The sequence below is a fragment of the Ranitomeya variabilis genome, chromosome 5 (assembly GCF_051348905.1).
Source record: "Ranitomeya variabilis isolate aRanVar5 chromosome 5, aRanVar5.hap1, whole genome shotgun sequence".
NCBI classification, from domain to species: Eukaryota; Metazoa; Chordata; class Amphibia; order Anura; family Dendrobatidae; genus Ranitomeya; species Ranitomeya variabilis.
The window spans coordinates 661,366,686-661,438,774 of NC_135236.1; the positions used below are offsets into that span (position 1 = coordinate 661,366,686).

Here is a 72,089-nt window from a genome sequence, read left to right on the forward strand (position 1 = left end):
CCACAATAGATTTTTTTTTTAATTAAACCCTTTACTGCCCTAGACAACAAGGATAAACTAAATCAACTCCCTCACTGCTCTAGACTAAATCAACTCCCTTACTCCTAGACCATCAGGAAAACCTACATCAACTCTCTCTCTGCCCTAGACAGGAAACTTAAATCTCTGCCCTAAACTACCAGTAATTCCTTAATCAACTCCCTCACTTCTAGACCACCAGGAGAACCTAAATCAACTCCCTCACTGCCCTAGACCATCAGAAAACTTAAATCTCTGCCCTAAACTACCAGTAATTCCTTAATCAACTCCCTCACTTCTAGACCACCAGGAGAACCTAAATCAACTCCCTCACTGCCCTAGACCATCAGGAAACTTAAATCTCTGCCGTAAACTACCAGTAATTCCTTAATCAACTGCCTCATTTCTAGACCACCAGGAGAACCTAAATCAACTCCCTCACTGCCCTAGACTACAGGCCCCGTCTCACTAAGCGATTTACCAACGATCACGACCAGCGATATGACCTGGCCGTGATCGTTGGTAAGTCGCTGTGTGGTCGCTGGGGAGCTGTCACACAGACCGCTCTCTCCAGCGACCAACGATCAGGGGAACGACTTCGGCATCGTTGAAACTGTCTTCAACGATGCCGAAGTCCCCCTGCAGCACCCGGGTAACCAGGGTAAACATCGGGTTACTAAGCGCAGGGCCGCGCTTAGTAACCCGATGTTTACCCTGGTTACCAAAAAAAACAAACAGTACATACTCGCCTTTCGGTGTCCAGGTCCCTTGCCGTCTGCTTCCTGCTCTGACTGAGATCCGGCCGTACAGTGAGAGCAGAGCGCAGCAGTGACGTCACCGCTGCGCTCTCGCTGTACGGCTGCTCAGTCAGAGCAGGAAGCAGACGGCAAGGGACCTGGACACCGAAAGGCGAGTATGTACTGTTTGTTTTTTTTGGTAACCAGGGTAAACATCGGGTTACTAAGCGCAGCCCTGCGCTTAGTAACCCGATGTTTACCCTGGTTACCAGTGAAGACATCGCTGGATCGGTGTCACACACACCGATTCAGCGATGTCAGCGGGGCCTCAACGACCAAAAAAAGGTCCAGGCCATTCCGACACGACCAGCGATCTCGCAGCAGGGGCCTGATCGCTGGTACGTGTCACACATAGCGAGATCGCTATGGAGGTCGCTGTTGCGTCACAAAACTAGTGACTCAGCAGCGATCTCGCTAGCGATCTCGCTATGTGAGACGGGGCCTTACCAGTAACTCCTGAATCAACTTCATCACTCTTAAACCACCAGGAAAACCTAAATCAATTCCCTCAATGACAAAGACCACTAGGAATAACTAAATCAACCTTGTAACTGCCCTAGACCACCAAGAGTACCTCACAGTCCTGGAACACTAGGAGTACCTAAACCAATTCCTTAACTGTCCTATACCACCAGGAAAACTTAAATCAGCTCCCTCACTGCTCTAAACCATCAGGGATGTAGACCTTTAGTATTGGAGACCTAAATATTATTTAATATTTATGCCTGGATGCTATGTGGTCCTGTATTTTTGGCTGTTCTACAGGTAATTTGAGTGCTGTACATTAATGTTATATATTTATTTGGTGGGTTTGAGTACTGCCATGTTGGCAGGAACCTAACTTCCAATAAAAGATAATGTAATTTCCAAAACTTTTACAACTTTTAGAGAGAAAATGGATCCTTGTAAAATAAAGAAATAAGTGTGCCACCATTGTCACCCTGCTTAGGCCACTGACCTGCAGTGGTCAGGTGACCGATGAACCGGAAGGAACATTCTGTCCATCAGTCACCTGACCACACTCACGGAAGGAACAACATTCTGTCCATCAGTCACCTGACCACACTCACAGAAGGAACAACATTCTGTCCATCAGTCACCTGACCACACTCACGGAAGGAACAACATTCCATCCATCAGTCACCTGACCACACTCACAGAAGGAACAACATTCTGTCCATCAGTCACCTGACAATACAGCCAATTGGTGGCCTCATATGGCCAGGTGACCGAATGACATTATCAGTTCCGGTCTCAGCAAAGAACACTGTACTGCAAAAAGGAATTCTGGTGGAAAATAAAATGTCTTTATTTTGGAATAAATATCTATTCAAGTTCTCAAGTTTTGAAAAACTCCTTTAAAATAGTACATCAGTAAGCACCTTCTTACCCTTCCTGCTAATCAGACACATTTCTATGCCTCTTATGCATCATAATCTGGTGAACCTACAAAAGTGAGCTCTTGGGAAGGCAATCACTCTGGATGGGAGTAAAGTAACGTGTGGAGTCTCAGGAATCTTCCCACTCTTTACCAGAGACCTCTGCAAGGAAGGTCCAGCAAACAAGAATGATGGCTTAAAGTCCTCAGACCAACCACAATTTGATACTCACCTGCTCTGATCCCTTGCAGGTCCTATTCTGGTGCTTACCCGCTCAGCACTGGTCTGAGCACCCTCGTCTGGTCCATTACACACTGGCAATAGCTGTAAGAGTGTCAGAAATGGACTAACATGTTCTAGGGCCGGACCCCACTAACATTACATGTTTTTCAATGTTCCACCATGTTGGTGCTAGTCGCTGTTGGTAATTTTGGCCGATATTGTTCTTGAATATATATAACTTACTAGTTTTATTGCACTAACGTGTGTTTTAGGGAATACACACGAAAAAGTGGGTTGAGCTGTGGATGCACTTCGTAGGTGCCTGGTCTGTTGGCAATATTTCTGGTGAACGACGGTCTTGAGACAAATGTGGGAAAACATAGAATGTTAGAGTTGGAAGGGACCTCCAGAGTAATCGTGTCCAACCCCCTGCTCAATCCAGGAGTCACTAAACCATCTTAGACAGATGTCTATCCAGCCTCTGCTTGAAGACTTCCATTGAAGGAGAACTCGCCACCTCTTGTGGCCGCCTGTTCCACTCATTGATCACCCTCACCGTCAAAATTTTTTTTCTAATATCTACCGTAATCTGTATCTTCTTCCTTTCAGTTTCATTCCATTGCTTCTCGTGTTTCCATGTGCAAATGGGATTAAGGATGAGGAAAACATGGTAGGTTTTGTGTAGAGATGCCAGAGTATCGTGAAACCACGTTGAATGTGTTGGAGAATAAGAGCATGTGACGAGTATGAGGAAATGTGAAAACGCTCCCAGTACGACCAAGTCCTTACAGTGCCATTTTTCGCCACCCGTCAGTCACAGAAAGTGTAACACAGAGGGGAACTTTGGTTTACGAGACAGCCTGTAAACAGTAACTGGAGGATGATGATGGGCGTTTATGAACATTTAGTGTGATGTCAGCTAGGATCCTTGAGATGATGATGCCTCCATGGCCATACCACACATTGGAAAATGGGTGCCGAGAGAGAGTGTGAAGTGTGGTGAAGTAAAGGCGGCAGAAGACGAATAGAACCTGTATGAGAACCAGAGAAAGAGAGAGGTCACCATGAAAGAGAACATGACGCTTGCGTACCGGAGAAGAGAGGGACCGTGAGGTTAAGTTAGGGAACCTTTGAGTCCAAAAAAAGGTGCAAGAACCATAAAGTTCCACATCATCCACCCAGAAGCAGGCCCAACGAGGTGTTTCCAGCATTTGCTGGTTTGCCAGAAAGCACAGAGGAACAATGGTGGGTCCAGTTGAGCTGTTGGCTGAGTAGTAGGCCTAAATGGAAGTTTCTGAGAAATGTGCTGGAGAGTTATGGTCATCGTGAGTGCAGGCATGCCCTGAGAGATTAGAAAGTGATGAATAATCCTTCAAACTAAAGGCTGTACATAGTTATTCTACAACGTTTCGAAGATATTGACTTATGGTGGTTGTGGTTCTGTTTCTTGTCACGTGACTTCTTCTCGAGGTTCCCGCTGTAGTCTTGAACACTGAGGCTATTACATCTGGCGCAACCTCTTACATGGCTGGTAATGACCACTTACCAGATCACTAGCTGAGGCAGGTCAATGATGCTGGCACAGTGGAGGACAGTACAGTGCACCCAGCACTTGGGCACGTGACGTGACCTATGTTGTTGAAGGATGCCTCTCCAAGGGAGCCGCATTGGCTGAGAGCCTGTTTACAGATGTAGGTGGTAAACCGTAGACAGGTTGGGGACGAGGGAGAAGAATGGAATATCCCTGTGATAGTCCATGGCAGGTGTGGAGCTGACTCTCCCTTTACCACAATGGGAGGCCACGCGGTTGGAAAACAGTCTCCCCTTGCCTTAGAAAATGAGGCCTGCACAGGTTATGTATTGGTATTCCTGGACTGAGCAGATAAGGATTGTTCGACTAAATCTGATCATATAAGTATTATTGCCAAGTTTAAAGGAGGGAGTCACCACCACTGGACTTATTGTACCTTTCTGTGAGTACCGATAAGCATATGTACAGCACAACTAACAATATACATTGTACTAATTCAGTGCTGCCATACTGTTTTTCTGTTTAATACATTTGCAAACTTCTGCCCTACTGTGCACATAATAAATGGCACCATACAGTATAAATACTGCAGGTCTAATATCACCATACCATAGAAATGAATAAAGATGACATATTTTAATGCTACTTACTATATAGTGTACATAGCTAATGCAGCTATAATGTACACATAACTAATACCAGCATACAGTAAATATAAATATTGTCGCTATACTGTACACATAACTAATACCACCATACAGTAAATATAAATATTGCTGCTATACTGTACACAACTAATACCACCGTATAGTAAATATAAATAATGCCGCTATACTGTACCCATAACTAATACCACCGTACAGTAAATATAAATAATGCCGCTATACTGTACCCATAACTAATATCACCATACAGTATATATAAATAATGCCGTTATACTGTACACATAACTAATATCACTATACAGTAAATATAAATAATGCCGCTATACTGTACACAACTAATATCACCATACAGTAAATATAAATAATGCCGTTATACTGTACCCATAACTAATACCACCATACAGTAATTATAAATAATGCCGTTATACTGTACCCATAACTAATACCACCATACAGTAATTATAAATAATGCCGTTATACTGTACCCATAACTAATATCACCATACAGTAAATATAAATAATGCCGCTATAATGTACCCATAACTAATACCACAGTACAGTAAATATAAATAATGCCGTTATACTGTACCCATAACTAATACCACCATACAGTAATTATAAATAATGCCGTTATACTGTACCCATAACTAATATCACCATACAGTATATATAAATAATGCCGTTATACTGTACACATAACTAATATCACTATACAGTAAATATAAATAATGCCGCTATACTGTACACAACTAATATCACCATACAGTAAATATAAATAATGCCGTTATACTGTACCCATAACTAATACCACCATACAGTAATTATAAATAATGCCGTTATACTGTACCCATAACTAATACCACCATACAGTAATTATAAATAATGCCGTTATACTGTACCCATAACTAATATCACCATACAGTAAATATAAATAATGCCGCTATAATGTACCCATAACTAATACCACAGTACAGTAAATATAAATAATGCCGTTATACTGTACCCATAACTAATACCACCATACAGTAATTATAAATAATGCCGTTATACTGTACCCATAACTAATATCACCATACAGTAAATATAAATAATGCCGCTATACTGTACACAACTAATATCACTATACAGTAAATATAAATAATGCCGCTATACTGTACACAACTAATATCACCATACAGTAAATATAAATAATGCCGTTATACTGTACCCATAACTAATATCACCATATAGTAAATATAAATAATGCTGCTAGACTGTACCCATAACTAATACCACCGTACAGTAAATATAAATAATGCTGATATACTGTACACATAACTAATATCACTATACAGTAAATATAAATAATGCTGCTATACTGTACCCATAACAAATACCACCATACAGTAAATATAAATAATGCCGCTATAATGTACACATAACTAACACCACCGTACAGTAAATATAAATAATGCCATTATACTGTACCCATAACTAATACCACCGTACAGTAAATATAACTAATGCCGCTATACTGTACACATAACTAATATCACTATACAGTAAATATAAATAATGCCGCTATACTGTACACAACTAATATCACCATACAGTAAATATAAATAATGCCGTTATACTGTACCCATAACTAATATCACCATATAGTAAATATAAATAATGCTGCTAGACTGTACCCATAACTAATACCACCGTACAGTAAATATAAATAATGCCGCTATAATGTACACATAACTAACACCACTGTACAGTAAATATAAATAATGCCATTATACTGTACCCATAACTAATACCACCGTACAGTAAATATAACTAATGCCGCTATACTGTACACATAACTAATATCACTATACAGTAAATATAAATAATGCTGCTATACTGTACCCATAACTAATACTACCATACAGTAAATATAAATAATGCCGCTATAATGTACACATAACTAATACCACCATACAGTAAATATAAATAATGCCGTTATACTGTACACATAACTAATACCACCGTACAGTAAATATAAATAATGCCATTATACTGTACCCATAACTAATACCACCATACAGTAAATATAAATAATGCCGCTATACTGTACACAACTAATATCACTATACAGTAAATATAAATAATGCTGCAAATACTGTACCCATAACTAATACCACCATACAGTAAATATAAATATTGCTGCTATACTGTACACAACTAATACCACCGTACAGTAAATATAAATAATGCCGCTATACTGTACCCATAACTAATACCACCGTACAGTAAATATAAATAATGCCGCTATACTGTACCCATAACTAATATCACCATACAGTATATATAAATAATGCCGTTATACTGTACACATAACTAATATCACTATACAGTAAATATAAATAATGCTGCTATACTGTACACAACTAATATCACCATACAGTAAATATAAATAATGCCGTTATACTGTACCCATAACTAATACCACCATACAGTAATTATAAATAATGCCGTTATACTGTACCCATAACTAATATCACCATACAGTAAATATAAATAATGCCGCTATACTGTACACAACTAATATCACCATACAGTAAATATAAATAATGCCGTTATACTGTACCCATAACTAATATCACCATATAGTAAATATAAATAATGCTGCTATACTGTACACATAACTAATATCACTATACAGTAAATATAAATAATGCTGCTATACTGTACCCATAACTAATACCACCATACAGTAAATATAAATAATGCCGCTATAATGTACACATAACTAACACCACCGTACAGTAAATATAAATAATGCCATTATACTGTACCCATAACTAATACCACCGTACAGTAAATATAACTAATGCCGCTATACTGTACACATAACTAATATCACTATACAGTAAATATAAATAATGCTGCTATACTGTACCCATAACTAATACTACCATACAGTAAATATAAATAATGGCGCTATAATGTACACATAACTAACACCACCGTACAGTAAATATAAATAATGCCGCTATAATGTACACATAACTAACACCACCGTACAGTAAATATAAATAATGCCGCTATAATGTACACATAACTAATACCACCATACAGTAAATATAAATAATGCCACTATAATGTACACATAACTAACACCACCGTACAGTAAATATAAATAATGCCATTATACTGTACCCATAACTAATATCACCGTACAGTAAATATAACTAATGCCGCTATACTGTACACATAACTAATATCACTATACAGTAAATATAAATAATGCTGCTATACTGTACCCATAACTAATACTACCATACAGTAAATATAAATAATGCCGCTATAATGTACACATAACTAATACCACCATACAGTAAATATAAATAATGCCGTTATACTGTACACATAACTAATACCACCGTACAGTAAATATAAATAATGCCATTATACTGTACCCATAACTAATACCACCGTACAGTAAATATAAATAATGCCGCTATACTGTACACAACTAATATCACTATACAGTAAATATAAATAATGCTGCAAATACTGTACCCATAACTAATACCACCATACAGTAAATATAAATAATGCCGCTATAATGTACCCATAACTAATACCACAGTACAGTAAATATAAATAATGCCGCTATACTGTACCCATAACTAATACCACCGTACAGTAAATATAAATAATGCCGTTATACTGTACACATAACTAATATCACCATACAGTAAATATAAATAATGCCGCTATACTGTACACATAACTAATATCACCATACAATTAATATAAATAATGCCGCTATTCTGTACACATAACTAATATCACCATACAGTAAATATAAATAATGCCGCTATACTGTACACATAACTTATACCACCATACAGTAAATATAAATAATGCCGCTATACTGTACCCATAACTAATATCACCATACAGTAAATATAAATAATGCCGCTATACTGTACACATAACTAATATCACTATACAGTAAATATAAATAATGCTGCTATACTGTACCCATAACTAATACTACCATACAGTAAATATAAATAATGCCGCTATAATGTACACATAACTAATACCACCATACAGTAAATATAAATAATGCCGTTATACTGTACACATAACTAATACCACCGTACAGTAAATATAAATAATGCCATTATACTGTACCCATAACTAATACCACCGTACAGTAAATATAAATAATGCCGCTATACTGTACCCATAACTAATATTACCATACAGTAAATATAAATAATGCCGCTATACTGTACACAACTAATATCACTATACAGTAAATATAAATAATGCCGCTATACTGTACACAACTAATATCACCATACAGTAAATATAAATAATGCCGCTATACTGTACACAACTAATATCACCATACAGTAAATATAAATAATGCCGTTATACTGTACCCATAACTAATATCACCATATAGTAAATATAAATAATGCTGCTAGACTGTACCCATAACTAATACCACCGTACAGTAAATATAAATAATGCTGATATACTGTACACATAACTAATATCACTATACAGTAAATATAAATAATGCTGCTATACTGTACCCATAACAAATACCACCATACAGTAAATATAAATAATGCCGCTATAATGTACACATAACTAACACCACCGTACAGTAAATATAAATAATGCCATTATACTGTACCCATAACTAATACCACCGTACAGTAAATATAACTAATGCCGCTATACTGTACACATAACTAATATCACTATACAGTAAATATAAATAATGCCGCTATACTGTACACAACTAATATCACCATACAGTAAATATAAATAATGCCGTTATACTGTACCCATAACTAATATCACCATATAGTAAATATAAATAATGCTGCTAGACTGTACCCATAACTAATACCACCGTACAGTAAATATAAATAATGCCGCTATAATGTACACATAACTAACACCACTGTACAGTAAATATAAATAATGCCATTATACTGTACCCATAACTAATACCACCGTACAGTAAATATAACTAATGCCGCTATACTGTACACATAACTAATATCACTATACAGTAAATATAAATAATGCTGCTATACTGTACCCATAACTAATACTACCATACAGTAAATATAAATAATGCCGCTATAATGTACACATAACTAATACCACCATACAGTAAATATAAATAATGCCGTTATACTGTACACATAAATAATACCACCGTACAGTAAATATAAATGCCATTATACTGTACCCATAACTAATACCACCATACAGTAAATATAAATAATGCCGCTATACTGTACACAACTAATATCACTATACAGTAAATATAAATAATGCTGCAAATACTGTACCCATAACTAATACCACCATACAGTAAATATAAATATTGCTGCTATACTGTACACAACTAATACCACCGTACAGTAAATATAAATAATGCCGCTATACTGTACCCATAACTAATACCACCGTACAGTAAATATAAATAATGCCGCTATACTGTACCCATAACTAATATCACCATACAGTATATATAAATAATGCCGTTATACTGTACACATAACTAATATCACTATACAGTAAATATAAATAATGCCGCTATACTGTACACAACTAATATCACCATACAGTAAATATAAATAATGCCGTTATACTGTACCCATAACTAATACCACCATACAGTAATTATAAATAATGCCGTTATACTGTACCCATAACTAATATCACGATACAGTAAATATAAATAATGCCGCTATACTGTACACAACTAATATCACCATACAGTAAATATAAATAATGCCGTTATACTGTACCCATAACTAATATCACCATATAGTAAATATAAATAATGCTGCTAGACTGTACCCATAACTAATACCACCGTATAGTAAATATAAATAATGCCGCTATACTGTACCCATAACTAATACCACCGTACAGTAAATATAAATAATGCCGCTATACTGTACCCATAACTAATATCACCATACAGTATATATAAATAATGCCGTTATACTGTACACATAACTAATATCACTATACAGTAAATATAAATAATGCCGCTATACTGTACACAACTAATATCACCATACAGTAAATATAAATAATGCCGTTATACTGTACACATAACTAACACCACCGTACAGTAAATATAAATAATGCCGCTATAATGTACACATAACTAATACCACCATACAGTAAATATAAATAATGCCGCTATAATGTACACATAACTAACACCACCGTACAGTAAATATAAATAATGCCATTATACTGTACCCATAACTAATATCACCGTACAGTAAATATAACTAATGCCGCTATACTGTACACATAACTAATATCACTATACAGTAAATATAAATAATGCTGCTATACTGTACCCATAACTAATACTACCATACAGTAAATATAAATAATGCCGCTATAATGTACACATAACTAATACCACCATACAGTAAATATAAATAATGCCGTTATACTGTACACATAACTAATACCACCGTACAGTAAATATAAATAATGCCATTATACTGTACCCATAACTAATACCACCGTACAGTAAATATAAATAATGCCGCTATACTGTACACAACTAATATCACTATACAGTAAATATAAATAATGCTGCAATTACTGTACCCATAACTAATACCACCATACAGTAAATATAAATAATGCCGCTATAATGTACCCATAACTAATACCACAGTACAGTAAATATAAATAATGCCGCTATACTGTACCCATAACTAATACCACCGTACAGTAAATATAAATAATGCCGTTATACTGTACACATAACTAATATCACCATACAGTAAATATAAATAATGCCGCTATACTGTACACATAACTAATATCACCATACAATTAATATAAATAATGCCGCTATTCTGTACACATAACTAATATCACCATACAGTAAATATAAATAATGCCGCTATACTGTACACATAACTTATACCACCATACAGTAAATATAAATAATGCCGCTATACTGTACCCATAACTAATATCACCATACAGTAAATATAAATAATGCCGCTATACTGTACACATAACTTATACCACCATACAGTAAATATAAATAATGCTGCTATACTGTACCCATAACTAATACTACCATACAGTAAATATAAATAATGCCGCTATAATGTACACATAACTAATACCACCATACAGTAAATATAAATAATGCCGTTATACTGTACACATAACTAATACCACCGTACAGTAAATATAAATAATGCCATTATACTGTACCCATAACTAATACCACCGTACAGTAAATATAAATAATGCCGCTATATTGTACCCATAACTAATATTACCATACAGTAAATATAAATAATGCCGCTATACTGTACACAACTAATATCACTATACAGTAAATATAAATAATGCTGCAAATACTGTACCCATAACTAATACCACCATACAGTAAATATAAATAATGCCGCTATAATGTACCCATAACTAATACCACAGTACAGTAAATATAAATAATGCCGCTATACTGTACCCATAACTAATACCACCGTACAGTAAATATAAATAATGCCGTTATACTGTACACATAACTAATATCACCATACAGTAAATATAAATAATGCCGCTCTACTGTACACATAACTAATATCACCATACAATAAATATAAATAATGCCACTATACTGTACACATAACTAATATCACCATACAGAATATATAAATAATGCCGCTATACTGTACCCATAACCAATATCACCATACAATTAATATAAATAATGCCGCTATTCTGTACACATAACTAATACCACCATACAGTAAATATAAATAATGCCGCTATACTGTACCCATAACTAATATCACCATACAGTAAATATAAATAATGCCGCTATACTGTACACATAACTAATACCACCATACAGTAAATATAAATAATGCCGCTATACTGTACCCATAACTAATATCACCATACAGTAAATATAAATAATGCTGCCATACTGAACACTTAAATATTAGCACCAAAAGAACAACAAACACCAACATATATATGGGAACACAATGGACCCATGAATAATGCAGAGATGTGAGTCATTACACGTTGGTGCAATATTGGGGAACAAGACAATACCCCATTGGTTTACACACTGCACATCTGATCACTATCACTTCGGGGTCTTCACTTTACGCGGCCTTTACCCATCACCTTGCATACACGTAGCGAAACAACTCAGAATAGTCGTCAATGAAGGAGAAGAGTCAGAAGTCCAAACTGGTGATGAAACCGATGTAGCAAACAGAGTGAAAAATGTAGGTGCAAGGCTAAAGGCAGAGTCCAAAGACGAGAAACTGATGAACATAGCGCAGGCCGCGGAAGAAGAATTGGGGATAAGGCAGGATTCAGAAACAGAAAACTGAGGTTAGGAGGACGTCACCTGGTCTAGATACTATGCCAGGATTGATTTGAATCTTATTGTCTTAGCAATGGGGAGCACTAGTCAGCAAGACGGGGTATCTGATAAAACCGCGGAGTGTTCGATAAACAAAGAGGAATACAAAATAAAATAATAGAAGGGATCCTTTTTTCTTCATGATTCTCGTCATAAGATCTTCTATGGGGTCCCTGTATAATCAACCATGAAGCCTTCCCCCTAAAAGAAAGCAACCAAAGTTGTCAGGAGCCGAAGGGTCATTGTGCTTTTCTAGTGCTATTAATAAGGTTTATTTACGGTATATATTACTGGACAACCCCTTTAATTTAGTTTTTCATCATTATTTATAAATATATTACCATACTGTGGATATAAATAATGCTGCCATATTGTACACATATCTAATACCAACATATCATTCATATAAGTAATGTTGCCATACTATACACATATCTAATACCAACATAGTATTTAAATAATGCTGCCATACTTCACATATCTAATACCAACATATCATTTATATAAATAATGCTGCCATACTGTACACATATCTATTACCAACATATCATTTATACAAATAATGCTGCCATACTGTACACATATCTAATACCAACATATCATTTATATAAATAATGCTGCCATACTGTACACATATCTAATACCAACATATCATTTATACAAATAATGCTGCCATACTGTACACATATCTAATACCAACATATCATTTATACAAATAATGCTGCCATACTGTACACATATCTAATACCAACATATAATTCATATAAATAATGCTGCCATACTGTACACATATCTAATACCAACATATCATTTATACAAATAATGCTGCAATACTGTACACATATCTAATACCAACATATCTTTCATATAAATAATGCTGCCATACTGTACACATATCTAATACCAACATAGTATTTAAATAATGCTGCCATAGTGTACACATATCTAATACCAACATGTAATTTATATAAATAATGCTGCCATAATGTACACATATTACCATATCATTTATATAAATAATGCTGCCATAGTGTACACATATCTATTACCAACATATCATTCATATAAATAATAGTGCCATACTGAACAGATATCTAATACCAACAAAGGATTTATATGAATAATTCGGACATACTGCACAGGACGAGATCATTGAGTCACCTGCAGTATTAGTTATGTGTTGTACAATGTGGCAGTATTTTTGCACTTCACTAAATCGTTTTTTCCCTAGGACAATTACAAAAAAAACATAACAAAATAATGTCACTTTTCTACAAAACCTTCGGCTCTGATGTAAACCGAGCCATATGTTGGCACTATATAGTGGCATTTGTGTCTTGCACCATGTGGCTGTATTACCTATTATGCTTTATTAGCTGCATATGGTGGTTATTATTTTGGAAGTGTATGGCGGTATTATTTGTGCACCAATTCCACTGCAAACAATGTAACCAATGCCAACACTGACTTCAGCATTTTCTCTGGGGGTCTATTCTGGAGTCTGTATTTATTTGTAGGGTCTCATCTGTATTTATTAAGGGGGTCTGGTTTATTTTCCTTTGAGGGAGGTTGTATTTATTTATGGGGTTAGGAATCATCTGGGAAGTTTAGAGGGTCTGCAATAGTTTACGGGGTCTCGTCTAAAGTCTGATTTACCTTATAGGAGGTCTGGGTTTATTAAAGGGGTCTAATTGTTGGTCAGTATCAGTTTAGGATTTATTAAGGGGGTTTACTCTTTTCTGGGGTCATACTTAGTCTGTGTGGGGTCTTCGTTAAAGGGATCTGCATTTGGTTGGTGGGTGCATGGGGTCTACTCAGGGATCTGTAGTAATTTCAGAGGCGTAGATTAGTTTATGGGGGGACTCTGTATTCTTAAAGGGGTCTGTATTAGGCCGGCGTCACACTCAGCGTAAGACAATACGGTCCGTTTTTTACGGCCGTAATACGGAGAAATGTTCCCAAAATAGTGATCCGTAGTCAGGGTGTGTCAGCGTATTTTGCGCATGGCATCCTCCGTATGTAATCCGTATGGCATCCGTACTGCGAGATTTTCTCGCAGGCTTGCAAAACCGACATCTAATGGATTTATGTGCTCAAATGTTCGGGAAAACATATATACAGTATATATATATATATATCATTGAGACACACACACATATATATATAGTCTGTATTTATATTTAATTCAGCGCGATATCTGTGAAAAGCCGGTAATTCAATTGCCGGCTTTTCATTTCTCCTGCACAAACCCGACAGGATATGAGACATGGTTTACATACAGTAAACCATCTCATATCCCCTTTTTTTTTGCATATTCCACACTACTAATGTTAGTAGTGTGTATGTGCAAAATTTGGACGCTGTAGCTGCTAAAATAAAGGGTTAAATCGTGGAAAAAATTGGCGTGGGCTCCCGCGCAATTTTCTCCACCAGAGTGGTAAAGCCAGTGACTGAGGGCAGATATTAATAGCCAGGAGAGGGTCCATGGTTATTGGCCCCCCCCCGGCTACAAACATCTGCCCCCAGCCACCCCAGAAAAGGCACATCTGGAAGATGCGCCTATTCTGGCACTTGGCCACTCTCTTCCCACTCCCGTGTAGTGGTGGGATATGGGGTAATGAAGGGTTAATGCCACCTTGCTATTGTAAGGTGACATTAAGCCAGATTAATAATGGAGAGGCGTCAATTATGTCACCTATCCATTATTAATCCAATTGTATGAAAGGGTTAAAAAAACACACACACATTATTTAAAAGTATTTTAATGAAATAAACACACAGGTTGTTTTAATATTTTATTGCTCTCTCAATCCAGCTGAACACCCTCGCTTGGCAAAATAATAAACCCACAATATACATACCTTCTGATGACCTGTCACGTCCCACGAGGTAATCCATCTGAAGGGGTTAACTCAATTTACAGGCAGGAGCTGCGCTAAAGCACTCGTTCGTGTCTGTAATCCCCGGCGAATGAAGGAAAGCTGAGTGATCTGTACTTACATTGAGTCGCGGTGATGCGCCCTCTGGTGGATGAACTCATATGAACTCGAGCGTGGGAACTTTTCCAAGGCTCCAATTCATGAGTTCATCCACCAGAGGGCGCATCACCGCAACTCAATGTGAGTACATATCACTCAGCTTTCCTTCATTCCCTGGGGGATTACAGACACGAGCGAGTGCTTTAGCGCAGCTCCTGCCTGTAAATTGAGTTAACCCCTTCAGATGGATTACCTCGTGGGACGTGACAGGTCATCAGAAGGTATGTATATTGTGGGTTTATTATTTTGCCAAGCGAGGGTGTTCAGCTGGATTGAGAGAGCAATAAAATATTAAAACAACCTGTGTGTTTATTTCATTAAAATACTTTTAAATAATGTGTGTGTTTTTTTAACCCTTTCAGACAATTGGAATAATAATGGATAGGTGACATAATTGACGCCTCTCCATTATTAATCTGGCTTAATGTCACCTTACAATAGCAAGGTGGCATTAACCCTTCATTACCCCATATCCCACCGCTACACGGGAGTGGGAAGAGAGTGGCCAAGTGCCAGAATAGGCGCATCTTCCAGATGCGCCTTTTCTGGGGTGGCTGGGGGCAGATGTTTGTAGCCAGGGGGGGCCAATAACCATGGACCCTCTCTAGGCTATTAATATCTGCCCTCAGTCACTGGCTTTACCGCTCTGGCGGAGAAAATTGCGCGGGAGCCCACACCAATTTTTTCCGTGATTTAACCCTTTATCTTACAAGCTACAGCGCCCACATTTTGCACATACACACTACTAACATTAGTAGTGTGGAATATGCAAAAAAAAAGGGGATATGAGATGGTTTACTGTATGTAAACCATGTCTCATATCCTGTCGGGTTTGGGAACGAGAAATGAAAAGCCGGCAATTGAATTACCGACTTTTCAATAACACCGCTGCGTATTTCTCGCAAGTCACACTGCTGGTCCGTGTGTAATCCGTATTTTTCTCGCCCCCATAGACTTTCATTGGCGTATTATTTGCGCAATACGCTGACAAACGCAGCATGCTGCGATTTTGTACGGCCGTAGAAAGCCGTATAAGGGCAGTCTCACACGTCCAGATAATTCCGGTACTGGAGTTATCCGTGTCCATGTGCCCGTGAGCTCACGTAGGCCATACGTGCGGCACACTTGTGCCGCCCGTGTGCCGAGTGGGTACCACACGGAGCGTGTGGTACCCACGCGTGTGGTACACTGCATCGTGCTGAAGCCGCGATTCATATCTTCTGTGCAGCAGCGTTTGCTGCATAGAAGATATGAATAATAGTGTTTAAAAGAAAGATCTATCTGTCCGCCGCCCTCCCACCCCGTGCGCCCCCCCCGCTGTTCTGAAAATACTCACCCGCGTCCCTCGTTGGCTGTCGATGCTTCCTGTGCTGGCCGCCCCTTCTACTGTATGCGGTCACGTGGGGCCGCTCATTTACAGTCATGAATAGGCGGCTCCACCCCTATGGGAGGTGGAGCCACATATTCATGACTCTAATCGGCGGCCCCACGTGACCACATACAGTAGAAGGGGCGGCCAGCACAGAACACTGCGAGGGAGCGGGTGAGTATTTTCAGAACAGCGGGGGGGCGCACAGGGGGTGGGAGGGCGGCGGACACATAGATCTTTCTTTTAAACACTATTATTCATATCTTCTATGCAGCAAACGCTGCTGCAGAGAAGAAATGAATGGCAGCTTCAGCACCATGTGGGGGGGACAGCGCTTACTGTAGCGCTGTCTCCTGCACGCCACACGGAGACTGTCCGTGTGAGGTACGTGTTGTACACGGACCCATTGACTTTAATGGGTCCGTGTAATACGTGCGCTCCCACGAACACTGACATGTCTCTGTGTTTGGTCCGCAAAAAATCAATGACATCTGCACAGATGCATTGATTTTTATGGGTCTACGTGTGTCAGTGTCTCCGGTACGTGAGGAAACTGTCACCTCACGTACCGGAGCCACTGACGTGTGAAACCGGCCTAATACTGAACCGTAATATACGGCTGATAGGAGCAGACCCATTGAGAATAATTGTGCCGTTTGTTTGGCGAGTTTTACGGACGTATTTTCTGCGCTCTTACGTCCGTAAAACTCGCTAGTGTGACGCCGGCCTTAGTGGTCTGTATTTTGGGCTTTGGTCTGGGTTTAAGTCGTCTGGTTCTCAGTCTGTATCAACTTAGGGATGCGTTTGTGACCTGCAATATTTTAGGGGGTCTATGTTTGCTTAGAGGTTCTGGTCTGTGGACTTTATTAGTTCAGGGGTCTATACGTATTTAGTGTGTCTGCTGTTTTACTTTAAGGGTTCTGGTCTGGGGTTTATATTAATTTAATGGTTCTGGTCTGGGGTCTGTATCCATTTAGGGGTTCTGGTCTGGGGTCTGTATCCATTTAGGGGTTCTGGTCTGGGGTCTGTATCCATTTACGGGTTCTGGTCTGGGATTTGTATCCATTTAGGGGTTCTGGTCTGGGGTCTGTATCCATTTAGGGGTTCTGGTCTGGGGTCTGTATCCATTTAGGGGTTCTGGTCTGGGGTCTGTATCCATTTACGGGTTCTGGTCTGGGATTTGTATCCATTTAGGGGTTCTGGTCTGGGGTCTGTATCCATTTAGGGGTTCTGGTCTGGGATTTGTATCCATTTTGGGGTTCTGGTCTGGGGTCTGTATCCAATTAGGGGTTCTGGTCTGGGGTCTGTATCCATTTAGGGGTTCTGGTCTGGGGTCTGTATCCATTTACGGGTTCTGGTCTGGGATTTGTATCCATTTAGGGGTTCTGGTCTGGGGTCTGTATCCATTTAGGGGTTCTGGTCTGGGGTCTGTATCCATTTAGGGGTTCTGGTCTGGGATTTGTATCCATTTAGGGGTTCTGGTCTGGAGTCTGTTTTCATTTAGGGGTTCTAGTCTGCTGTCTGTATTAAGTTAGGGGTTCTGTTCTGGGGTTTATATTAATTTTGGGGTTCTGATCTGGGTTCCACATTTATTGAGAGGTTCTGGTATGTGGTTTGTATTCATTTAAAGGCTCTGGTCTGGGGTCTGTATCCATTTAGGGTTTCTGTTTAGTGGGGTCTGTATCTATTTACGGGTCCTGGTCTAGGGTCTATGTCCATTTAGGGGTTCTGGTCTGGGGTCTGTTATCAGTTAGGGGTTCTGGTCTTGGGTTTGTATTCATTTAGGGGTTCGGGTTTGTATTCAGTTAGGGGTTCTGGTCTGGGGTCTATGTCCATTTAGGCATTCTGGTCTGGGGTCTGTTTTCATTTAGGGGTTCTAGTCTGGGGGTCTATTTTCATTTAGGGGTTCTGATCTGGGTTCCACATTTGAGACGTTCCGGTCTGGGGTCTGTATCCATTTAGGGTTTCTTTTCTGGGGTCTGTATCTATTTACGGGTTCTGGTCTGGGATTTGTATCAGGTTAGGGGTTTAGGCTAGGATTTGTATCCATTTAGGGGTTCTGGTCTGGGGTCTGCTTTCAATTAGGAGTTCTGGTCTTGGGTCTGTATTCATTTAGGGGTACTAATCTCTGGTCTGTATCCATTTAGGGGATCGGGTTTGTGTTCAGTTAGGGGGTCTGGTCTGGGGTCTACATTCATTTAGGGGTTCTGGTCTGCGGTCAGTATTTTTTCAGGAGTCTGCATTTATTTGGGGGTCTTCATTTATTCAGGGGTTCTGGTTTGGACCCTGTCGTTATGGATTCTAGTCTGGGGGGTCTCCCATTAGTTTAGGGTTTTGGTCTGGGCCCTGTGGTCAGTCAGGGGTCTGCACTCTGTAGGGGTCTGTGCATTTGCCAGGTGTGGGGTGTCACACCGTCAGTGCTCGGTCACGTCGGCTGCTGCTCTCAGCTTCCTCTGTGCTCAGCAGCCTCGGCCTCCATTGAAGTGTAACAATAACAACAACCCGCAGCCGTTAGCATCTTCCTGAACGCCGCGGCCCCCTCACGCCATTGGCCGACTGCGCTGTCAATCAAAGGTACAGTTGGGCGTGGCTAGAGCAGCAAGTAGGACAGCCGAGCAGACGCTGAGGCTGCAGAGCCAGGAGGAGGAGGAAGCGCAGAAGCTGCAGCGCCACAACAACACCTCGGAGGGCTCTGCTGCACATCTGCACCCCCGCCGGGAACCGCGCACTGATACCTGCACCCCCGCCGGGAACCGCGCACTGATACCTGCACCCCCGCCGGGAACCGCGCACTGATACCTGCACCCCCGCCGGGAACCGCGCACTGATACCTGCACCCCCGCCGGGAACCGCGCACTGATACCTGCACCCCCGCCGGGACCCGCGCACTGATACCTGCACCCCCGCCGGGAACCGCGCACTGGTACCTGCGGCCAATACAGCCCGGGCTGATCTGTGACCGCTCCACCTGTCCGGCGGCTGCAGGAGGTGAGAGACCGAGACCTGCACCTGGAGAGGATGTGCGCGGGCTGTGTGCGGTGCAAGCTGCGAGATGTAGCTGAGCTGGATGTGTGCATGACACGGGGGCTGCAATGTGTCGGTATAGTGATAAGTCACGGTGTGAACTGGCACCAGAGACGTGTGTGTGTGTGTATATGTATGTATGTGTGCGCTCGTGCGTCTGCCTCCGTATCCGCCTCTGCGTGTGTATTCGTCTGCCTCCGTATCCGCCTCTGCGTGTGTATTCGTCTGCCTCCGTATCCGCCTCTGCGTGTGTCTGCCTCCGTATCCGCCTCTGCGTGCCTGTGTAGATAGTTACACTGATAGACGATGGATATCTCCATCTGTGTGTATCTATCTGCAGTCCCAAGTAAGACGTATCGCCTCCACTCTCTTGCACCAAATAAACTTCAGCCCCACTACACCACATGGATGCAGCAGAGCTGAGCTTCCCCATGGCGTCTGTGCGCCTCCGTGTGAGGTGTGTGCAGCTCTGTGAAACTTCAGCTCCATTTCTGTTATGAACATAACAACCCCATCTCTGCTGCGCCTTCTTCCTCCTCCCAGTTCCCTATAAGCCCCCTGTGACAACCCCATCTCTGCTGCGCCTTCTTCCTCCTCCCAGTTCCCTATAAGCCCCCTGTGACAACCCCATCTCTGCTGCGTCTTCTTCCTCCTCTCCTCCCAGTTCCCTATAAGCCCCCTGTGACAACCCCATCTCTGCTGCGCCTTCTTCCTCCTCCCAGTTCCCTATAAGCCCCCTGTGACAACCCCATCTCTGCTGCGTCTTCTTCCTCCTCTCAGTTCCCTATAAGCCCCCTGTGACAACCCCATCTCTGCTGCATCTTCTTCCTCCTCTCAGTTCCCTATAAGCCCCCTGTGACAACCCCATCTCTGCTGCATCTTCTTCTTCCTCTCCTCCCAGTTCCCTATAAGCCCCCTGTGACAACCCCATCTCTGCTGCGCCTTCTTCCTCCTCCCAGTTCCCTATAAGCCCCCTGTGACAACCCCATCTCTGCTGCGTCTTCTTCCTCCTCTCCTCCCAGTTCCCTATAAGCCCCCTGTGACAACCCCATCTCTGCTGCGTCTTCTTCCTCCTCTCAGTTCCCTATAAGCCCCCTGTGACAACCCCATCTCTGCAGCGTCTTCTTTCTCCTCTCCTCCCAGTTCCCTATAAGCCCCCTGTGACAACCCCATCTCTGCAGCGTCTTCTTCCTTCTCTCCTCCCAGTTCCCAATAAGCCCCCTGTGACAACCCCATCTCTGCAGCGTCTTCTTTCTCCTCTCCTCCCAGTTCCCTATAAGCCCCCTGTGACAACCCCATCTCTGCTGCGTCTTCTTCCTCCTCTCCTCCCAGTTCCCTATAAGCCCCCTGTGACAACCCCATCTCTGCTGCGCCTTCTTCCTTCTCTCCTCACAGTTCCCTATAAGCCCCCTGTGACAACCCAATCTCTGCTGCGTCTTCTTCCTCCTCCCAGTTCCCTATAAGCCCCCTGTGACAACCCCATCTCTGCAGCGTCTTCTTCCTCCTCCCAGTTCCCTATAAGCCCCCTGTGACAACCCAATCTCTGCTGCGTCTTCTTCCTCCCCTCCTCCCAGTTCCCTATAAGCCCCCTGTGACAACCCCATCTCTGCAGCGTCTTCTTCCTCCTCCCAGTTCCCTATAAGCCCCCAGTGACAACCCCATCTCTGCTGCGTCTTCTTCCTCCTCCCAGTTCCCTATAAGCCCCCTGTGACAACCCCATCTCTGCTGCGTCTTCTTCCTCCTCTCAGTTCCCTATAAGCCCCCTGTGACAACCCCATCTCTGCAGCGTCTTCTTCCTCCTCTCCTCCCAGTTCCCTATAAGCCCCCTGTGACAACCCCATCTCTGCAGCGTCTTCTTCCTCCTCTCCTCCCAGTTCCCTATAAGCCCCCTGTGACAACCCCATCTCTGCAGCGTCTTCTTCCTCCTCTCCTCCCAGTTCCCTATAAGCCCCCTGTGACAACCCCATCTCTGCAGCGTCTTCTTCCTCCTCTCCTCCCAGTTCCCTATAAGCCCCCTGTGACAACCCCATCTCTGCTGCATCTTCTTCCTCCTCTCCTCCCAGTTCCCTATAAGCCCCCTGTGACAACCCCATCTCTGCTGCGTCTTCTTCCTCCTCTCCTCCCTGTTCCCTACAAGCCCCCTGTGACAACCCCATCTCTGCAGCGTCTTCTTCCTCCTCTCCTCCCAGTTCCCTATAAGCCCCCTGTGACAACCCCATCTCTGCTGCGTCTTCTTCCTCCTCCCAGTTCCCTACAAGCCCCTGTGCTCCTCTTCCCTTTCTCATCCCCCTCTGGTTGGGGGTCACTTCCTCGCTGTCACCTCTGCACACGTTTTCTTTATTATTGTTATGATTTTTTCTTGGTGATTAAACAGGAAACGTCGGCGACGCGCGTTCTGTTCTCTTATGTTCCTCTGACTCATGAGGATTTTTGCTGATCGCGGCCCAGTTGGGGGGAAGTTTGTAAGTTGTGGTGATGCACTTAAAGGGGCAGGTGCTAACTTGGTGATCAGTGGAGGTCTGAGATATGGGATCTTCACTGAATTGATGCTCTTCTCTAGCGATCAGTGCAGATCTCAGTTGTCGGACCCCCCCCCCCCCCCCACCGATCTCTCCGGTGGGTAGGTGACCACTTCTTCCAATGGAATACCCCTTTAAGCCGGCCATAAATATCAGTACACCACTGCTACCAGACTCTGGGAGAATGAGAGGATGAATCCGACTGACTGAATCTTCCATGAGACCCCTTTGTACATTAGTCGGTCACTAATGATCTCATGCCTCTTGCGCCCCCTCACGGTCTCCTGGCAGCAAAGATTTGACACCTGTCAGAAAAGATGGCCGCCCACTGTGCACGTAGACTTCATATCGTCAATTATTTCAGTGACCCGATTGTTCCGTTAGATCAATGACCGACCTATGAACGTTCATTAACAATCATAACATAGGTCGGACATGCTGGATCTTTTTTTTTTTTTTTTGGTTTTGTCTACACCGTCTTCTAAAAAAAAAAATCCAATTTTCTGAGATGTAGTTTGGGCCATAGATCAAAGGTGGGTCGTCTGCTTATATTCATCTGATGTTTATGGGGGTCATTTATGGTCCCCGTGCACATTGGATAAAAGTTTGCCGAGCGCGCCGATTTCACCAGGATGAGCTGAACATCGGAGCATGCGCATCTCTGAGCGGAGGCCTGATCTAAGGATTGTTGGGGGTCCTACAGATCGTCACGTTATCCCCTATCCTAGTCATGGGGAATACATTGATTTTCTGGGGGAATAACCCTTTAAGACCCACAATCTTATGGACTTCCAGAGGGAGGGTTTGATGCAGTGTTGATTCTTGGACTGTTCCCTACACCGGTGGCTTACCCCCCTACCATCACATCATCATAAAGGCCGTGCATAAGAGCTAAGGAACAAATTCCACTCTGCTACATCTGTCCGTGTATTTCTGCTGTTTATATGGGTGTGTGGTGTTGGCTACACCCTCTCCGTACACCCAGCTTTACTGTACCCTGTAGAGGAGATTTTAGATATTGACTTTATGTATGGGAGCGTGTTGGCTGCGGCACAATTCGGCCTCAGGCATTTATTCGCGTGACTTGATATTCCGGATTCACAAATGTCAGATACTGTTAAGAGGGAGCCACGGCTGCACGTGTACAATATGGACGTTCTGTCACTTTAAATACATCTTCAAGTACTTATGCGCATCCCGTTATACTATACCTTTATGATCTGAAGGGGTGGTTGGATTTTGGTCCCCTCAACTTATTTTTTTTTTCCATAACGTGGAGCTAATCGCCTAACTCTTTAAAAATGTAAAGTGTTGTTTGATGTAGAAAATCTTATTTCCAGGCTGCAGTGGTATTTAGGACCTTAACAAGTCCGAAAAACCAACTTAAAAAAAATCTTCACCTCCTGGAGGTCCCAAGGGTGTAATACTTAGTCTGTCCTGCGGAGGCTCTGCAGAGAAATTGAACATTTGCTACACGTTTTTTTTTAAATTACTCCGTAGAACTTCAAAGTTAATCTGTCATCTCTTGATGTTTAGTTGACCCCCAAAGTTTCCTGGTTCACAGTTTTTGATGTTTCATAGTGGGTGATGAGCATTTTAAGGGCCTTGGGAGGTGGTTGTAGGATTGTTGATGTTTGAGTCTAGGGAATAATGAAATATCTTGTTCTCAATCAGGTGAAGACCTTCAGTCAGACCTTCTGCCGTGGAGAAGTGACCACAACCCAACATGTCCAAATATAAACTGGTAATGCTGAGGCACGGGGAGGGTGCCTGGAACATCGAGAACCGATTTTGCAGTTGGGTTGACCAAAAGTTGAGCGAGGACGGACTGCGAGAAGCCGAAGCGTGCGGGAAGCATCTAAAATCTTTGGGATTCGAGTTTGACCTGGTCTTCACGTCAATCTTAAGCCGCTCCATCCAGACGGCTTGGCTTATAATGCGAGAACTGGGTCAAGAATGGGTCCCGGTACGGAGTTCATGGCGGCTCAACGAGAGACATTACGGGGCGCTCATCGGCCTCAACCGGGCCGAGCTGGCCTTAAACCACGGAGAAGAGCAGGTGAAGATGTGGAGAAGGAGTTACGACGTCGCGCCTCCCCCCATAGATGGGAGCCACCCTTATTATCAGGAGATCCATACGGATCGAAGGTACACGTTTTGTGACATACAGAAGGACAAGCTGCCGAAATCGGAGAGTCTGAAACAAGTGTTGGAACGGCTCCTTCCCTTCTGGAACGAGGAGATCGCGCCTGAAATCCGAAAAGGGAAAAGCGTCCTCATATCAGCGCATGGGAACAGCACAAGAGCTTTGTTAAAACATTTGGAAGGTACGGTGGCTTTACTTTATTTTGTAAAATTCCTTTCATCTGGCATCTGATAATTCAGGCAATGTACGTTGACAAAATACTTACTTAGAGGGTTATTCTCATGTTCATGAATAGGCATTGTTTTTGGATAGTTCTTCTAAAAACTAGCAATTTTGCAATTTACCGCTAATTAACATTTTCAGCCGTTCTTGAGATTGTGAGACTTTTGTTTACAGCTAGTTGCCTTGGAGATCGACCACCGCACTGGTCGGTTTCCTAGGCAACAGGCTGTAAACAAAGAAAAGCGTTGATATCTCAAGAACGGCTAACAATTTTAACAGGCAGTAAATAGCAAAAGTGCTTGTTTTTACAAGCACTATCCGATAATGCCCATTGGTGAAAATGAGAATAACGCCTTTTAAGGGGGTGAAGATATATGATATATGTCTGATAGCTGCTGAGCCCACCGTTTGGACCTCACACTTGCTAGAATGGGTAATTAGAGCACTCTGTTCCTTCTTACTGCACACTAATCCACTAAAAGTCTATAGACGTATGGTGAAAGCCAGTTTCGACACTCAGTTATCTCTGTCAGTCCCATAGATTTAGCAGTTGGACCCCGATCTATCAGAAAAACCTGTTTACCTTCGATTCTCCCCCACTTTATGGCTTTTACCCCCCAATCGTATAGGCGACGACCGGTGTAATGTTGCTGAATCAGACTGCACAAGGTTGACGTGTAGTCTGTTACCATGGAGACACTTAGTTCTACATAGGAGCTGTGTACACAATATGGTAGATTTATTAAAAACTTTTTTTTTTTTTAATAAAAGCATACACACCCCTACATAGTACAGGGGACGTAATTTTACCAAGTACTAGATTGTTTTTGCAGCTTAGTCCAATGGCTGCAGTGTGTTGGCAGCAGCTGTCTCGGATCCTTGGGCGGGCACCTAGGTTCTCCATTTTAGTTTTTTTTACGTTTAATGCCCCTTTTGTTCCGGTTGGCAGCATGACACAAGCCTAAGCTTGGGTGATCACTTGGAATAATTTGGAGTCAGACCATGCGCACATTCCGAGCAGGCAGCAGACCACAAATGCTGACAGATCGCTTCTATTGTGTGATGCTGGCCGGGGACAGAAAAACACTCTTTAATCCTAATATGGTCTTTTAGAGAAACCCTCCTATTTGGAGCCGTTGAATTGATTGTGATAGTTTAGAGAATTCAAATAACATCATGCCTCTGTCCAACAGGCACCGTCTTGCCAGCTTGGATTTGGTCAGTCATGATGAGGATGTGGTTTGTGCTGGGTTTTTTTTTTTTCTTCCCTTATCCCTGGAGTAGGAGCACAGCATTACAGCACAGACCTTAATATCAAAGGACCATCAATGCTTTAGTCAGATTTTTCAGAGAGCGATCCCACTCATGGCCTGGTGGGGGGCGGTCTCCTTGTCCTTGACTTGGGGCGGTCCCCTTGTCCTTGACTTGGGGCGGTCCCCCTTGACTTGGGGCGGTCCCCTTGTACTTGACTTGGGGCGATCCCCTTGTCCTTGACTTGGGGCGGTCCCCTTGCCCTTGACTTGGGGCGGTCCCCTTGCCCTTGACTTGGGGCGGTCCACTTGCCCTTGACTTGGGGCGGTCCCCCTTGCCCTTGACTTGGGGCGGTCCCCCTTGCCCTTGACTTGGGGCGGTCCCCCTTGTCCTTGACTTGGGGCGGTCTCCTTGTCCTTGACTTGGGGCGGTCTCCTTGTCCTTGACTTGGGGCAGTCCCCTTGCCCTTGACTTGGGGCGGTCTCCTTGTCCTTGACTTGGGGCGGTCCCCTTGACTTGGGGCGGTCTCCTTGTCCTTGACTTGGGGCGGTCCCCCTTGTCCTTGACTTGGGGCGGTCCCCCTTGCCCTTGACTTGGGGCGGTCCCCTTGCCCTTGACTTGGGGCGGTCCCCTTGCCCTTGACTTGGGGCGGTCCCCCTTGCCCTTGACTTGGGGCGGTCCCCTTGCCCTTGACTTGGGGCGGTCCCCTTGCCCTTGACTTGGGGCGGTCCCCTTGCCCTTGACTTGGGGCGGTCCCCTTGCCCTTGACTTGGGGCGGTCCCCTTGCCCTTGACTTGGGCGAGCACTTAGATTTTGCTTTCTACTAGTAACAAGAACGACCTTTTTATTCTTAAAGCTTGTTAGAAAATAAAAAATTTTTGCAGAGACATTTCTTTTGGTAAATACATAGCCTTTTAGCAGTTGTCCATCCTCCTGGCATTGGCTTGGATGTCTACGTGACACCAGAGGTGGTAATGCCTTGCATAAAAAGGAAATAACTTTCTATTGAAGGTAAAAAGCCGCTCCTCGGGGCATAATTATCCCCAACTCTGAGCCAGTCTTCATGCATGGGAGCGTTTATAGGAAATAACTGCATTGCCCATAAAGTAAAAAACTGGAATTCCTTAGAAGATTGCACAACAAATGCCGGGGTGAGGGTCTTGCAGAATTAAAGGGAATGTATCCACAGTTGTGTTTTCTTCTTTTTTTTTTAAATAATTAAACCTACAAACTGAAAATATATATTTATTATTATTATTATTATTATTATTATTATTATTATTATTATTATTATTGCGCCACTTATTCCATGGCGCTTTACATGTGAAAGGGGCAAATATAGACAAGTACAATAAGCATGAGTAAAACAAGGCACACAGGTACATAAGGAGGGAGGACCCTGCCCGCGAGGGCTCACAGTCTGCAGGGGAGGGGTGAGAATACACTAGGAGAGGGTAGAGCTGGTCATGCGGCGGTTCAGTAGACTGGGGATCACTGCAGGCTGTAGGCTTGTCGGAAGAGGTGGGTCTTCAGGTTCCTTTTGAAGGTTTCCGTGGTAGGTGAGAGCTTGATGTGTTGTGGTAGAGAGTTCCAGAGTATGGGGGAAGCACGGGAGAAGTCTTGTATGTGGTTGTGGGAAGAAGAGATGAAAGGGGAGTAGAGAAGGAGATCATGAGACGATCGGAGGTTGTGTGTAGGTAGGTACCGGGAGACGAGGTCACAGATGTATGGAGGAGACAGGTTGTGGATGGCTTTGTATGTCATTGTGAGGGTTTTGAACTGGAGTCTCTGGGCGATAGGAAGCCAGTGAAGGGCTTGGCATAGGGGAGAGGCCGGGGAATAGCGGGGAGACAGGAGGATTAGTCGGGCAGCAGAGTGTATGATGGATTGGAGTGGTGCCAGAGTGTTAGAGGGGAGGCCAGAGAGCAGGAGGTTGCAGTAGTCAAGGTGGGAGATAAGGGCATATACTAGTGTTTTTGTGGTTTCATGGTCAAGGAATGCGCGGATCCAGGAAATGTGTTTGAGTTGGAATCGGATATCTATCTATCTATTATCTATCATCTATCTATCTCTGTTTTTATTTTATTTATTTTTTTATTTCGCTCATCTGAATTTATTTTTGATGTTTTGTGTTGGATTATGGGGACGGCCATCAAAGTACAAAAAAACAAAACATGTGTCAAACAGTGAGACGGCAAATGTAATAATGGAACATAATTTCTTTGCGGGCATTTAAACCTGCGGGGAAGCAGGTGCCGAGACAATAGATCCAGAATACCTCCCCGGTCAGGAGGCGTCTCCTGGAACCTCCGCCTCTAGGTGGTTTCAACATTCTTTCAATGCCCCGGACCTTAAAAGCAGTAGTGCGGCGTTCTCGACAGGTGACGAAATGTTTAGATGCGTGAGAGACTGTACGGTTGGAACTAGAGAGAAAATATCTGTCAAATGTTATGAAATCCGAATTTTCCTTGTACTGCAACCTATATAAATGAAATTACACTTGATCATATATGTATCTAGGCACTAACAGGCAGGGAGTTGCTACTTACCTGTCTGTGTTTGTTGCCGTTCTTCCCCAGCACAGACCGCTCCTGCCAGGACTTTGGAAGCCTCCGTTGATGTCATGTTTACAGAACGGAGGCGGCTTCTCCCGTCTGCTTTGTTGACGAAGCTGGACTTTCAAGGTCATTCTAATTGACAGCTGGATCACCGCTGCCTCCCTGGGGGAGCCGACTGTCAGTCAGAATGACCTTGAAATTCCCATCGCATCAGCAGAAGGAACGGAATCCTTGGTAGCCGGGGAAGAACGGTAAGGCCATGTGCACACGTTAAGTATTTTTCGCGTTTTTTCGCTATAAAAACGTGATAAAAACGCGAAAAAAACGCTTACATATGCCTCCTATTATTTTAAGTGTATTCCGCATTTTTTGTGCAAATGTAGCCTTTTTTTCCGCGAAAAAAATCGCATCGCGGAAAAAAAAGCAACATGTTCATTAAAATGCGGAATTGCAGGGATTCCGCACACCTAGGAGTCCTTTGATCTGCTTACTTCCCGCACGGGGCTGTGCACACCATGCGGGAAGTAAGCAGATTATGTGCGGTTGGTACCCAGGGTGGAGGAGAGGAGACTCTCCTCCACGGACTGGGCACCATATAATTGGTCAAAAAATAAGAATTAAAATAAAAAATAGTCCTATACTCACCCTCGATGTCTTCCCGCCTCCACTGCATGCTGTCGCTTCGGTTCCTGTAGCTGGTGTGCGGTGAAGGACCTGCCGATGACGTCACTGTCCTGTGATTGGTCGTGAGCGGTCATGTGACCGCTCACGTGACCGTGACGTCACGGAAGGTCCTGTGCGCACACACCAGCTATAGGAAGACGAACGGACGCCGCTGAGGAGATGTCTGGGTGAGTATAAGCATTTTTTTATTTTTTTTATTATTTTTAAACATTCTATCTTTTACTATAGATGCTGCAAAAGCTGCATCTATAGTGAAAAGTTGGTCACACTTGTCAAACGCTATGTTTGACAAGTGTGACCAACCTGTCAGTCAGTTTTCCAAGCGATGCTACAGATCGCTTGGAAAACTTTAGCATTCTGCAAGCTAATTACGCTTGCAGAATGCTAAAAAAACGCGAAAAAAAAACGCAAAAAAAAAAATGCGGATTTCTTGCAGAAAATTTCCGGTTTTCTTCAGGAAATTTCTGCAAGAAATCCTGAACGTGTGCACATACCCTAACGGGCAGGTTACATGTAGTGATGAGCGATCGAGCTTGGACACAGTGTTATCCGATCAAGATCATGTCCTAATCGAGTATTTTCATTGTGCTCGGGGGGGGGGGGGGGGGGTGAGAAATGGATGATTAATTAGAGAAATGGATAAAAGATAAATTACAATGATTCATATTCAAAAATTTAACAAATTCTGGTATGGCAGACAAATCAAATGAAGAGGAGGTCGTCTATGTATCTGCCATACCAGAACAACTGTGACGCATAGATGGCAATTCTAATGTTTATCATCGGCTTCCACAATGTTTAAAGGGAACCTGTCACCCCCAAAATCGAAGGTGAGCTAAGCCCATCAGAGGCTTATCTACAGCATTCTGGAATGCTGTAGATAAGCCCCGATGTATCCTGAAAGATAAGAAAAAGAGGTTATATTATACTAACCCGGGGCAGTCCCGGTCCTGGTCTGGTCCGATGGGTGTCGCTGTCCGGTCCGGCGACTCCTATCTTCATCAGATGACGTCCTCTTCTTGTCTTCACGTTGCGGCTCCGGCGCAGGCATACTTTGTCCTCCCTGTTGAGGGCAGAGCAAAGTACTGCAGTGCGCAGGTGCTGGGCCTCTCTGACCTTTCCTGGTGCCTGCGCACTGCAGTACTTTTCTCTGCCCTCAACAGGGAGGACAAAGTATGCCTGCACCGGAGCCGCAGCGTGAAGACAAGAAGAAGATGTCATCGTAAGAAGATGGGAGGCCCCGGACCAGACCACGATGCCCACCGCAGCGGGACCGCCCCCCAGGTGAGTATAATCTAACCTTTTTTTCTCATCTTTTAGGATACATCAGCGGCTTATCTACAGCATTCTGTAATGCTGTAGATAAGCCCCTGATGCTGATGGGCTTAAGGCCCCGTCAGACATAGCGAGATCGCTAGCGAGATCGCTGCTGAGTCACTAGTTTTGTGACGCAACAGCGACCTCAGTAGCGATCTCGCTATGTGTGACACGTACCAGCGATCAGGCCCCTGCTGCGAGATCGCTGGTCGTGTCGGAATGGCCTGGACCTTTTTTTGGTCGTTGAGGTCCCGCTGACATCGCTGAATCGGTGTGTGTGACACCGATCCAGCGATGTCTTCACTGGTAACCAGGGTAAACATCGGGTTACTAAGCGCAGGGCCGCGCTTAGTAACCCGATGTTTACCCTGGTTACCCAAAAAAAACAAACAGTACATACTCACCATCTGATGTCCGTCAGGTCCCTTGCCGTCTGCTTCCTGCTCTGACTGAGATCCGGCCGTACAGTGAGAGCAGAGCGCAGCAGTGACGTCACTGCTGCGCTCTGCTCTCACTGTACGGCGGCACTCAGTCAGAGCGGGAAGCAGACGGCAAGGGACCTGACGGACATCAGATGGTGAGTATGTACTGTTTGTTTTTTTTTTGGTAACCAGGGTACACATCGAGTTACTAAGCGCGGCCCTGCGCTTAGTAACCCGATGTTTACCCTGGTTACCCGGGTGCTGCAGGGGGACTTCGGCATCGTTGAAGACAGTTTCAACGATGCCGAAGTCGTTCCCCTGATCGTTGGTCGCTGGAGAGAGCTGTCTGTGTGACAGCTCCACAGCAACCACACAGCGACTTACCAACGATCACGGCCAGGTCGTATCGCTGGTTGTGATCGTTGGTAAATCGCTATGTGAGACGGGGCCTTTAGCTCATCTTCCATTTTGGGGGTGACAGGTTCCCTTTAAAACCTCATTCATGATTCTTTGTCTTTAGCTTTGAAAAAGAGCACGTGAGAGAGCGTTGGTCACTGATCACACCATGTAATCTTCCCATTTAAGCTTTTTAATCTACTAAATAAGCTTCGGAAATTTTAGAAGCTGGATTCTCCTCTTTTTTTTGCTAAAAAAATTACTCTGAGGTGAGGGAGGAAAACGGAGTAAATTTGTGTCAAATTTAGCATCTTATCAAAAAGTTGTATTAAATCTCGGGAAATATCCAGGAAATCCTAAAAGTGGTGAGAAAAAAAACAAAACAGACAAATACATATAAATTAACTTTTAAAAAGACACGCAAATCCAATAATTAAGCTGGTCCGATCTATCATCTGTACTCCCGTACAAGTCACGCTCCCCTTGGGATTTCTTACTAATGGATGTCTGCAGCTGTGATATCCCCTCCTACAGGAAAGCCTGCTGTGCGCCCCTTTATCCTGTTTTTCTAGGAAGAGGAATCGTTGCCCAGTGCGTCCCAGAATCCTTTTGCCCCTGACATGGCCTCATAGAACCCATTCATACAATAAAAACACAAAACGCTTTAATTGTGGATAAAAATGGCCGTGTAGTTTATTTAGGGTTACATAAATTAATTAATCACCAATAAATAAACTCCATAAATTATAAAACCAAAGTACCAAACTTTTCCAATAAACCAATCCACCCAGACATGGGTGATTTTCCCACAATTAAACTACACGACAGTAAATTTACAAGAATTCAGGGGAGGGAGGGTGGGGTCTTCTTTATCTTCTTCCGCTGACAGAATGACCAGATACCACAAAACAGGTGTGTATATATTCAAAAAAAGAGCGGCAAAGCTGCTTACAGCCAATAGAAAACCGTTTCAATAGCTGCCAAACATACCAGAAAAAACTGGATAAAACCAGTTTCACACTTTCAGAGATGACTGACCTGACCTTTACTTGACCTTTCTTCTGACAGAAAGCCATATTAAATGACAGGGTCCATGAGGCCATGAGACCCCCGCTATATTTCTTTCAGGTTTACGCGGGGGGGCTAACATGGCCTCATAGAACCCATTCATACAATAAAAACACAAAACGCTTTAATTGTGGATAAAAATGGCCGTGTAGTTTATTTAGGGTTACATAAATTAATTAATCACCAATAAATAAACTCCATAAATTATAAAACCAAAGTACCAAACTTTTCCAATAAACCAATCCACCCAGACATGGGTGATTTTCCCACAAGGCCATGACTCAGCGAGACATGGCCCCCCCCAAACCACACAGCCATTTTTCAATGATAGTTTGTAAGTCCAAATTAAAAATATCAAGGCCAATATCAGATAAATGAACCAAATCAGGCCTATAAAGGCCCAGTAAAAAACCCTCCAAATCCAAATGCCGGAATGAAAACCCTGAAATTAAAAGAAAAAATTTTTCCATGGATTTATTGACCCTTCTCCGGATTTTATCTAAAAAAGAAAATTAATTGTTGTGCCACAAAAGTCTGGGAATAATCTTGAAAAAACAAAGTTTGAATCAGGCAGAATTTGTTTAAGATAAATAAAATCGGATCGCATGGCCGATAATAAGTCAAGAGTCCTGATTTTTCCAAGATCATTCCCAGCTACATGAAATATAATTAAATCAGGGGAAGGAAATTTAATTAGCCATTTCTTCACTTCAGCAACCAGGCAATGCCATTTCAAGCCGCGAACTCCATGCCACCAGACCTGAATATCAGAAGGATTAAAGGATAAATATTTAGTATAAAGATCGTTGGCTGGCCCTCTTCCTGGCCCAGAAGATAAAAGAATGTCCGACTATCCAAATGACTAGCGGACCTGAAAGAAAAACAATAATTAATAGTCATAAAGATCATGTCGTACATATAATTTGAACCTTTTGGAGTTCCATCTTCCCAATTCCTTTATCCCTGAATCAGAAAGCCCGGCCCTAGAGGCCTCCGTAGCTGCTCCGATTCTAAACGAATGAGATGTGATTTTAAGGTGTTTTTTACCCAAAAAGCTTAAACATTTCTTTAGGACAAAATTAAATTGAAAGACCGTAACCGGAGAAAAATCACTATGAATGAATAATGGGCCCTGTCCCATAGGTCTGACCTTAATCCAATTTGCCATGTTATCAACAGGGCAAATGATTGAGACATGGATTGCTTTAATGTTCAACCTAGATCCCCTGCCTAATTGATCTGTCTTTAATTTTATTATAAATAAAATTAAAAAACGACTCATGAATCTGGACTTCCAAAATCATGAGTCCCGAAGGCTCCGATTTCTTAACAGAAACCACCTCACCAACGCGAAGTGCTCCAAAAAAGGACAGAGAAAAAATAGAGCTAAATAATAAGGCTTCCTCAAAACTTACATAAACGTGGATGAGACAGGAGCACAATTCTTTCAATAAAGACAGGGAAATAGGTGGTCTCGAGTCAGGTATAAAATTGGTTTTCCTAAAGCCTTTTAAAAACTGCTTACTGGGAAAAGATTAGTTAAAGCAATACTGCCAGAAAGTTTAAAGGAAAAATGAAACTCCTGCTAGGCATTTCGCTATTGCCGAGTAAGACAAACCGTTTTCTACTATCGATTCAGCAAACTTTAGTGCTGCTACCGGATTAGAAACTGTTGGGTCAAAATAATGTAGGTTGCAAAAATTGTTCCATTTCAGCCATGCAGCCGAATAGTCAGCCCATGATCTATTAGATAACGATTTTTTGATAAAATACTGTATCAGAGTGCAACCATGTCCCAAATTGAAAGGGGTAAGAGGGTCCTTCCGAATCCACGTTGGGAACCTGCAGGAAAAAATTCGACCACTGACGATTTTGTAAAGAGTCAGTTATGAAAAGAAATTTGCTCTTTCCCAACTTTGCTTTCAGGCATTGTAAGACCAATTGTCTCAAAATTCTGTCAGCAAAAGTATTTTTAGAAGATAACGTGTTGATAGAAAAAAAAAAAAAAAAACTACTGCCTGGTTAGTGGAAAGGAGTAAAATCCTGGAATTCTGCATTAGTGATCCCCAAATAAATATTCCTGCAAAAATAGAAAATAAAAGTTCCAACACATTACGTTTGAAGATAGTTTCTTAGACACCCAACTTATTGGCCACTGGATGGACATCCAATGAGAGTCAAATAAAATACTGAAGCCACACTGGCTATCCGCTGTGAAAAGAAAGGGAAAAGAATCGCCAGAGACAAAAGATCTGCCATTATGCTCTGACAAAAAGGAGAGCCAAATTCTAGCATCTTCCTTTAGGTCAGAATGGATACTAACATGCGAATGAGGTGAAGATACACCTTTAGTGGCATCCTATAAACTTCTGCCAAAAGCCCGACCTATAGGAATGACGCGAACCGCAAAATTCAATAGACCTAACAATGATTGAATTTCCTTAAGAGTGACCTTGCTCTTGGCTAAAAAATTTGATAACGCAATGCGCAGTTTAAAAATTTTCTCATCAGGAAGTCAGATTCCATTTTTTGATAATCAAGAGTGATTCCCAGAAACTCGAGGGATCTAGGCAGACTAACTGTTTTTTTTTTTTTTGAGCAATAGGAACACCAAAGTGCTCACACATTTGGATAAATTTATTGAGGGTATCTTCGCATATTGAGGAACCATAAGGACCGATAAACAAAAAATCGTCTAAATAATGGAGGATACCTGCATCCTTACAATTAGTTTGTAAAACCCAATGAAGAAAGGAAGAAAAACTTTCAAAATACGAACATGACAAAGAAAAGCCCATTGGCAGGCACTTATCAAAAAAAAAAAAAAAAAAAAAGCAGTCATCAAAATAAAAATCTAAAGAATTAAATCCACACGGGTGAACAGGAAGGAGTCTAAAAGCAGACTTAATATCTGACTTGGACATTAAAGCATTAAAACCAAATTTCTTGAGGATAAGTGGTGAATTAGCCGGAAAGAGCCCTAATCTATTTTTTTTTTTTTTGGCATAATACCCAATGATGATATATGGAAATTAACAAACAGCGGGGTTAAAAAAGGGCCTGAAACTCTGCTTAATTGAATTTCATTAATAATTTTATCCCTAGCTACCTCAGGGTGAGCCTTTAAAGAGGGTAAATTAGGAACAACAAAACAACCCGCCCCTTTAAATTGTGGGATAAATAATCATTCAGAAAAACCATTAAAAAGCAGCTCACTGGTCTCCTGGTTGGGATATTTGCTTAGCCATACTGACATGTTTGCCAGAATCACTGGCATCTGTGCTTTTTGAATTAGGCTCCTTACGTGAGGACTGTTGAGCTGCTTGTTACTTAAAACATTTAGACATAGGGTGTGAGTTACCACAGAACGAGCACTCATGGCGGAATCTACAGTTGTTCCACTTACAAAAGGAATCGTTGAAAGCGAAACAAACACCGCATTTACTTGAACTAGAAGGGGTGAACGGATAATTTGTGCCTGAAAGCTTCATCATAATTCCAGCTTCCAGGATTATGTCCAAGTGCTGAAATATCTTGCTGCAGAAATGGGGAGATTTTTCACCCAAAACTGCAGCAAAAACAGAAAAAGCTTGCACCCAGTTATTGAAAGATTTAAAGATGGATAAAATGATTATTCCAAATAAGCTCTTTAACAGAAGGGCTTAAATGGAATCCTAAGGGAGACAGCTCACATGTCAGAGCTTCTTTAAAAGAGTTAACAGGGGCGGTGTTAGCTGATGAAATGTCAGAGATTGCAGCACTGTGTACAGCTGATGTGACAGCAAGGGGGGGGGGGAATAGCTTCTTTTAAAGTTTCAGCTAACACTTTCTTTATGATGTCTTTTTAATGTGAGTGTGGGACAGACAAAGAAACATTGAAAGTCTCACCCCTTGATGAATGCTGGTCGTTTCTCTGCTCCATACAGCAGCTGGAGCTCGAGCCCTCCATGTTGGGCAAGCTCATATGGGAAGCTGCTGTAAGCGGCGTTTCTTCATCCTCTTCTGAGTGTGACGACAGGGGATCCTCCCGAACCGGTGGTCTGGACCGCAGCTGCAGAAGCCACCGCTGTTGTAGAATCCAATGACACCGCAGCGCTTTTACGGCTGCTGTGTGTTGAAGACATCCCGGCCGCTTCAGATGAGGCGGTCGGCGCTCTGTCATGACGCTGGCGGTGGAAGTCTCGCGCTGGGCTGCGAGAATTCTGAGGAGGGCGGCGCCGCAACTTCCTTCTTCCTTCTTGGACACTGCGGCTGGAAGCAGGCGGCGACGCCGAAGTAGAGTATGGGGTCCTTTGCCTCCTGCGCCTCCCTGAAGCGGTGGGTGTCGGCAGGACCAGAGAGGCTTGACACGGCGACCGAAGGGTATCTTCTGGAGGATGAGGGACAGCATCGGCAGGCGCTAAGATAGGTTTCATAGCCAGGCACTGCCTCAGGCAGTCCGCTCCATCCTCGCCGTCGGCTCTAGTCAGGAGCTGTTGCAGGAGATTCTCCATCCTGGGGTATGTGTCTTCTTTATCTTCTTCCGCTGACAGAATGACCAGATACCACAAAACAGGTGTGTATATATTCAAAAAAAGAGCGGCAAAGCTGCTTACAGCCAATAGAAAACCGTTTCAATAGCTGCCAAACATACCAGAAAAAACTGGATAAAACCAGTTTCACACTTTCAGAGATGACTGACCTGACCTTTACTTGACCTTTCTTCTGACAGAAAGCCATATTAAATGACAGGGTCCATGAGGCCATGAGACCCCCGCTATATTTCTTTCAGGTTTACGCGGGGGGGCTAACATTCTGATCACATAAACGCTACTGACACCACAAAGAAAATCCTGTGAGGAAAGAGCCGGTGACATTGACCTGACAGATGACAGAACTCCTGAGCCCGTCGGTGCCTCGCGCGTTATTTTGCATCCTTACTATAGATCACAACATTTCCTCTCAGTCCTCGTTTTCATTCAGATGTGTTTTGTTTTGTTTTTCAGGGGTGGAAAGTTGAGTCCTGCGTTTCACATCGCCTCGATTTTTCTACTTCCATTCCTTGCCTTTTTTTTTTTCTTTTTTTTTTTTTTTGGTGGGGAGGGTGGGAAAGCCGATTAACAGTCTTCAGACCCAGGGAATCCCACCTTCATGTTCCTGGTTTCTGAAGGTAGAAACAACTTTCTGAAACGAGCTTCTTGGCGCTGAGTGACCCAACACATACACTTCTATATATAACCCAGTAATGTGATATAAATCGGAGACCTCTAGATAAATATATACATGATGGATCATATCTCTCACATTTCAGTGTATGAGGGGTTTTGTTTTTTTCCTGTTTCCAAAAGTTTTGGGTCGCATCGCTTTAATTATTGACTTCAGACTTTATCTTTAGTCCCATTGCCCATGGTGTAAAATATCCGGCCCCCTCACTCCCCCGGTGTACAACGTCTGGTCCCCCCAGTGTGTAGCGTCCGATTCCCAGTGCCGTCTGTATTTACTTACTATCATGTAACAGAATGGCCGGTGGTGCGGAGCTACCTGATACCAGTCCGGTAGTAACAAGTCCGTTCAAGACATTTTGTCCCTAATCTTCCTTCTTCCCTCCATCACCTGTGAGGGTTTTATTGAGAAGTGGAAGGAACTGCAGCAACTCGGCTACGAAGTGGAGACCCCGTAATGTTACACAGCGGGGTCACCGAGTGCCGAGGAGCGGAGGGAAGAAAATTCACCAACGCTCTGCTGACTCCATAACTGCAGAGTCCAGACCCCCTCTGGTATTAACATCAGCACAAACACTGCGCCCCCGCCAGGAGCTTCATGGTCGAGCAGCTCCCTGCAGCCGTACATCACTAAGCACAATGCAGAGCGTCGGATGGAGTGGTGTAAAGCCGCCACCACTGGACTCTGGAGGAAATATGTTCTCTCCAGTGACAGATCACACTTCTCTATCTGGCAACTGATAGATGACTCTGGGATTGGTGAATGCCAGGAGAAAGTTACCCTCCCGAACTGAATTGTGCCCGCTGTACAGTGTGGTGGAGGATAATACTATGGGCTGCTTCTTAAGGGGTCGGCCTAGGCCCCTCCAGACCCATTGAAGAGAAAAAAAATTAATGCACCAGCTCAAGATATTGTGGACAAATGTAGCTCTACAATTTAGTCCCTGGTGTCCTTAGACTGCTCTTTGGTCTTGGCCATGGTGGAGAGGTCGGAGTGTGATTGGTTGAGTGGACAGGTAACGAGTTCAAACAGGTGCAATTAATACAGGTAATGAGCGCAGAGTAGGAGGCTTCTTAAATAAAAGGAAACAGGTTGGGGAGAGTCGGAATTCTTGCTGATACTTATTTAATGCAATAAAATGCAAATTAATTATGTAAAAATCGTACAATGTGATTTTTCTGGATTTTATTTTTTTTTTAAGATTGTCTCACAGGTCAAGTGTACCTACGATAAAAATTGTAGATCTCTCTATTCTTTGTAGGTGGCAAAACTAGCTAATATGGGAGTGTATCAAATACTAATAATGCCCACCTTTCCTAAACTCCTGACAGTCACATCTTTCTACCAACAGAGGAAAATCTCCATTCTCCTCTTTTTACATTACAAAGCCATTCTTCCAACTGGGGACATAAGATTAAAAGTGGCGATCTGTGAGTGTCTTGTGCGCACACCACTGCTGGGTCGACTTGTGAGCTTTCTTGGCTGTGACTGACCTAGGCCGTAGCGTAGGAGTGACCTTTATCCTTGTGTCAGGACTAGCAAGAAAAGTTCAAGGTGTAACTGGATCCCTGCTCCATCGCCTCCCAAGTGACCTTTACTCAGTGAAATTGGTCACTTCGGGATCCTAGTTCTCTGCTTTTCTATCTTTGTCCCTCCATCGGCCCGACGCCCTCTCATCTATTATTTATTTTATTTTTTTCCCCCTCCTATACTCCCCCAAAATATCATTATTGATCATTGCATGGGTTTCCCACTTCCATTAATTTTTTCTTTTTCGGCGACCTGTATTACACCTCAGTTACCTAATTTTTAACTGCTTCACATTTTTATACTGTAAACAAAAAAACAAAAATTTTGTGTAATAAAAAAAAAAAAAAAAATATATATATATATATCTAATATATAATTGCCTATAATACTACTTCCTGCAATTTGTGCCAACTTCCGTGGCTTTGTCCGGAGCTAATGTCCGGAGATAAGTGACGTCACCAGTGTCCTACACCCAGGCAGAGCACAGGGGCCCCAGGCAGAGCACAGTGGCCCCAGGCAGATCACAGGGGCCCCAGGCAGCATATGGGGCCCCAGGCAGAGCACAGTGGTCCCAGGCAGAGCATAGGGGCCCCAGGCAGCCTATGGGGCCCCAGGCAGAGCACAGTGGCCCCAGGCAGCATATGGGGCCCCAGGCAGCATATGGGGCCCCAGGCAGCATATGGGCCCCAGGCAGAGCACAGGGGCCCCAGGCAGAGCACAGGGGCCCCAGGCAGCATATGGGGCCCCAGGCAGCATATGGGGCCCCAGGCAGAGCACAGGGGCCCCAGGCAGCATATGGGGCCCCAGGCAGAGCGCAGGGGCCCCAGGCAGCATATGGGGCCCCAGGCAGAGCACAGGGGCCCCATGCAGCATATGGGGCCCCAGGCAGAGCACAGGGGCCCCAGGCAGAACATGGGGCCCCAGGCAGAGCACAGGGGCCCCAGGCAGAGCACAGGGGCCCCAGGCAGCATATGGGGCCCCAGGCAGAGCACAGGGGCCCCAGGCAGCATATGGGGCCCCAGGCAGAGCACAGTGGCCCCAGGCAGCATATGGGGCCCCAGGCAGAGCACAGTGGCCCCAGGCAGAGCAAAGGGCCCCAGGCAGCATATGGGGCCCCAGGCAGAGCACAGTGGTCCCAGGCAGAGCACAGGGGCCCCAGGCAGCTTATGGGGCCCCAGGCAGAGCACAGTGGCCCCAGGCAGAACATGGGGCCCCAGGCAGAGCACAGTGGCCCCAGGCAGAGCACAGGGGCCCCAGGCAGAACATGGGGCCCCAGGCAGAGCACAGGGGCCCCAGGCAGAGCACAGGGGCCCCAGGCAGCATATGGGGCCCCAGGCAGAGCACAGGGGCCCCAGGCAGCATATGGGGCCCCAGGCAGAGCACAGTGGCCCCAGGCAGAGCACACACCAAATCGGAGGCCGATGGGCCCCGCCCACCAAATCGGAGGCCGAGGGTCCCCGCCCACCAAATCGGAGGCCGAGGGTCCCCGCCCACCAAATCGGAGGCCGAGGGTCCCCGCCCACCAAATCGGAGGCCGAGGGTCCCCGCCCACCAAATCGGAGGCCGAGGGTCCCCGCCCACCAAATCGGAGGCCGAGGGTCCCCGCCCACCAAATCGGAGGCCGAGGGTCCCCGCCCACCAAATCGGAGGCCGAGGGTCCCCGCCCACCAAATCGGAGGCCGAGGGTCCCCGCCCACCAAATCGGAGGCCGAGGGTCCCCGCCCACCAAATCGGAGGCCGAGGGTCCCCGCCCACCAAATCGGAGGCCGAGGGTCCCCGCCCACCAAAAGTAAGTGCGGCCCCAAAAGTAAGTGCGCCCCCGGGTGCAAAAGTAAGTGCGCCCCCGGGTGCAAAAGTAAGTGCGCCTCCGGGTGCAAAAGTAAGTGCGCCCCCGGGTGCAAAAGTAAGCGCGCCCCCGGCCCCGGGTGCAAAAGTAAGCGCACCCCCCAGTCCTGTGTGTGAAAAGTGCTGCTGTAAAGCTGGTAGCGCTGTTCAAGCACCATGTATTTCCTTCAGGAAATGCCCATCTAATATATAATTGCCTAGAATACTACTTCCTGCAATTTGTGCCAACTTCCGTGGCTTTGTCCGGAGATAATGTCCGGAGCTAATGTCCGGAGATAAGTGACGTCACCAGTGTCCTACACCCAGGCAGAGCACAGGGGCCCCAGGCAGCATATGGGGCCCCAGGCAGAGCACAGTGGTCCCAGGCAGAACATGGGGCCCCAGGCAGCATATGGGGCCCCAGGCAGAGCACAGGGGCCCCAGGCAGCATATGGGGCCCCAGGCAGAGCACAGGGGCCCCAGGCAGAACATGGGGCCCCAGGCAGAGCACAGGGGCCCCAGGCAGAGCACAGGGGCCCCAGGCAGAGCATATGGGGCCCCAGGCAGCATATGGGGCCCCAGGCAGAGCACAGGGGCCCCAGGCAGCATATGGGGCCCCAGGCAGAGCACAGTGGCCCCAGGCAGAGCACACACCAAATCGGAGGCCGAGGGTCCCCGCCCACCAAATCGGAGGCCGAGGGTCCCCGCCCACCAAATCGGAGGCCGAGGGTCCCCGCCCACCAAATCGGAGGCCGAGGGTCCCCGCCCACCAAATCGGAGGCCGAGGGTCCCCGCCCACCAAATCGGAGGCCGAGGGTCCCCGCCCACCAAATCGGAGGCCGAGGGTCCCCGCCCACCAAATCGGAGGCCGAGGGTCCCCGCCCACCAAATCGGAGGCCGAGGGTCCCCGCCCACCAAATCGGAGGCCGAGGGTCCCCGCCCACCAAATCGGAGGCCGAGGGTCCCCGCCCACCAAATCGGAGGCCGAGGGTCCCCGCCCACCAAATCGGAGGCCGAGGGTCCCCGCCCACCAAATCGGAGGCCGAGGGGCCCCGCCCACCAAATCGGAGGCCGTGGGGCCCCGCCCACCAAATCGGAGGCCGAGGGTCCCCGCCCACCAAATTATTCTTAAATTTGAATAAATAAAGTATATATGGATTCTAGACTCCCGATTCTTTAGAATCGGGCTGCCATCTAGTAAATATATAAATATATAAATTTTCTGGGGGGAAAATAGTGCATAAAAAAAATGGATGCAAATGTGACAATTAGTGTTGAGCGATACTTTCCGATACTCAAAGGTATCGGTATCGGATGGGATCTGCCGATATCCAAAAAATATCGGATCTCGCCGATACCGATACCCGATTCCAATGCAAGTCAATGGGACACAAGTATCGGAAGCTATCCTGGATGGTTCCCAGGGTCTGAAGGAGAGGAAACTCTCCTTCAGGCCCTGGGATCCATATTCATGTAAAAAATAAAGAATTCAAATAAAAAATATGGATATACTCACCCCTCCGACGGCCCCTGGACCTTAGCGATGTAACCGGCAGCCTCCGTTCCTAAGAATGAGGAGTGAAGGACCTTCGATGACGTCGTGGCTTGTGATTGGTCGCGTGACCGCTCACGCGACCAATCACAAGCCGCGACGTCATCGCAGGTCCTAAACTCACTGCATTTTATTTTAATTCTTTATTTTTTACATGAATATGAATCCCAGGGCCTGAAGGAGTCTCCTCCAGACCCTGGGAACCATACACTGGGAACTTCCGATTCCGATATCACAAAAATATCGGAACTCTGTATCGGAATTCCGATACAGCAAATATCGGCCGATACTTGCGGTATCGGAATGCTCAACACTGACAATACCCTTCCACAGACTGCAATGCTACCGTGTGTATATATATATATATATATATATATATATATATATATATATATATATATATATATATATATATATATATATATATATATATATATATATATATATATATATATATATATATATATATAATTTTCTCCCTCCTTATTTATTTTTCTTTTTATTACAGGATGCAATAAATTTCACTATTTTGACGATCTAAATTAATGGATCACAAATAAAGTGGTACTATGAGTATAATTTTTATTTTTTTATTACCAAACTGGTTAAAATACATACAATAGAAAAAGGTGCTATATCCAAATAAAGAGGGACTGGAGTGCCATAGGATTCTACAAACTAATGGTCAGACAGGAGGTAAACACTTAAGAAGAAGTGCGGTGATAATTTATTGCAAAAAATTCCTTCACATGAGCTATACTTATGTCCCACATTAGGGAGGATTTCCAATCATGCCCCATATGTTAAGACTAAATAATGTTGGCTATATTAGCATGCTTCAGTTGAACTGGGGAAACACTCAACGGGAAATACCCTCCTAGTGGACAGTCTGAAGTGTTTAAATGCATAAAATGCCAAAAAGAAATGAGATAATAATTGGCATATTACCTAATGTCAGCCGTGTGTAAGATCCCTGGCGTCCCTCTGCCTCGACGCGCGTTTCGCAATGCTTCTTCGGGAGGCGCCTCCCGAAGAAGCATTGCGAAACGGGTGTTTAAACACTTCAGACAGCTATATTTATTGCATCCGGAAAAAAAAAAATGTAAACTTGGGTTCTTCCCATTATTTCATGAAACTACAATCAGTTTTTGTTTTTATTCCCCCCCCCCCTGTACAAAGGAATGTCAAACACTCCTCAAATATGTATCCGTTCTGTAGCATCACAGCTCTTTCAGTTTTGTAGTTGCCGCTGCTGGGTACTGTAGATCCACTTACCCCCAAACCCCCGAGTGGGGGCAGATCTGCAGTGCCCGGCAGTGGCCACTACTCTGACAGAACTGCACTGCTCAGCCCGGTCGACTATTCCGTCAACAGAGTAGTGGACACTGCTGGGTAAAAAAGGGTGGATCTACAGTAGCCAGCAGCAGCAACTACAAACCTGAAAGAGTGGTGCTGCTACGCAACTGTTCAGTGAAAGTGCCAGGTGGCTCCCCTCTCTCTCCCCCCCCGAGATCTGATATTGGTGCCCTATTCTAACGACAGGTCGTTAATCTAAATCTGTCCGCTTTGCGCAATCCTTAGTCCTTGACATTACGCTAGTTACATTAACATCCTGTTTCCGGAATCTTCAGGATTCCGCTCTCACCGGTTTTAAAGAACCTAGGAGCAAGTGTTCCATTTTCCAACAGTGCCTCCACAGGAGAAATGAAGAATTACCGAAGTGCGATAAATTTTTTTTTTTTTTTTAAATCTATTCCTTACCATTCTTTTTTTTTTTTTTCTCTTTCCAGGGATCTCTGATGACGACATAATAAATATTTCGCTTCCCACTGGGGTTCCCGTGCTGCTTGAACTGGATGAGAACCTGCGAGCTGCGAAGCCTCATGAATTTCTGGGTGACCAACAAGCTATCCAGGCTGCTATAAAGAAAGTGGAAGATCAAGGCAAAGTTAAACCTGTTAAGAATTAAGATGCTTCCTGGTATCTCTACTCCTCCACCGGATTTAGATGAATCCCCAAATGGCGCCACCCCTGTCCCGCAGGTTGTATGGGGTATTGCAGCTCCTTTCCATTGAAGTGAATGGAGCTAAGCTGTAATCTCTCCAACTCCCTGTGGATGGATACATGTGGGACCCCCATTAACCAGGAATTTTGCTCTTTATTTGTAACAGGCTTTGTAAATAGATTTTTTTTTTTCCATTGGCACAAATGTCTGAACAAAATTTTTATTTTTTTTAACGTATATAATAGCAGATTGTAATGTGCAGTGAGATTTCCCATCAATATCTTATTAGTAAGCACTTATATGGCAAGCTCAATTTTTGCACCTTAAATATATAGAATTTATTTTTTTCCTTGTCAAGTATTCTGGATCTCTGTTTCATAAAAATTGTATGCTCCCTTTATTTTATTTTTTTTTTAATTTTTTTTACATTTTCATTTACTTTTTTGGGGGTACATTCTTCAGCATATAGGATACCAAAAAAAAAAAATTATCCATATTTAAATTACAAAAAAAGTGGTAGATTTGGATCTACCAAAATTGAACAAAATATATTTTTGTATAGTGGTGTTTTTTTTTGTTTTTTTTGTTTTTTTTTTTAGTCTGTCTTTTTATTTTGGGTAGATTTGCGCAAAGAAATTCAGAGCCTTGGTCTATGGCTGCCAGATCAGAGCCCTGTGAACTTGCACCTATCTGCCAGCGCTTCCTCTCATTAGTACAACGTGCCCTCAAGACGTGGCACATCATATTTTTATTTTTTTTATTTTTCTTCATTATATTTTTTTCTTTCTAGAGGTGGGATTTATTTACTTAATGTTTTTTACCAGACAAGTTCTTAAAGGGAATCTGTCAGTAGGATTAACCCTCCTAAGCCGTCTATATGGGTATGTAGGTCATAGGAAGCTGAATAAAATGATACCTTTATCTGTAGTCCGATGTCTTATTCCAGAGAAATCCATGTTTTTCTTAATATGTAAATGAGCTTTTAAGATCTATGGGCGGAACGTAGATCTCCCTAAGAATCAGCCTCCAGAGCTTAATTTAAATAACCGGGAGTTTACCAGTGTGAGACATGTAATGACTGACAGTCTGCTCTCCTTATCTACATGTCTCACACTGGTAATGCTCCCTTTTCATTTAAAATAAGCTCAGGGAGATCTATGTCCCGCCCATAGATCCTAACTGCTCATTTACATATTAAGAAAAAATGCGATTTCTCTGGAATAAAACGCTGGATCGCGGATATCAAGGTATCATTTTATTCCGCTTCCTATGACGTACATATCTATATAGATGGCTTAGGTAGGCTGATCCTACTGATAATCCCTTTAATGACACAGACCTCTGTTTCGCTTTCTTGCTTTAAATCCTGTGCAGAAGGTGGCCTTCCAAATTTAGGGGGGAAAAAAAGTAGGTTAACTCCTAATGTAGCATTCTATAAGAAAGTATTGCAGAATTTTAAGGTTTAGAATTGTATTTATTGATCACGTACATTTTAAGGGTATGTTGACAGATTAGTTGAAGAATCCTGAATGCATAGCATTATTTGTTTTTACTATTTATATATATTTTTTTGCAGCATTTTACATTGTTGTAGGCTGTTTTTTATTGGTTTGCTTTCTTTGGGGTTTAGAATAAATGGGATTTGCATACATAGGTTTATTTTTCCTGCTGTCCTGATTTGTGTAATAAAAGTGCAAAACTACTGTATAAAGTTTTTTGACTTTTTTTTTTTTTACGGTATGGACAGGGGTTGAGGTTAATCTCATGACCTTGAGGGTGACTCTCCCTCTGGAAGACCAGTCCTGGTCTGCATTTTAGGCTGTGTGCACACGTAGCATATTTTTTGCGGTTTTTTTGTGGTTTTTCGCTATAAAAACGCGAAAAAAACGCTAACATTAAGCATCCTATGTATTAGAATGCATTCCGCATTTTTTGTGCACATGCTGCATTTTTTTTCCTGAGCGGAATTGCATTCCAGAAAAAAACGCAGCATGTTCATTAAAATTGCGGAATCGCGGCGATTCTGCACCCATAGGAGTGCATTCATCTGCTTACTTCCCGCACGGGGCTGTGCACACCATGCGGGAAGCGAGCTGATCATGTGCGGTTGGTACCCAGGGTGGAGGAGAGGAGACTCTCCTCCATGGACTGGGCACCATATAATTGGTAAAAAATAAAATAATTAAAATAAAAAATAGCGATATACTCACCTTCGATGTCCCCCGGCCTCTCCGCTGCACGCTGCCGCTTCGGTTCCTATAGCTGCTGGGCGGTGAAGGACCTGCGATGATGTCGCGGTCTTGTGATTGGTCGCGAGACCGCATGTGACCGCTCACACGACCAATCACAAGCCGCGACGTCATCGCAGGCCCTTCACTGCACACCAGCTATAGGAACGGACGCCGCTGAGGTCTGCAGGTGAGTATAACCAATTTTTTTTATTTTTTTTATTATTTTTAAACATTCTATCTTTTACTATAGATGCTGCATAAGCAGCATCTATAGTAAAAAGTTGGTCACACTTGTCAAACACTATGTTTGACAAGTGTGACCAACCTGTCAGTCAGTTTTCCAAGCGATGCTACAGATCGCTTGGAAAACTCTAGCATTCTGCAAGCTAATTATGCTTGCAAAACGCTAGTTTTCTGCGGGTATATGCATGCTAATTCTGCATGCGATATACCCTCGGCAGGAGGCGCAGAATTGCCGCGGAAATTTCCGCGGCAATTCTGCAACGTGTGAACTTAGCCTTACAGACACCTTATTGATTTAATTGAACAGTGTGTAACGCTTTGTTTCCCCTGTGGAGGCGCCACATCTAAACTGAGCATTTTACCTTCCTAAAAATTACAGCTGATTTTTAGAGTTTCTAGCAGGAAGACTGTTTTTGTGGTTGGTTTATTATCAAGGAGCTTCCTTATCGATATGGTGATGGGATATGTAAAAGGTCACATAGCCGGGGTGGGTCACACCGATCCTCCTGGCCGTTACCTTTGTGAAAAAAAAAAAAAAAACAAAAAACCCTGCTGCTCCCTATTGTCAGGACAATTACTTAATAATTATATATACGGTACACTGCTCAAAAAATAAAGGGAACGCTAAAATCCCACATCCTAGATATCACTGAATAAAATATTCCAGTTGTAAATCTTTATTAATTACATAGTGGAATGTGTTGAGAACAATAAAACCTAAAAATAATCAATGTAAATCACAACTAATATCCCACGGAGGTCTGGAGTTGGAATGATGCTCAAAATCAAAGTGGAAAATGAAGTTACAGGCTGATCCAACCTCAGTAGAAATGCCTCAAGACAAGGAAATTATGCTCAGTATTGTGTGTGGCCTCCACGTGTATGTATGATCTCCCTACAATGCCTGGGCATGCTCCTGATGAGGCGGCGGATGGTCTCCTGAGGGATCTCCTCCCAGTCCTGGACTAAAGCATCCACCAACTCCTGGACAGTCTGTGGTGCAACGTGACGTTGGTGAACGCAGCGAGACATGTTGTCCCAGATGTGCTCAATCAGATTCAGGTCTGGGGAACGGGAGGGCCAGTCCATAGCTTCAATGCCTTCATCTTGCAGGAACTACTGCCACACTCCAGCCTCATGAGGTCTGGCATTGTCCTGCATTAGGAGGAACCCAGGGCCAACCGCACCAGCATATGGTATCACAAGGGGTCTGAGGATCTCATCTCGGTACCTAATCGCAGTCAGGCTACCTCTGGTGAGCACATGGAGAGCTGTGCGACCCTCCAAAGTAATGCCACCCCACACCATTACTGACCCACTGCCAAACCGGTCATGCTGAAGGATGTTGCCGGCAGCAGATCGCTCTCCACGGCGTCTCCAGACTTTGTCACATGTGCTCAGTGTGAACCTGCTTTCCTCTGTGAAGAGCACAGGGCGCCAGTGGCGAATTTGCCAATCCTGGGGTTCTGTGGCAAATGCCAAGCGTCCTGCACGGTGTTGGGCTGTGAGCACAATCCCATCTGTGGATGTCGGGCCCTCAGACCATCCTCATGGAGTCGGTTTCTAACCACTTGTGCAGACACAGGCACATTTGTGGCCTGCTGGAGGTCATTTTGCAGGGCTCTGGCAGTGCTCCTCCTGTTCCTCCTCGCATAAAGTCGGAGGTAGCGGTCCTGCTGCTGGGTTATTCCCGTAGAATGTAAGTCCGCAAGGACAGGATCCACTCCCCTCTGCTCCAGTCTGTCATTGTAAATTTGTTTACTGTAAACTTTATCTTTAACCCTGTACGTAACCCCTTTTCTCATTACAGCACCATGGAATTAATGGTGCTATATAAATAATAATAATAAAATTGACCTCCTACATCCCCCTCCATGTCTCCTGGTGTACTGGCCTGTCTCCTAATAGCGCCTCCAGCCTCTGGACACTACGCTGACAGACACAGCAAACCTTGCCACTGCTCACGTTGATGTGCCATCCTGGATGAGCTGCACTACCTGAGCCACTTGTGTGGGTTGTAGAGTCCATCTCATGCTACCACGAGTGTGAAAGCACAACCAACATTCAAAAGTGAACAAAAAATCAGCCAGAAAGCATTGGTACTGAGATGTGGTCTGTGGTCCCCACCTGCAGAACCACTCCTTTATTGAGGGTGTCTTGATAATTGCCAATAATTTCCATCTGTTGTCTGTTCCATTTGCACAACAGCATGTGAAATTGATTGTCAATCAGTGTTGCTTCCTAAGTGGACAGTTTGCTTTCATAGACGTTTGATTTACTTGGCGTTATATTCTGTTGTTTAAGTGTTCCCTTTAATTTTTTTGAGCAGTGTGTGTGTGTGTGTATATATATATATGTGTATATATATGTGTGTGTATATATGTGTATATATATATATATATATATATATATATATAATGTGTGTGTATATATGTATGTGTGTGTATATATATATATATATATATATATATATATATATATATATATATATATATATATATATATATATATATATATATATATATATACACATACACACCAAGGCTCCTAACACCAACAGCACAAAGGCAGCAACTCCACCAATAGCAGAGACTGAACAATACTGGAGTAACATGGGAGAAGGAAAAAACACAACACCAGTGCATTGTGGCTGCAAGAACTAAGATTGAAACACAGCAACCACCTAGAGCAAGAAGCAGTTATCCCACAGTGTGTCAAGAACATGAAGAGCCGGACAGCACCTGGCCCAGACATGATCTACACCTACTGGCTAAAGAAATGAACTGAACGTGAGTACATGAGCGTGTGACAAAGCAGATGAACCAACTGCTAGAAGCAGGCCACCATCCAGCTTGGTTAACACAAGGTAGAACAGTGCTGAACACGAAGGATCCTCACAAAGGAACAGTCCCATCCAACTACCGCCCAATAACCTGCCTTACAACAACATGGAAACTCCTGTCAGGCATCATAGCCACCAAGCTACAGAACCATATGAACCAGTACATGAATCCAGCTCAGAAAGGCATGGAGACCGACACCAGAGGCTCTACGCACCAGCTTCTAAAAGAGCAGTCATTCAAGATCCAGACAGACCAATCTCAGCACAGCCTGGATTGACTACAATAAAGCTTATGACTCAATGCCACACACATGGATCTGTGAATGCTTGGCTCTCTACAGTGTCAACAGGTAATTAAGAACCTTCCTCAGAAACTCAATGTGTCAATGGAGAACAACATTGGAAGTCAACTCAAGACAACTAGCACAAGTGACCATCAAATGCGGCATATACCAAGGTGATGCACTGTCCCCATTGCTGTTCTGCATAGGCTTGAACCCCCTCAGTTAGATAATTACAGAGTCTGGCTATGGATACAAGTTCAAGAGTGGAAGCACCATCAGCCACCTCCTCTACATGGATGACATCAAGCTGTATGCGAAAAATGAACGAGACATCAATTCACTGATCGACCTGACAAGGATGTACAGTGAAGACATAGAGATGTCCTTCGGACTGGAGAAGTGCGGCTGAGCGGTAATAAAGAGAGGCAAGGTAGTCAAGATTGATGGAGTGTAATTACCAGCAGGACGCGTAGCAGATGTGCAGACATGCTACAAATACCTCGGCATCCCACAGGGATACGGTAACCATGATGAAGAGGCAAGGAAAGCAGCAACATCCAAATACCATCAAAGGGTAAGACAGGTCCTTAAGAGCCAGCTCAATGGGAAGAATAAAATCCGCACCATCAATACATAAGCCCTGCTGTTATGGACCTGGTGGTTAGGAGCACCCGGAATGACCTGATGGTTAAAACGAGAAACCTGGGACAAGCTCTGAGGAGGTGGTAACTCTACTGACCGCAATCCCTAATCCTATCACACACACTAGAAATAGCCGTGGAGCGTGCCTAACTCTCCCTAGACGCCTCTTCACAGCCTAAGAGCTAACTACCCCTAAAGATAGAAATAGCAGCCTACCTTTCCTCAGAGAAATTCCCCAAAGTAAAGGTAGCCCCCCACAAATATTGACTGTGAGTTAAGAGGGAAATGACAAACACAGGAATGAAACAGATATTAGCAAAGGAGGCCGGATCTTCACTAGATAGCCAGAGGATAGGAAAGGGAACTATGCGGTCAGTATTAAAAACTACAAAAACCACGCAGAGTGTGCAAAAAGACCTCCACACCGACTCAAATTTCAGAAATCTTATAAGGACCAATGAAACGAGGCTTGAACTTAGGAGAAGAAACCTTCATAGGGACATAACGAGAAGACAACCAAACCAAATCCCCAACACAAAGTCGGGGACCAACACAGCGACGGCGGTTAGCAAAACGTTGTGCCTTCTCCTGAGACAACGTCAAATTGTCCACCACGTGAGTCCAAATTTGCTGCAACCTGTCCACCACAGAATCCACACCAGGACAGTCAGAAGGCTCAACCTGCCCTGAAGAAAAACGAGGATGAAAACCAGAATTACAAAAAAAAAGGCGAAACCAAAGTGGCCGAACTAGCCCGATTATTAAGGGCGAACTCGGCCAATGGCAAGAAGGTCACCCAATCATCCTGATCAGCAGAAACAAAGTATCAGATAGGTTTCCAAGGTCTGATTGGTTCGTTCGGTTTGGCCATTTGTCCGAGGATGGAACGCTGAAGAAAAAGACAAATCAATGCCCATCTTAGCAAAAAAGGACCGCCAAAACCTAGAAACAAACTGAGAACCTCTGTCTGACACAATGTTCTCTGGAATGCCATGCAAACGAACCACATGCTGAAAAAATAATGGAACCAAATCAGAGGAGGAAGGCAATTTAGGCAAAGGTACCAAATGGACCATCTTAGAAAACCGATCACAAACCACCCAGATGACGGACATCCTTTGAGAGACAGGAAGATCAGAAATAAAATCCATGGAAATATGCGTCCAGGGCCTCTTCGGGACAGGCAAAGGCAAAAGCAACCCACTGGCACGAGAACAGCAAGGCTTGGCCCGAGCACAAGTCCCACAGGACTGCACAAAAGAACGCACATCCCGTGACAAGGAAGGCCACCAAAAGGACCTAGCAACCAAATCTCTGGTACCAAAGATCCCAGCATGACCAGCCAATACTGAACAATGAACCTCAGAAATAACTCTACTAGTCCATCTATCAGGGACAAACAGTTTCTCCACTGGACAGCGGTCAGGTCTATCAGCCTGAAACTCCTGCAGCACCCGCCGCAAATCAGGAGAGATGGCAGACAGAATCACCCCCTCTTTGAGAATACAAGCCGGCTCAGGGACTCCTGGAGAATCAGGCAAAAAACTCCTAGAAAGGGCATCAGCCTTCACATTCTTAGATCCCGGAAGGTATGAGACCACAAAATCGAAACGGGAGAAAAACAACGACCATCAAGCCTGTCTAGGATTCAACCGCTTGGCAGACTCGAGGTAAGTCAGATTCTTGTGATCCGTCAGGACCACCACGCGATGTTTGGCTCCCTCAAGCCAATGTCGCCACTCCTCGAATGCCCACTTCATAGCCAACAACTCCCGATTGCCGACATCATAATTACGCTCAGCAGGCGAAAACTTTCTAGAAAAGAAAGCACATGGCTTCATCAAAGAGCCATCAGAACTTCTCTGAGACAAAACAGCCCCTGCCCCAATCTCAGAAGCATCAACCTCGACCTGAAAAGGGAGCGAATCATCTGGCTGACGCAACACAGGGGCCGAAGTAAAACGACGTTTAAGCTCCTGAAAAGCCTCAACGGCCGCAGGGGACCAATTCACCACATCAGCGCCTTTCTTCGTCAAATCAGTCAAAGGCTTAACCACACTAGAAAAATTAGCAATGAAGCGACTGTAAAAATTAGCAAAGCCCAGGAATTTCTGAAGACTCTTCACAGATGTAGGTTGAGTCCAATCATAAATGGCCTGAACTTTAACAGGGTCCATCTCGATAGTAGAAGGGGAAAAAATGAAGCCTAAAAAGGAAACCTTCTGAACTCCAAAGAGACATTTAGACCCCTTCACAAACAAGGCATTAGCACGAAGGACCTGGAATACCATCCTGACCTGTTTCACATGAGACTCCCAATCATCCGAAAAGACCAAAATATCATCCAAATATACAATCATGAATCTATCCAGATACTTCCGGAAGATGTCGTGCATAAAGGACTGAAACACAGATGGAGCATTAGAAAGCCCGAATGGCATCACCAGGTACTCAAAATGGCCCTCGGGCGTATTAAATGCTGTTTTCCATTCATCGCCCTGTTTAATACGCACAAGATTATACGCCCCTTGAAGGTCAATCTTGGTAAACCAACTAGCCCCCTTAATCTGAGCAAACAAATCTAACAGCAGAGGCAAAGGGTACTGAAATTTGACCGTGATTTTATTGAGAAGGCGGTAATCTATACAGGGTCTCGGAGAGCCATCCTTCTTGGCCACAAAAAAGAACCCTGCTCCCAACGGTGACGAAGACAGGCGAATATGCCCTTTCTCCAAGGACTCCTTTACATAACTCCGCATAGCGGCATGTTCTGGCACAGATAAATTGAAAAGTCGGCCCTTAGGGAACTTACTACCAGGAATCAAATTAATAGCGCAATCACAGTCCCTATGAGGAGGTAGGGCACTGGACTTGGGCTCATCAAATACATCCTGGTAATCCGACAAAAACTCAGGGACTTCAGAAGGAGTGGAAGAAGAAATTGACATCAGAGGAATATCACTATGTATCCCTTGACAACCCCAACTAGACACAGACATTGATTTCCAATCCAGTACTGGATTATGAACCTGTAACCATGGCAAACCCAACACGACAACATCATGCAAATTATGCAACACCAAAAAGCGAATATTTTCCTGATGTGCGGGAGCCATGTACATGGTCAGCTGAGTCCAGTACTGAGGTTTATTCTTGGCCAATGGCGTAGCATCAATCCCCCTTAAGGGAATAGGATTCTGCAAAGGCTCCAAGGAAAAACCACAGCGCCTGGCAAACTCCAAGTCCATCAAGTTCAGGGCAGCGCCCGAATCCACAAATGCCATAACAGAGTAGGACGACAATGAGCAAATCAGAGTAACAGACAAGAGAAATTTAGGCTGTACAGTACTAATGGTGACAGACCTAGCGAACCTCTTAGTGCGCTTAGGACAATCAGAGATAGCATGAGTGGAGTCACTACAGTAAAAACACAGCCCATTCTGACGTCTGTGTTCCTGCCGTTCAGCTCTGGTCAAAGTCCTATCACATTGCATAGGCTCAGGCCTCTGCTCAGAGGACACCGCCAAATGGTGCACAACTTTGCGCTCGCGCAAACGCCGATCAATCTGAATGGCTAAGGACATTGATTCATTCAGACCAGCAGGCGTGGGGAACCCCACCATAACATCTTTAAGGGCTTCAGAAAGACCCTTTCTGAAAATTGCTGCCAGGGCACACTCATTCCATTGTGTAAGCACAGACCACTTTCTAAACTTTTGGCAATATACTTCTGCTTCATCCTGACCCTGACATAGAGTCAGCAAGATTTTCTCTGCCTGATCCACAGAATTTGGTTCGTCATAAAGCAATCCAAGCGCCAGGAAAAATGCATCTACATTAAGCAATGCAGGATTTCCTGGCTCAAGGGAGAATGCCCAGTCTTGAGGGTCGCCACGCAACAAAGTAATAATAATCTTTACTTGATGAATGGGGTCACCAGAGGAGCGGGGTTTCAGAGCAAGAAACAGTCTGCAATTATTTTTGAAATTCAGAAATTTAGATCTATCCCCAGAAAACAAATCAGGAATTGGAATTCTAGGCTCTAACATCGGATTCTGAACTACATAATCTTGAATACTATGTACCCTTGCAGTGAGTTGATCCACACAAGAGGACAAACCTTGAATATCCATATCTACACCTGAGTCCTGAACCACCCAGAGGTTAAGGGGAAAAGAAAGACAAAACAAGCTGCAAAGAAAAAAAAATTGACTCAGAACTTCTCTTATCCCTCTTTTGAGATGCATTAACACTTTGTGGGCCAGCTGTACTGTTATGGACCTGGTGGTTAGGAGCACCTGGAATGACCTGATGGTTAAAACGAGAAACCTGGGACAAGCTCTGAGGAGGTGGTAATTCTACTGACCGCAATCCCTAATCCTATCACACACACTAGAAATAGCTGTGGAGCGTGCCTAACTCTCCCTAGACGCCTCTTCACAGCCTAAGAGCTAACTACCCCTAAAGATAGAAATAGCAGCCTACCTTGCCTCAGAGAAATTCCCCAAAGTAAAGGTAGCCCCCCACAAATATTGACTGTGAGTTAAGAGGGAAATGACAAACACAGGAATGAAACAGATATTAGCAAAGGAGGCCGGATCTTCACTAGATAGCCAGAGGATAGGAAAGGGAACTATGCGGTCAGTATTAACCCCTTCACCCCCGGAGCTTTTTCCGTTTTTCCGTTTTCGTTTTTCACTCCCCTCCTTCCCAGAGCCATAACTTTTTTATTTTTCCGTCAATTTGGCCATGTGAGGGCTTATTTTTTGCGGGACGAGTTGTACTTTTGAACGACATCATTGGTTTTAGCATGTCGTGTACTAGAAAACGGGAAAAAAATTCCAAGTGCAGTGAAATTGCAAAAAAAGTGCAATCCCACACTTGTTTTTTGCTTGCCTATTTTGCTAGGTTCACTAAATGCTAAAACTGACCTGCCATTATGATTCTCCAGGTCACTACGAGTTCATAGACACCTAACATGACTAGGTTATTTTTCACCTAAGTGGTGAAAAAAAATTCCAAACTTTGCAAAAAACAAAACAAAACAAAATTGCGCCATTTTCCGATACTCGTAGCGTCTCCATTTTTCGTGATCTGGGGTCAGGTGAGGGCTTATTTTTTGCGTGCCGAGCTGGCGTTTTTAATGATAGCATTTTGGTGTAGATACGTTCTTTTGATCGCCCGTTATTGCATTTTAATGCAATGTCGTGGCGACCAAAAAAACGTAAATCTGGCGTTTCGAATTTTTTTCTCATTATGCCATTTAGCGATCAGGTTAATACTTTTTTTTATTGATAGATCGGGCGATTCTGAACGCGGCGATACCAAATATGTGTAGGTTGGGGTTTTTTTTTATTGATTTATTTTGATTGGGGCGAAAGGGGGGTGATTTAAACTTTTATATTTTTTTTATTTTTTTCACATTTTTAAAAACTTTTTTTTTTTACTTTTGCCATGCTTCTATAGCCTCCATGGGAGGCTAGAAGCAGGCACAACACGATCGGCTCTGCTATGCAGCAGTGATCATCAGATCGCTGTTATGTAGCTAAAATGCAGGTGTGCTGTGAGCGCCGACCACAGGGGGGCGCTCACAGCCACCGGCAATCAGTAACCATAGAGGTCTCAAGGACCTCTATGGTTACAATGGAGGAGCATCGCCGACCCCCGATCATGTGACGGGGGTCGGCGATGCGCTCATATCCGGCCGCACGGCCGGATGCGGTAGTTAAATGCCGCTGTCTGCGTTTGACAGCGGCATTTAACTAGTTAATAGCGGCGGGTGATCGCGATTTCACCCGCCGCTATTGCGCGCACATGTCAGCTGTAAAAAACAGCTGACATGTCGCGACTTTGATGTGCGCTCACCGCCGGAGCGCACATCAAAGCGGGGGTCCCGACATGTGACGTACTATTCCGTCACATGTCGGGAAGGGGTTAAAAACTACAAAAACCACGCAGAGTGTGCAAAAAGACCTCCACACCGACTCACGGTGTGGAGGTGCAGCTCTGCACCCCCAGAGCTTCCAGCTAGCAAGGAAATATAATAGCAAGCTGGACTAGAAACATAGCATGTACTGAGAAATATATTCAAAAACCAATGAACAACAAATGAACTAGCAGGGACGTAGCTTCTGCTGGAGTAGACAGGTCATCTGAGGAATCCAAGAGAGATCTGAACCAGTACTGAGACATTGACAGCTGGCATCAACTAACGATCTAAGCAGAGTTAAATAGGGAAGCCAGCAGAAGCAATAAGCGAGGGCAGCTGAGAAAGCCAACCTCAAAGATCAGCAGTTCCACTCAAAGCCACCAGAGGGTGTCCAAGGACCGAACTCACCAAAGTACCATTCACGACCACAGGAGGGAGCCCGAGAACGGAATTCACAACACCCTGCCAGTTATCATATACCCTGCTGGTTTAGTGTGCTGGCCAAAAGAAGAGATGGAAGCTGCAGATGTGAAGACATGAAAGCTCTTCACAATGCTTGGAGGTCTCTACCCTAAGTCTAACACAAAAACATTGTACACCAGCAGAAAGGAGGGTGGTCGAGGCTTGATAAGCATCCAAGCTACCATCATGGATGAAATGAGCAGTATCCAGGAATACATCAGGAAAATGGCACCAAAAGATGAGATGCTGAGAGAAAGCCTAAGGCAGCAACAACAGATCTGGAAGGAAGAACAGGAACATGAAGCGTCATGGCAAGACAAGCAGCTGCATGGGATGTACCATCAACAGATAATGGAGGTGGCTGACATGGAGAAATCCTACCAATGGCTGGAGAAAGCTGGAGTCTGAGACAGCACAGAGGCACTAATCATGGCGGCACAAGAGCAAGCACTAAGTACCAGATCCATAGAAGCAGGAATCTACCACACAAGACGATACCCAAGGTGCAGCCTATGCAAAGAAACCTCAGAAATAGTGTTGAGCGATACCGTCCCATACTTGAAAGTATCGGTATCGGAAAGTATCGGCCGATACCGGCAAAGTATCGGATCTAATCCGATACCGATACCCGATACCAATACAAGTCAATGGGACTCAAGTATCGGATGGTATCCCTGATGGTTCCCAGGGTCTGAAGGAGAGGAAACTCTCCTTCAGGCCCTGGGATCCATATTAATGTGTAAAAGAAAGAATTAAAATAAAAAATATTGCTATACTCACCTCTCCGACGCAGCCTGGACCTCACGGAGGAAACGGCAGCGTTCTTTGCTTAAAATGCGCGCGTTTACTTCCTTCCGTGACGTCACGGCTTGTGATTGGTCGCGTGCCGCCCATGTGGCCGCGACGCGACCAATCACAGCAAGCCGTGACGTAATTTTCAGGTCCTGAATGCCTAATTCTAGGCATTCAGGATTTTAAAATTACGTTCCGGCTTGTGATTGGTCGCGTCGCGGTCACATGGGCAACGCGACCAATCACAAGCCGTGACGTCACGGGAGGCAGGAAACGCGCGCATTTTAAAATTACGTCCTGGCTTGTGATTGGTTGCGTGCCGCCCATGTGACCGCGACGCGACCAATCACAAGCCGTGACGTCACGGAAGGAAGTAAACGCGCGCATTTTAAGCAAAGAATGCTGCCGGTTCCCTCGGTGAGGTCCAGGCTGCGTCGGAGAGGTGAGTATAGCAATATTTTTTATTTTAATTCTTTCTTTTACACATTAATGTTGTTTCGATACCGATACCCGATACCACAAAAGTATCGGATCTCGGTATCGGAATTCCGATACCCGCAAGTATCGACCGATACCCGATACTTGCGGTATCGGAATGCTCAACACTACTCAGAAACCGTCCAACACATAGTGACAGGATGCAAAGTGCAAGAACAGCGTATACCGAACGCCACAACCAAGTGGCGGGAATTGTATACAGGAACATCTGCACAGCATATGGGCTAAGTCCACCTAAGTCCAAGTGGGAGACCCCAGAAAAAGGGGTGGAGAATGAAATGGCTAATATCCTGTGGGACTTCAACATGCAGATGGATAAGCAGGTGTTGGCTAACCAACCAGACATTGTGATAGTAGACAAGGATCAGAAGACAGCAATGATAATAGATGTGGCAGTAACATCAGAAAGAAGGAATATGAGAAGATTGAGAAATACCAGGGCCTCAAAGGAGAACTGGAGAAGATGTGGAAGGTGAAGGTAACAGTGATTCCAGTGGTGATAGGAGCACTTGGAGCAGTGACCCCTAAGTTGGGAAAATGGCTACAACAGATCCCAGGAGCAACATCTGAACTCTGTCCAGAAAAGCGCAATGCTTTGAACAGCTAAGATCCTGCACAGAACCCTGAAACTCCCAGGCTTCTTGTAGAGGATCCAAGAATGAGAAAATGCCCTCAATACTTGGTTGGGGTTCCTTCTGCATCAATTACTGCATCAAATACTGCATAAATGCGGCGTGGCATGGAGGAGATCAGCCTGTGGCCCAGGTTGCTTTGATAGCAGCCTTCAGCTTGTCTGCATTGTTGGGTCTGGTGTCTCATCTTCTTCTTGACAATACTCCATAGATTCTCTATGGGGTTAAGGTCAGGCGAGTTTGCTGCCAATCAAGCACAAGTGATACTGTTGTTTGTAAAGCAGGTATTGGTACTCTTGGCAGTGTGGACAGGTGCCAAGTCCTGCTGGAGAATGAAGTTTCCATCTCCATAAAGCTTGTCGGCAGAGGGAAACATGAAGTGCTTTAAAATTTCCTGGTAGACGGCTGCGCTGACTTTGGTCTTGATAAAACACAGTGGACCTACACCAGCAGATGACATGGCTCCCCAAACCATCACTGATTGTGGAAACTTCACACTAGACCTCCAGCAGCTTGGGTTGTAGCCTCTCCACTCTTCCTCCAGACTCTGGGACCTTGATTTCCAAGTGAAATGCAAAATGTACTTTCATCTGAAAACAACACCTTGGACCACTGACAACAGTCCAGTTCTTTTTCTCCTTGGTCCAGGTAAGACGCTTCTGGCGTTGTCTATTGGTCATGAGTGGCCTGACACAAGGAATGTGACACTTGTAGCCCATGTCCTGGATACCTCTGTGTGTGGTGGCTCTTGAAGCAATGACTCCAGCAGCAGTCCAATCCTTGTGAATCTCCCCCACGTTTTTGAATGTCCTTTTCTTAACAATCCTTTCAAGGCTGCGGTTATCCCGGTTGCTTGTGCACCTTTTTCTACCACACTTTTTCCTTTCACTCAACTTTCCATTAATATGCTTGGATTCAGCACTCTGTGAGCAGCCAGCTTCTTTAGCAATGAGCTTTTGTGGCTTACCCTCCTTGTGGAGTGTGTCAATGACTGTCTTCTGGACATCTGTCACGTCAGCAGTCTTCCCCATGATTGTGGAGCTTACTAAAACAGACCAAAGGACCTTTATAAATGCTTAGGAAGCCTTTGCAGGTGTTAATTATTAATTATTCTAATTTACTGAGATAATGACTTTTGGTTTTTCATTGGCTGTAAGCCGTAATCCTCAACATTAACAGAAATAAACACTGGAAATAATTCACTCTGTTTGTAATGACTCTATATAATATAGGAGTTCCACTTTTTGTATTGAAGAACTGAAATAAATACATTTTTTGATATTCTAATTTGTGAGAAGCAGCTGTGTTTGTATGTATGTATGTATGTGTGTAAATATAAACATATATATTTAAATATATATACTGATTCCAATGCATGAAATATATGTATATACCTTGGTACAGTCACTGCCATCTCCACAGTGACCCAAGATAGATTATTAGCCGCCACCACCATTCGTTTTACAGGCTGATTGGACGCACGTTATAGGTAACGTATGGGTAACGTTTCAGGGTTGCGGTTTTCAGAGCAAGAGGAACAGAACTATTACATTTTATAATTAGAAAGATAGGCAGTGTTTATAAAAAAAAAAATATACAAGATGATAAAAAATGGGAACAAAACAATAAGATAAATACAATTATATAAAATGAAAAGGATTTAACAAAAGAAACTTGCTAAACACTGGTTACCAGAGATGGCTCAAAGCTTAGCGAAAAGAAAAAACGTCCCGTGAAACGTGGGTCAAGGCTACACAGCTATGTATCTTCCGGCATTGAACACCAGATCATAATTGACATTGGCTTTATATTAGCTCCTATGTTACGCCCACTCACCACCTTTGATGACCTTATGTGAGGTGGATTTGTGGGATGTTCTCAGCCCTTTAGGATTTTATGAAATCATTAACTCACAAGATATATTCACAGCTGAAGCTCCCCGATGTTAGACATTGCCGTCACATTTTTTTATCATGATTTTACGGTTCCATAGACCCAAAATATGACAGGTATAGCTCCATCTATCAGACTGTTATTCAATTGGAGGGATTCTAGTGGCCCTACACTGATGTGAGGTAATGCGTCATGTCCGATCTTTTGCTACGAGGCAGAAAATCTATATCTCATAAATATCAGACGGATCAGAACTCAATATTCCTATCTTGACAATTGAGACACCACAACTGGAGAAATTCTTTCATCATCGCAGCTTCTGATTTTTTAATCTACAAATCTTAGACTTTATGTTTGTTTCCCACAATAGATATCCTGTTTCAATCACCTGAGCACTGCAGGGAGATGCTGCTTCAAGGGAAATTTTGATTAGTTTTCGTTACTTCTGAGCTATACATAATTCTCTTCCCATGGTCATACTTCAAAAGGTGGTTTGGGTTGTCAGCTCTTTCTCCTGGAGATTTTATGGCTCTTAATACAGGATAGTACGCCCTACTTTGGGTCAGCATGTACGTAGCCGGTTCAGGAGCTAACCGGCAGATGCCAACCAAGTTGTACAGCTGGCTTCTGCTTGTAACAGCAGCTCCAATTTGCTGCTGTTTCACCATTTTTTTTAAAGGCCACTGTACCTCTCTAACAATGGCATTTAAATGGATTAATTGTCATACATCAAACGATGGCACATTCTCAGACTTCATGCAATGAACAGAGTTATCACTAGAGGCCACCAGTGTTCTTCTACTACACTTGGTAGTATATAATGGAATTTTTTTTTTCCTCTGTTATTGTGCCCAAAAATATTTGGCTGTGCCATAAATGTCCAATAAGTGTGGGGTACATGCCCCTTTTATGACCTTTCATCTAAAAACTCCATATACACAAACGCTACGGACTCTAATGAAGAGCTGTTACCAGGTCAAAATTGGATGATTTGGGGATTTTTTTTAACCTTTTTAACCCTGCTCTACTGAGTTTTTAAATTTAGTTTTTAACCCCTTAGCGACCTCCGATACGCCTTTTAATGGCGGCAGTTAAGGGGTCTTACTACTCAGCGCCGCTTTTTAACGGCGCTGAGAAATAACTGTATAGTGCCCCCCAGTGTCAGAAAATCTCTGGTGTCTCGGAGAACATGATTCGAATAACGGCAATCGCAAAAAAAAATAATCAGATTTTCCATTCATTTCTCTTTCCTCTGATATGATCTAGCATACCAAAGGAGAAAGAAATGGGGTCCCCCGAGCACCCCCAGTACCTTCGGCATCCCTGGACCCTCCTGCTCCGTCACCCGGCTCTCCGTGTAATTTTCTGGAAGAAAATGGCGGGCACATGTGCAGTGTGCCCGTCGAGATCTGCCGGACGGCACCCGGCAACAATAGGAGATTTTTCCTATTGGTTAATTTTGATCACTGATAATTACAGGGTAATTATGCAGAGGAGCCTAAAGACACGCCCCAGAGGATCCTGTGAGCGATGCCCCACGAAAAAAAACTAGCACTAAATTGAAAGGTCAATATCTCTGGAACCATAAGGCGGATTTTAAAAAAATCAATGGATTCCTCAGGGGAGAAACAGGAATAAAATAAGATCAAAATCTGCATGACCGCTTCAGAAATTATCCTGTCCTTATGAGTAAATTGAGGGGGCTTACAAGTGGTAATCATTACCCTGTACTCTTTTTTTTGGCCTTTTATTATATTTTTTTTTGTTAAGCCATACATATGAGAAAAAAAAAGATACCACCGACATTTCATGAGCTGGAAGGAGAATGTTTTGAGGTAAAGCAGAAGAACATTTGTTCTTCTCAGTTTGTAGCTCTCAGCATCCGCCATAAATCATCCGCGGGTTTATACGTGTACACCAAGGGTGTTGAGACGTGCTCTGTGACATGTACACCGAGACCGCCAGTGAGGGCTTCCTTGGCCAGCGGTTCTTTTCTTCCTAAGTACATAGGAGGCGACGCTTTTTTGGACATTTTTGCAATTGTGCATGATGTTGGAAGTGCGAGTTTCACCTATCAAATAGCTTAATAATGTAGTATTCTGGTCAATTTCTCTATACAAGTTCTATTTGATACCTTGATATAAACACGTGCTAAGTGCTGAAACAAAAAAAAAAAAATTAGTATTGTAGACGGGAGTCTGGCTAGGGAGTCGGGTCGGGTATGATTGCTGGTATGCAACACCCACGTATATAATGCATGCACACCTATAGAAATCCTTATAAAGTGACGCTATATGTATGCGGAATTATACTGTCAGGCTGACCTTTACGACCATGCTACAGATTTCATTAATACTACTATAGTGTACACATAAAATACTGCCATGCAATGAAACTACTTATTGCTATCATACCATGAATAATGCTGTCATATTGTACATATATTAAATGCCGTCATGTAGTGCAATACCTGTTGCTATCCTACATTTGAATAATGCTGCCACACTGTACACATAATAAATGCTGTTATGTAGTGTAATACTTGTTGTTATCCTAAATACAGACAAATATCCTAAATCCTCCCAACTGCCCAGCCCTCCACCTCCAAAACCAACTTCTCCACCATTACAGAAGATTGACTCTCCACTCTACTCTCAAGATCACATCTCACCACCTGTGCACTTGACCCGATCCCTTCCCACTTCATCCCAAACCTCGCCACAGTCTTCATCCCAACCCTAACCCATCTCTTCAACCTATCACTAACAACTGGTGTTTTCCCCTCAAGCTTTAAACATGCCTCCATCACACCTATCCTCAAAAAGCCCTCTCTTGACCCATCCTCTGTATCTAGATATCGCCCTATATCACTTCTCCCCTATGCCTCAAAACTACTGGAACAACACGTCCATCTTGAACTGTTCTCCCATCTCTCGTCCTGCTCCCTCTTCGACCGCTTACAATCAGGCTTCCGGTCACACCACTCCACTGAAACTGCCCTAACTAAGGTCACCAATGACCTATTAACCGCTAAGAGCAAGAGACACTACTCTGTCCTCCTCCTCCTGGACCTGTCGGCTGCCTTTGACACAGTGGACCATTCCTTATTATTACAGACCCTCTCATCCCTTGGCATCACAGACTTGGCCCTATCCTGGATCTCATCATACCTAACAGACCGGACATTCAGCGTCTCCCACTCACACACCACCTCCTCACCTCGCCCCCTGTCGGAGTCCCACAAGGTTCAGTCCTTGGGCCCCTGCTCTTCTCCATTTACACATTTGCCCTGGGACAGCTCATAGAATCTCATGGCTTTCAGTATCACCTCTATGCTGATGACACACAGATCTACATCTCTGGACCAGATATCACCTCCCTACTAATCAGAATCCCTCAATGTCTGTCCACTATTTCATCCTTCTTCTCTGCTAGATTTCTAAAACTTAACATGGAAAAAACAGAACTCATCATCTTTCCCCATCTCACGCGACCCCCCTAACGAACCTATACATTACAGTAAATGGCTGCCCACTCTCCCCAGTCCCACAAGCTCGCTGCCTCGGGGTAATCCTTGACCCTGATCTCTCCACTCAGCTGCCCGACTAATCCACCTGTCCCCCCGCTATTCCCCGGCCTCTCCCCTCTGTCAATCCCTTCACTGGCTCCCCATTGCCCAGAGACTCCAGTACAAAACCCTAACCATGACATACAAGGCCATCCACAACCTGTCTCCTCCATACATCTGTGACCTCGTCTCCCGGTACTTACCTACACACAACCTCCGATCCTCACAAGATCTCCTTCTCTACTCCCCTCTTATCTCCTCTTCCCACAATCGTATACAAGATTTCTCTCGCGTATCACCCCTACTCTGGAACCCTCTACCACAACACATCAGACTCTCGCCTACCATCGAAACCTTCAAAAAGAACCTGAAGACCTACCTCTTCCGACAAGCCTACAACCTGCAGTAACCACCGATCAAACCGCTGCATGACCAGCTCTATCCTCACCTACTGTATTCTCACCCATCCCTTGTAGATTGTGAGTAGGGTTGAGCGAAACAGATCGGCCAATTTCAAAAGTTGCCGACTTTTGGGAAAGTCGGGTTTCGTGAAACCCGACCCGATCTCACTGTGGGATCGGGTCGGCCGTCGACGATCTTCGCTCCAAAGTCGGGTTTCGTTTTATATATATATATATATATATATATATATATATATATATATATATATATATATATATACTAGCTGTACTACCCGGCTTCGCCTGGGGTAATAACTGCTGTTAGCAAAATAGAATGTTTTAACAAAAATTTATTCTGCACAAAAAAACCACAAAACAAATAGATAGAAATGTAATTATTAAAAGGCAAAAACTAAGCTAATAGAAGCATTTTACAACATATATTTCAACACCAGAGATATTCCACACAGATTTAACTAAATTGGCCAAGTAATGTGAAGTAATCTTCTACTACTTATTCGAGAGCCTTTTGATAAACGACATTCTTAGTTTTTCCTTCAGGTGCAAAGACAAACAGATTTTTGGCTGTTCCAACTCTTGAACAGGCCACATAAAGTTGACCATGAGAAAAGCATGGAGATTGTACATCTAAGCTAGCTGAAGAGCCCGGCGTTGCCTGGGCATAGTAAATATCTGTGGTTAGTTATAGCACCTCACTTCTCTTATTTTCCCATCACGCCTCTCATTTTCCCCATCACATCTTTCATTTTCCCCCTCACATCTCTCATTTTCTCCCTCACACCTCTCATTTTCCCCCTCACTCCTCTTATTTTCCACCTCACTCCTCTCATTCCCCCCTAACACTTGTCATTTCGACCTCACATCTGTCATTTTCCGATCACTCCACTATTTTCCCTCACTCCTCTCATTTTGCACTCACACCTTTTCATTTTCACCTCACACCTCTCATTTTCACCTCAGTATATACATGCTTGTCATCTCCCTTATATATAGTATACACCTGTATGTCATCTCCTGTATATAGTATATACCTGTATGTCATCTCCCCTGTATATAGTATATACCTGCTGTGTGTCATCTCCCCTGTATATAGTATATACCTCTATGTCATCTCCTCCTATATATAGTATATACCTGTATGTAATCTCCTCCTGTATATAGTATATACCTGTGTGTCATCTCACCTATATATAGTATATATCTGTGTGTCATCTCCTCCTGTATATAGTATATACCTGTATGTCATCTCCTCCTATACATAGCATATACCTGTATGTCATCTCCTCCTGTATATACTATATACCTGTAGGTAATCTGCTCCTGTATATAGTATATACCTGTGTGTCATCTTCTGTATATAGTATATACCTGTATGTCATCTCCTGCTGTATGTAGTATGTACCTGTATGTCATCTCCTCCTCTATATAGTATATACCTGTGTGTCATTTCTCCTGTATATAGTATATATCTGTGTGTCATCTCCTCCTGCATATAGTATATACCTGTGTGTCATCTCCGGTAAATAGTATATACCTGTGTGTCATCTCCTCCTGTATATAGTATATATCTGTATGTCATCTCCTCCTGTATTAGACCTCATTCACACGTTATTTGGTCAGTATTTTTACCTCAGTATTTGTAAGCTAAATTGGCAGCCTGATAAATTCCCAGCCAACAGTAAGCCCACCCCCTGGCAGTATATATTAGCTCACACATACACATAATAGACTGGTCATGTGACTGACAGCTGCCGGATTCCTATATGGTACATTTGTTGCTCTTGTAGTTTGTCAGCTTATTAATCAGATTTTTATTTTTGAAAGATAATACCAGACTTGTGTGTGTTTTAGGGCGAGTTTCGTGTGTCAAGTTGTGTGTGTTGAGTTGCGTGTGGCGACATGCATGTAGCGACTTTTGTGAGATGAGTTTTGTGTGGCGACATGTGTGTAGCAACTTTTTGTGTGTCGAGTTGCATGTGACAGGTTAGTGTAGCAAGTTGTGTGCAGCAAGTTTTGCGCATGGCGAGTTTTGCGCGTGGCGAGTTTTATGTGTGGTGCCTTTTGAGTATGTGCAAGTTTTGTGTGAGGCAACTTTTGCATATGTTGCAACTTTTGTGCATGTGGCAATTTTTCCGCGTGTGCAAGTTTTGCGTGTGGCGAGTTTTCCATGAGGTGAGTTTTGCACGTGTGGCGAGTTTTGCATGTGGAGAGTTTTGCGCGTGGCGAGTTTTGAGCGGCGACTTTTGTGTTTCAACTTTTATGTGGCGAGGTTGGTGTATGTGTGGTGAAATGTGCGCTGAGGGTGGTATATGTGTTCGAGCACGTGGTAGTGTGTGGCGCATTTTGTGTGTGTGTTCATATCCCCGTGGTGGTGTGGTGTTTATCCCATGTCGGGGCCCCACCTTAGCAACTGTACGGTATATACTCTTTGGCGCCATCGCTCTCATTCTTTAAGTCCCCCTTGTTCACATCTGGCAGCTGTTAATTTGCCTCCAACACTTTTTCTTTCATTTTTTCCCCATTATGTAGATAGGGGCAAAATTGTTTGGTGAATTGGAAAGCGCGGGGTTAAAATTTCACCTCACAACATAGCTTTGACGCTCTCGGGGTCCAGACGTGTGACTGTGCAAAATTTTGTGGCTGTAGCTGCGACGGTTCAGATGCCAATCCCGGACATACACACATACACACACACATACACACATTCAGCTTTATATATTAGATATGTCATTGAGACACATATATATATATTCTGTATATATATTTACTTCAGTGTGATATATGTGAAAAGCCGGTAATTCAATTGCCGGCTTTTAATTTCTCCTGCCTAAACCCGACATGATATGAGACATGGTTTACATACAGTAAACCATGTCATATTCCCCTTTTTTTTGCATATTCCACACTACTAACAGTAGTGTGGAATATGCAAAAAAAAGGGGGATATGACATGGTTTACTGTATGTAAACCATGTCTCATATCATGTCGGGTTTAGGCAGGAGAAATGAAAAGCCGGCAATTGAATTACCGGCTTTTCACATATATCACGCTGAAGTAAATATAAATATACACTCACCGGCCACTTTATTAGGTACACCATGCTAGTAACGGGTTGGACCCCCTTTTGCCTTCAGAACTGCCTCAATTCTTCGTGGCATAGATTCAACAAGGTGCTGGAAGCATTCCTCAGAGATTTTGGTCCATATTGACATGATGGCATCACACAGTTGCCGCAGATTTGTCGGCTGCACATCCCAAAGATGCTCCATACAAGGCAGGATGGATCCATGCTTTCATGTTGTTTACGCCAAATTCTGACCCTACCATCCGAATGTCGCAGCAGAAATCGAGACTCATCAGACCAAGCAACGTTTTTCCAATCTTCTACTGTCCAATTTCGATGAGCTTGTACAAATTGTAGCCTCAGTTTCCTGTTCTTAGCTGAAAGGAGTGGTACCCGGTGTGGTCTTCTGCTGCTGTAGCCCATCTGCCTCAAAGTTCGACGCACTGTGCGTTCAGAGATGCTCTTAGGCCTACCTTGGTTGTAACGGGTGGCGATTTGAGTCACTGTTGCCTTTCTATCAGCTCGAACCAGTCTGCCCATTCTCCTCTGACCTCTGGCATCAACAAGGCATTTCCGCCCACAGAACTGCCGCTCACTGGATTTTTTTTCTTTTTCGGACCATTCTCTGTAAACCCTAGAGATGGTTGTGCGTGAAAATCCCAGTAGATCAGCAGTTTCTGAAATACTCAGACCAGCCCTTCTGGCACCAACAACCATGCCACGTTCAAAGGCACTCAAATCACCTTTCTTCCCCATACCGATGCTCGGTTTGAACTGCAGGAGATTGTCTTGACCATGTCTACATGCCTAAATGCACTGAGTTGCCGCCATGTGATTGGCTGATTAGAAATTAAGTGTTAACAAGAGGTTGGACAGGTGTACCTAATAAAGTGGCCAGTGAGTGTATATATATATATATGTGTCTCAATGACATATATATATATATATATATAAAAAACGAAACCCGACTTTGGAGCGAAGATCGCCGACGGCCGACCCGATCCCACATCGAGATCGGGTCGGGTTTCACGAAACCCGACTTTCCCAAAAGTCGGCGACTTTTGAAATTGGCCGATCTGTTTCACTCAACCCTGCTGAGCAGTACTGCTGTGAATCCATCACAGTAGAAAGCTGCTGCATGATCTCTGTCTTCCTCTGCTTCTCTCTGCTCCTTCCTCTCCATAGACTATGATATAGCACATGTTCAGAATCAGCAGTTGCACGGAAGACATACTACAGCAGTACTTAGCAGTATTGCTGTGAATCCATCACAGTAGAAAGCTGCTGCATGATCTCTGTCTTCCTGTGCTTCTCTCTGCTCCTTCCTCTTCATAAACTATGATGTAGCACATGTTCAGAATCAGCAGATGCACGGAGAACATAGTACAGCAGTACTGAGCAGCATTGCTGTGAATCCATCACATTAAAAAGCTGCTGCAGGATCTCTGTCTTCCTGTGCTCCTCTCTGCTTCTTCCTCTCCATAGATTATGATGTAGCATATGTTCAGAATCAGCAGTTGCATGGAGGACATAGTACAGCAGTACTGAGCAGCATTGCTGTGAATCCATCACATTAAAAAGCTGCTGCACGATCTTTGTCTTCCTGTGCTTCTCTCTGCTGCTTTCTCTCCATAGACTTCAACAGGCAGCTGTAATCTAATTCATCATTGAGTTGGCAGGGAATTTAACTGTTTTTCAACGTTAACAATAAGTTTAGGAGAAAAAGAGAGAAGAAGTGGTTCAAAAACTAGGAAAAAAAGGCAGAAATGCAATTTTGAATCTGGCCCTTAAAGGTAGTCGGTCTGCAGATTTTTGCCATGTAATCTACAGCATGATGTAGGGACAGAAACCCTGATTCCAGTGATGTATCACTTAGTTTAATGTGTGCACTAGTTGTGATAGAATCACAGTTTTCTCTGCTGCAGATCTAGCAGAGCTCAGAATGCTGAGCTGTGTATAACACCGCCCACACCACTGATTGGCGGCTTCCTGAGTACCCTGTATATTGACAGAAAACTGCCAATCAGTGCTGGTTCGGGGATAAACTAGAAGGCACTAGACAAGTAGTCCTGTAGTGATAATCTCCTGCTGATAAAACGCTGATTGTATTGAAACAGCCTAGTAAGTGACACATTGCTGGAATCAGGTTGCTACATCACTGTCCTCTCAGATTACAGAGCAAACACCTGCTGACAGATTCCCTTCAATGTACAGAAAATGTAAATACGTGAATACAGTGTCCAGAAAGAGGAAAGAAGTATTTCCAACCGAAATCAGGGTGCGACCGGCAAGCTGTATACAGGGCTTAACCTGTGGTATAATACTGCAGTCTTATGATAGTGCTGTAATTAAATCCACTCCCCTCTAATAATAATGAGATGACTCTGCTCATTCTTCCCAAGTCTACACAGCTAAGCTGAAAAGTCTCGGGCTGCTATGTTTGCTATAGTGTATAAACTGCAATATTTCAGCATGTTTTTTTTTTCAACAATCACACAAAAAAGGTATAATTTTATTATGATATGTTCTCTTTATAGATTTATTTGTGCTGTGAGGATTCTCCGGTACTGAAGCTGGGAGCATACATTTTGATTTGCATATTTCCTGCCACATTCTGACTAGACGTGTCTGGCCTTTCTCAATACACTTGCATTGAGTGAGGCTGTGCACGTCTAGTTGGCATGTGACCGCATGTATGCAAATCGGAAACTCGTGGTCATATGCCCCCTGCTTTCGGCACTAGAATCCTGACAGCGAGCAATGCGCGCAATGTGAGGGTTCACAAGTCTGCAGTCCCATAGAGTGACCGCAGACTTGTAGCCTAAGGCTGGACAATCCCTTTAAACAGTTGTCTAAAAGGCTTAAAACCACCAAATCTGTGCTCAGAAGTGATAGGGTTGGAGCGGAGTTCCCGGCCAGGCCGAAAAATAATATCTAGTAGTGATCTCCAACCTGTCGCTTACCAACTGTTGCAATACTACAATTCCCAGCATTTCCTCCAAAGTTGGACTAGTGGTGTTACTTGAAGGGCTTTTGTATATTTTTTTTTTGGGGGGTGAAATACATTTCCAGTGTAGCTGCACTTTTAGAAAACGTTTGATATGTCAGCATTGTAATAAAAGTTTTGATCAGATGCCTAGACCGCCGCTGAGCGCTAAAATGAAAGGTCCGAAGTCAACAACTAAGCGCTGAGGTCTGAGAAGAGACAAGACAAATTCAATATTTGCAATTTATTGAAGTCACTTTTCTCTTTTTGTCTTGGGGTATTCGCTGGCGTTTGTTTTGCTCCAAATCCATTAAAATGGCTCACGTGGTTCATGAATTTTGGCAGGAATACTGCCATTACTGCTTCATTCCCACTGCCGGTCTAGGGTATCGAAGGAGTTAATATTAACTCCTTTAATACTGTGGACCAC

The 72,089-nt window shown here is 43.8% G+C and overlaps 1 protein-coding gene across 1 annotated transcript; it reads left to right on the top strand.

Moving 5' to 3' along the window:
* Positions 1 to 20,061: 20,061 nt before the first annotated feature.
* Positions 20,062 to 46,872, top strand: BPGM (bisphosphoglycerate mutase). Its single transcript, XM_077266534.1, has 3 exons — positions 20,062 to 20,438; positions 24,668 to 25,320; positions 44,956 to 46,872. Exons 2-3 carry the CDS (start codon positions 24,720 to 24,722, stop codon positions 45,132 to 45,134), a joined length of 780 nt encoding a protein of 259 aa, XP_077122649.1. The 5' UTR covers positions 20,062 to 20,438; positions 24,668 to 24,719; the 3' UTR covers positions 45,135 to 46,872.
* Positions 46,873 to 72,089: the final 25,217 nt, after the last annotated feature.

What these genes read in the sequence shown, in the direction of transcription:
- BPGM (XM_077266534.1), top strand. Translation starts at nt 24,720, where the DNA reads ATGTCCAAATATAAACTGGTAATGCTGAGGCACGGGGAGGGTGCCTGG. An exon ending in TTTGTTAAAACATTTGGAAG is followed by an intron (nt 25,321 to 44,955) that starts GTACGGTGGCTT and finishes TTCTCTTTCCAG; the next exon opens with GGATCTCTGATGACGACATA.